We start from the raw sequence: 68,386 nt of genomic DNA, 5'->3' as shown, positions 1-68,386 counted from the left end.
ACTGCGGGTTCCATGTGAAGAGTGCGCAAGATGACCGGAGGAGAGGAAGGAGGAGGAACTAGACTTCAGAGGAGTCCGCTCCCATAGGTGGGTCCTCTGTGCCCCCCCCCCCAGTCACATGCGTTTAAATCACTAAATGATGCGTCACAAGCGTCAAATCTGAGCGTAGATAACACCACGTGATCCATGCGTGAAAGTGTGGGGAATGAAAGTTATCACATCAGATGAATGCTATTAAAAGACACGTGTTGCTGAGAATGCTGCCACATGTTCACATCTGTACAACAAGTCAAACTTCTGACACATTTTGAAACATTTTCGAATTTCGTGTACATTTAAAAAAAAAAAAAGAACATTTGGATTTTAGTGCAGCAGACTTTACATATAACTCCTCTCAGTTTGCAGCAGTGTGTGTGTGTGTGTGTGTGTGTGTGTGTGTGTGTGTGTGTGTGTGTGTGTGTGTGTGTGTGTGTGTGTGTGTGTGTGTGTGTGTGTGTGTGTGTGTCTCTCTCGTACCAGCTGCAGAGGAATAACTGAACCATATGCATTCCTTCCTGAAAATGCTACCAGACTAGCACCTAACATGCAATTAAGTCAACTGTGTATACTAGCAGCATGTCAGCATCTGTGGAAGTAAGAGCAAGCCAGGCCTTAATTTAGAGGAACATGAGGAAAAAAAGGATGCACATGATATTAATTATTACCATGTGAATGGGTGACTTTATATAATAAGAAAATTGAGGAACAAATTATGCATTGTTATTAATCGTATAATGCTCATTATTTACAGAGAAATGCATATAGAAAAGAATACACAGTTTATAGCATAAAAATGACAAAAAACATTATGCTTCCTTAATAACACAACACAAAAATCAATATAGGAGTTTCTACTTAATTTTCCTTCTCACATTGTAATACATATGCAGAACATCGATATACTTGTACAGCAAATGATGAATTTTGTGTCTCTAAATCTTAGGAAAAACCCCTGAATATGAACCGCTGATAGCTCATCATCTCTCCATGTGACTGCAGGGGGAGAGGTAAATATCAGGTGCTGCACAGACTAAAGAGAAATACCTTTCCACTAAATAAAGAGCGGAGAGCAGCAGCAGGTGTTCTGCGTCGCCTTCTCATTCAGACTCCTCTCCAGTGACGTGAGAAAGTCTCAGGCCTGCAGCTTTCAGACGTTCACCTGAGAAGGTTAAGCTTCATATTCACCCCGTGCATCAGTCAGGGTTAAACTGATTCAACCTGATGTTATTTTTCTGGGTTCAAACCAACAACTTCCCCCTGCAGAAAGCCATTGATGCCACCACTCAGTTATTGTGAAGAAGTTCTCAATACATGCTCGATACTAAATGCACCATTCCCTCACATATATGTCTGCTTTCTCTTAGGAATAATATTACATTTCCTTTCAATACATTCAATTAGAGTGGGCTTATTCAGTGTTTTGAATACCTTAAAGGCGACAGGTGCAAATGTGCTGCAGTTTCAGAAGCGATGCAGATATAAGAACACAAATGTGGCAAAATGAACTAGAAAAAACCCACAGAATGCGCAAGTAGAATTAAAGGGAAACTCCTTGTTATCCCTCCCTGTCATCCTGCAGTAAAACCTTAATTCATCCTCGTCATTTGTTTCCCCTCTTAACACCTGCGCTGCGTGTTTTCAGGCAAGAGGCATTATCACCCAAACCTACCTCCTGAAGGAGCCTCCCTGGTTAGAGCCTGTGTGTGTGTGTGTGTGTGTGTGTGCTGTGTGTTGGTGATGTGGTGTGTGTGTGTGGTGTGTGTTGTGGTGTGGTGTTGTGTGTGTGTGTTGGTGTGTGTTGTTGTGTGTGTGTGGGTGTGTGTTTGTGTGTGTGTGTGTGTGTCGTGTGGTGTCGTGTTTGTGCCTGTGTGGTGTTGCTGTAGTGGTGTGGTGTGTGTCTGTGTCCGTCGTTGTGTGTGGTGTGTGTGTGGTGTGTGCTGTGTGTGGTGTGTGTGTCGTGTGGTGTTGTGGTGTTTGGTGTGTGGTCTGTGTGGCTGGTGAATTATCATTATCTGCCTGCCTTGCTTTTTTGATCGTTGCGTTGTTTCCTGGCGAATTTCGTCGAGGGGGGAGTTCAGTCCGGCCTCTTGAGAGCTTCCAGATGTCACCACATCTTTCTTCACTGTGAGAACAAACAAGCGAGCACTTGCACGTTCAAACATTCTTGCAGCCATATCCTGAAAAACTTCCATGAGTCACTTTTCACACGATTGCATTTGTCAGCCTTTCTTAACACTCCAAACACATGATGTGTTTTAACCAGAGGTGGCAAGAAGTACTCCGATCCTAGTATAAGTTACAAATAATATGTTCCTAAAACTACTCGGTTTAAAAGAAAATGTCAGAGAAAGCTCAATTATGGTTTCCAGCTTTGTGGACATTTCATAAAGCGCTTCACATTTGTTTTGGGAGAAACACTCATGCAGCATCTGTAAACACAGAGGGCGGGTGAGTGGGTCAAAGGTCAAACAGCTTGACCCAGAAGGTCTCATCTTCAGATTATCTGAAGGTCATGTCTGAGGTCAGCTACTTTTTACAACAAGAGAGGCTTAAAGAGTCAATTTATGAGAAACATTTACTTTTAGGAGCACATATGGACACAGTTAGTGGGAAAAACAGCAACAAACAATATCAGTCCACTTAACATCAATTCATACCTATATTTGAATGTTTTCATTAAGTATTTCACATTTGACTTGATATATCATATTTATGTTCCCAATATTTATGATTTCAAAGTATATTTTATTGAGACATCTTGTTTTGTTCTTCTCTCAGATCAAAAACACTTTGCTGCCATCTAGTGCATCGTTACTGTAAGGCACAGAGGGCACTGAGCATACCAACGTTGGGCTATCCATTGCAAACACAAATCCATACATATCCTTTAAAATGGTATGCTAATATAAAGGGTTATGTTTATTTCACTTTAAATTCAATACGCTGCACATATTACGTGTGCTATACATTTCTTGTATGTGTTAGATTCAGTTTTTCTAATCCTTTGCCAATCCCCGTGTTTATGTGTAAACCAACTTTGTAATAAACCTGATTGAAAAAAACTTGACAAATCAATAAGCATTGAACCCAGAACCTCCAGTCTTCTATCCTAAAAAAGTCAGTAAAAGTTTTTTTTAAACTAAATCAAAAAAAAATGTGCTACGGTTTTTCTATATTTGGGCTTTACAAGGTTTTAACCCTCCACATGCATCATTAATGTAATCATATGTATGTGTATTACCACATGTGGAATATCACACGGTGTGTTTGGATTTTCACACATGGAAGTGAAAGCATGAAAAAAGGGGAACTGTCTCTTTGCCTGTCTGTTGCACTTTTGAAACCAGGAATTAGACTGATCCAGAGATACAGAACAGGAGCTTTTAGACAATGACTGTTAATAATCTGAGTTGTTATCTCATTAGAACAATGATTAACCTGATGCTGAACACTGAGAGGTCAAAGGGCATTCCCGCAGCAGAGGGCACTCTGAGTGGATCTGTGTGTGGAGAGGACGCTCTCCTCCTTCTGCAAACCGTGAGTTTCTGCTTCATATATCACACGTTCCTCTTCAGAGAACTAAAGAAAAGTCATTTGCAATGTAAATGTAAACGTGTTTTTACATGATTGTATTGTATGAATGTATCATTTAAGTTGAATTTAAACAGAGAATGCATGAGCCAATTCATTCAAAAAGATTGAAAACGTGAAGATTGTACAACAAAATATCTCTAAAAGTCAAAGGAAATCACTGAAACTGGGGTAAAAAGTAGATTTCTTAATAAAGCAGTGTTTATTAATGGGATGATTTGTGGGTTTTTTTATTATAGAGGGCACATTTGTGGATTTAAGTGACATATTTCAACTCAGGTTGTTTGATAGCTGGTTTAATATTACATTAAATATTTACTTTTTAATGGCATTTAATGTGAGGTTTTAATTAACAGCATGACAGTATTATTGTACACAGATGCATGTTGGATATACCATGTACAGTACAGAGAATGAGTGAAATAAAATATATGAGAAGACAGTTTTCATGTATATTGTAGATTCATTTTGTATGCACATACTTTAGTTAATTTTCTAATATATATATATTTATGTACAGGTTGTTGTAATTAACACCGCTATAGACTATTAGTAAAATACTTACAGCAGCTCTTAAATCAGCGCTGAGTCTTCCTCTGTAGTTTCCCTCAGTGCAAGTCCTCCTAACTTCTCATTGGCTACTTCAGTCACATGTCACAGGAACCCGGAAGTGTAGTGATTCTGAACTGTAGGAGCGGCAGGAGAAAGTTATTTACCTCCTTCATTCTGCAGATTATACTCATTAAAGCGATCCAATCACCACCAACAGAGCTTCCCTTTGTCCCATGCTTCACTTTAAAGAGTTCCGTGTCTGCAGGCGTGGTAATGGACCAGTTTGTGGGTTTAACCCCGAGGGAAACAGTGGAGAAAGTGTCCTCCTCTCTGGGCTGCAGCCCCACCTCTGCAGAGGTAGCTGCTCACCTGGACAAACAGGACCCTCTGAGAGCCCTGAGGGGGGAGTTCCTGCTGCCCACCGTGGCTGACCTGCCCCCCTGTGAGTAAACAGTTATGCATTAAAGTGCTGGTATATTTACATATTTTTATTTTATTTCACTTTTATTTTAATAAGATCGACCTTTATTAATCCCCGTGGGGAAATTCAGTAGTTTAACAGCAACAGGGTAAAATTGAAAAACATTACAGCACAGATTCACACAGATTAATAAAATTACGGATTAGATACAAATAAATAACTATAAAATAAGAAATGAATTAAAATGAACAGATATACATATTTGGTCATGTGTACATATACTTCTTGTGTTTGTATACATGTTTTATTCAACATTGGATCAGAAATATTTACATTATCCTGGAAGAAACAGGTTGACAGTTGTTCCATTTTAGTCTTCAATAAATGTAAGTAAGTAAAAGTAAAAATGCGCACTAAAAAATAAAGTAAAAGACTTATTTTTAAAACTAATTTCATATTTATTGTATTTCAGAAATGAAAAGCAGAAGAGTTGTACAGTTTTTAAAGTCTGAGAATAATTTGTAAGACTTCCTGTTCTCTATATGTTTTCTCAGCTGACCTCTCTAAGGTAAAAGGCAGCCAGGAGTGTATCTACATGGTGGGAAACTCGTTGGGTCTTCAGCCCAAAAAGGCCAGGAAGTATCTGGAAGAGGAAATGGAGAACTGGGCCAAAATGTGAGTCAACTCTCATTTGTCAAAAATAATTTCAATAAGATATATTTTGATGTGAAATTGCATTCAAACATCTCTTTTAATAGGGGGGTCCACGGCCACGTTTTAGGCCCCCGCCCCTGGGCCTGGGCTGAAAACACCATAGAGGAACTCATGGCTAATGTTGTTGGTGAGAACATAACTGTAATTGTTGCAAATTGAAGCCTGGCCATTCTGCAGCACTGTTATTATATTACATGAGATACTTACTGGTTTTGAATAACAGCTTCAGGTCACTGCACTGTTTGCAGAGTGCAAAGTTCACATGTCTTCAAAACAGTGAGGGAACATTCTCTGTATGTTGCTACGAGTTCATATTGAAATGTCTGTCATGTGTCGCTATAGTGTACCCTCACTTGATTTTTATGAAATCGTGGGCTCACATAGGATTTCCAGATTAGTATCATTTCTTTATGCGAATTTATCATACATATCTTAGCAAACAAATAACAAATGCAGTCCCTTCTGTGTTTCTTCAGGAGCTAAAACAGAGGAGGTGGCTCTGATGAACGGCCTGACAGTTAATCTACATCTTCTACTGGTAACATACACTCATTCTCCATAAGACCTTTTTGCATTACATATGCATAAACACCTGTCCAAAGATTGTCAGAAGTTGTTTAAATGAAGGCAGGTCAACCAGTTGAGTCTGTGTCCTATATGTGATATCCATGAATCCACTTCAACACCAATACTGTCATTATTCTGCAGCTTTCTTTCTACAAACCCACAGCGACTCGGCATAAAATCCTCCTGGAGGACAAAGCCTTTCCTTCAGACCACGTGAGTAAACCTGCAGAGGTCAAAGTCCCACAGTGTGACACTAAAACTCCACTTTTCTATAAAAGACTTAAATCCAGAGCAAAGGATAAAGCTGACTGTGTTTAAAAAGCTTTAAAGGGGCCCTCTGTAGGGAACTTTAGCCTTGAAGTCCATTTACATGCACAACATCCTATATAACACACTAAAGGAAAGGGGAAAACCCCAAAAAGGAGAATAGGGGCCCTTAACATCCATTAAAATCTGAATCAGCAGTCTTTTCCCTCAATACAGCTTGAATGCATGGAGTCACTGCTACAGAACACATCTCTTAATTAATGATCGTCACCCAAACCAAATGTAACCCTAACTCCCCCCCCCCCCCTGTCCTCAGTACGCAGTGGAGTCTCAGATCAGACTGCGAGGGTTCGACCCTCAGAAGAGCATGCTGCTGATTTCACCCAGGCCGGTACTGGAGCATCAAACTTCACACATTAGTATTATTTACAGACTTTGTTCATCCTGTCAATTGCCTGCACACAAACTCAAATCTACTTCCTGCTCTATAGGGGGAGGAGACCCTGAGGACGGAGGACATTGTGCGGCGGATCGAGGAGGAGGGAGACTCCATCGCCGTGGTGATGTTCAGCGGAGTCCAGTATTACACCGGACAGCTGTTCAACATGGCCGCCATCACTGAGGCCGGACACAGGAAGGTATGAATCTGTACTGAACTTATATGTTCATCAGTTGTGGAATACATACTTAAGTATCATTTTTCAGGGACTTGTGCCTAAGTATTTCCATTGTATGCCTTTTTCTACATCTGCTTCACTACATTGGGGGAACATTTGTTTTTTTAGTCCTCTGGATTTATTAAAAAAAATATTTAGCCATGCATTTAGTGACTAGTTCCTTTGCAAAGTTAGATTATATATAGAAAAGAAAACACTGCATGATATAAAATAGTTAAAATCAAATGTTCTCTGTGTTTCAGGGCTGTTTTGTAGGTTTTGACTGCGCTCACGCTGCAGGAAACGTCGAGCTGAAGCTCCACGACTGGGGGGTCGACTTCGCCTGCTGGTGCTCCTACAAGGTCAGCTGACTGGGTGTCCACTGATTTAAATGAGAGTACAGATACATGAGGATACTAAAGTAATGACTGTCTGCTCACAGTATATTAACTCAGGTGCTGGCGGGATAGCCGGGGCGTTTATCCACGAGAAACACAACGACACTGTCAAGCCTGCGTGAGTCCTGACACCTCCGACGATGTGATTTCAATCATTCTTTGTTAAATTGCATATCAAGCAACTTCAAGGAGAACCATAACATTATAAAAAAGACTACAAATGTCCTTTTAACTTCCTTTTCTTCTTCTGTCCCGTGTCCTGCAGGCTGGTGGGCTGGTGGGGACATGACCTGAAAACTCGCTTCCGGATGAATAACGGTAAATAAAATACATACAAACTTCCAATCAACCTTTCATGTCAGGGAAGTGATTTTAAAATGGTTGTATGCTGCCATCTTGTGATCCCTTTGGGTGTTACATCTACAATACCCTTTTGGCTCTCTATCCATAATAACTATTAATGTAAAAAAATACACATTTTAGTTTTTCTTAACCGTCTCAACCCACTGTATTTGTACTGTGACTGTGTTTGTGTCTTCAGTGTTGGACCTGCAGCCCGGTGTGAGCGGCTTCAGACTCTCCAACCAGCCCATCCTGCTGGTGTGCCCCCTGCAGGCCAGCCTGGAGGTATTATAACTTGACAAAAATATGCTCTCCATTTTTTATTTCTTCATTGTTGACGTTACATTGTCATTGTCCTGTAAAAAGCACCAAAACGTAACTATTTGACTGCATGTCAACAGTAGGAACATCAGCTGATATAATAGTCTTCTTGAGAAGTGATTAGCCTGGTCATAATTTCCCCTTTTCTCCAGGTGTTCAACATGACGAGCATGCAGGAGCTGCGCAGGAAGTCCCTCCTCCTGACGGGGTACCTGGAGTTTCTGATCCTGCATTATTTCCGCGAGGACGCCTCCCAGCCGCACAAAGCTCACGTGCGCATCATCACACCCTCCGACCCGCAGCAGAGGGGCTGCCAGCTGTCGCTCTGCTTCTCCGTCCCCATCAGCACCGTCTTCCAGGAGATGGAGAAGAGGGGAGTCGCCGTGAGTGTTTTTGTACTGGAAAAATCCACAACATCAGTTTGAATCTGGGAGTAATCTGCATCAAGAGTTTCTAATGTTTGTCTTTGTTCAGTGTGACATGAGGGAGCCCAGCGTGCTGCGGATCGCTCCGGTGCCGCTCTACAACTCCTTCACCGACGTTCATCGCTTCATAGAAACTCTGCGAGACGCTCTCACTGCCAGCAGCACATAAACACAGAGGTGTGTGTTTTACTCTGACCACACACATACTCACCACTCAAGCCTATGATCTTAAAAATATATTTCTCTAGGTTTAGGATCTTAATTATTTTTTTAAGACATATGTTTGGATGGTTTAAGCCACTTGTTTCCAGCCTGGGTTTCGTGAGGCCTTTTTGATTTGAAGGGGCTATTAATACAGTTTGATTTCAAAATATTCAGTTCATCTGTATCTCAGCAGTTTTTTTCTCATATTTTCGACATACTATATTATTCCTATGACTTTAAGTCTTATACTTACGTCATCCTTCTTCTCTTTGCTTCCCAAGGTGAGTGCAGAGATTCCAACCCAAGAGTGGAGCTTCCTAGACTTCACGTCAACTGAGGACTTTTTTTCACATTGTCCTCATGTACTTTTGTGTATCAGTGGACATGAAATATAGACAACAGAGGTTTCATCTTTTAGTGATGGATAAGGATTGATTGAAGAGTTGTGCTAAAGAGTTTCACACAGGTGCATTACAGATTCACAATAAAGCAAGTCATTTCAGTCAGCTGCGATCAGGTGTCTTTTCTTTTAACATGGTTAAAATAATATGGTAATTTTTTTTAGATAAAGGTCCCCATTATGGCCAGAACTAACTTTTTAGACTTTTTAGTCTCCACTTATACAAAACATTTTCCCCCTGATGACAGGAACTTGCTAGAGTGTCACTACTTAGTTCAGAGTGATACACTATACACTGGCGTCATAATTAAAGCTTGTTGTTGTCAGTAGTAACTTTTAGATCGCTTTTGTTCAGTGGTGGAAGAAGTACTCAGATGTGTTACTTAAAGGACACCTATCATGCTATATTTGAACAATATATTGTAGGGCCATACATATATAAAGTATATAAATATAGTTTTTTTTTCAAAATACCAAAAAGATCCTGCATTTTAGCCATGCCTCATTTCGCTCTATTTGCTCTTTCCAGCGCTGTTTTTGCAGGGGGCTGATTCTGTGAGCTGCAGCTGACCACGCCCCCCCGCAGGAGAGGGGAGCGTGCTCTGAGATCAGCTGCTGGGCTGCAGCGGGGAGAAGAGGGGGAGAAAAAGAGATCTTGTCCACCATGTTTTATTCTTATAGAAGTAAGAAGAGAAGTAATGGGGCAGAAACCCTCCTTTTTACACAGTGGTCCAGTCATAGACATCAAACGGCGACACATATTCAGTTGCCAGTTACTTTGGCATTAGGGTAGGGATATCTAGATTGTGCTACTTTTAAAGCAAGCAACGATGTTTTCAAATCTGTAATCAAAAAGCTCCTCAAAAACACTATCGAAGCAGTTCCTGCAGTTGCTACGTTAGTTCAAACAGTAACAACGGACTATTTTTCTTAGCGGATGCATGTCAATTTAAATCAATACATACAACCATTTTTTTCATTTTTCATTTCATTCAATCATTTTCTAAATCCATAAAAGCATTTCAATTAATATTGGGAGTCATGTCGTTACTTTGTCGAGAATGTGGCCATGTGGACATTGCGTAATGTGCCTTCATACCGATCTAGATCCCTCCGCTTCGCGTCGGGCTCCTGATCAGCCTGTCGGTGTTCTTTTCCCCATAATGACCGCGTTTGTTTTAAAGCAGGAGGCGCAAAAGCTTGCCTCGGGGAGGGAGAAAAAGAGCCACAGCGGAGAATAAACAGAAGGGCAACCATGGCAACCATGCAAGGGAAGTCTTCTTCGCTGCTTTTGTGGCAGACTACAGCGCCACTTACAGGCCTGGCATATGTACTACAGCGTCTCCAGCGCTTTCGAGCAGCAATGGCCGGCCGTGGCCCAACCTCTCATTCCCCTGATAGGTGGAGAATTGACCAATAGCCGTAGCGCCACTTTACTGACGTAAGTAAAGTGTTCAAATCTGGATCAGTCTGTATCAGATCCGTTGCAGCCCCTTTTTTTGAGATTTGGGTATGGAGAAAAATAGAGGGTTGTGTTTTCTGACACTTGGTGAGTTCCCTGGAACACCGGGGACACATATTCATGTATAAAAGACGTACAAAAGTACATTATAGGTCCCCTTTAAGTAAAAGTATCAATACTGAATTTCAAAAGTTTGTTATCACTAGCTAATAATCTAAACCTTAAATAAAACTAGTCACATTAAAATTACATTACTGGCTTCCAACATTCCATACAGTAGCATAACTACAGGTTAAGTACCTCAAAATTGTACTTAAGTACAGTACTTTCCACCACTGGCTACAACTGCTGTCAGCATATTGTTATTTTATTGTGATACAATTGCCTACAAGGTTTGCATGATATTCATATAACTGTAGGCAGATGATGAATCTCAGAAGTTTGATTTGATCAAAATGTCAACAGTCACCAGTAATGTTCAAAATGACGTCTTTATTTTCTAGAGACGAGTGGAAAAAAGTAATTGTTTGTTATTAAAGAAGTCATACTAAACTATGTAACCAAAAATAATAATTAATAAAGTCACCAATAGTACGTACATTTTTTTTTTAAATCACAGTTTAGACATGTTATACGATGACTTTTTACATATTTTAAACAAACTACTAAAGCTTTATTTTTAACAGAATATACTATGACTTTTAAAAGTTTTGTAGAACAGATTTTTTTATGTCTCATTCTTATGTTGTCCTTTTCTTTTTCCCAAGATGACCGCGGAGTTCCTACACTACTGCACACTTTAAATCGTCCACGTGTACTTACGTATTTTAGAGGTCAGAACGGACTTGGTTTGTGGTGGGCCTATTCAATAACAAAATCAAATAAATGTGTTTTGAACCCAGTTTCATAGTTAGGTCATGGAGCTACAGTCTTTGACTCTAACCTCTAAGCTATTTTGTCTCACACACTTTCGAGGTTAAACCGAGAATAAACTATGTATCATTCACTAACAGGTACTTGGGCTGTGTATTTTAAGGTCCAAACCTGAGGTGAAAAGCTCACATAGGCCAGGGAACATCTAACTGTGTCACACCGAATGGCTCACTGTGATAAGAACCCGTCTTGGAGACCAGAGAACGTGAGTTCAAACCTCGGGCGGTCCACTGAGTTTAAAGATCCCAGGTAGTGAGTTTGAGTCTTGTGCCATGCAGAGTTTTAATGTGTCTTTCCCTTGATGAAGAAGTCAAATACAAGTAAAAGCAGAGACATGTCATCAGGTCTCATAGCTCAAGGAGATAGAAGGGTGCTTGGTTGACCAAAGGTTGCAGGTTCGAGCCTTATATGTTGCAGAGATTTAAGGTGTCTTCTTCAAACCTAAGAAGTAAAATACAAGAAAAAGCTTAGAACTGTCATCAGGTCTCATAGCTCAAGGAGATAGAAGGGTGGTTGGTAGACCAGAGGTTGCAGGTTCGAGCCTTATACGTTGCAGAGAGTAGATGGATAAAGGGGTAATGAATACGTTAACAGGGTGAATTGGTTAATAGGATAACGTTAATAGGATGCTAATTAAGGGAATAGAAGAAAGGAGGGTTAGGAAGTAAGAGAGTAGTGAATAGGATACTATCTTAAGAATGGGAAATGAAGAAAGGAGACAAATGTATTTTAAGAAACGTTTGCTTTATTTACATTTATTCATACATAGCAGTGCAGCCTTTTCCCCAAGTCTGCTAAACGTCCCCAAGTCTGCTAAACGTCCCCAAGTCTGCTAAGTCTAATAAGCGGCCGATAGGTGGCTGCCGGCTCTCACTGCACTCCTGTGCAGGGCCCTGCAGTCACTGCCGATAGTCTGCTAAGTCTGTAGGCCTGCTAAGTCTGCTAAGTCGGGGGGGCTGACGTGGCTGGGGGGGGCCGCTCGGCACCCCAGCCACCGCCCCAAGTCGGCTAAGTCTGCTAAGTGGCTGTGGGCTCTCACTGCAGCCACATCGATAGTCTGTTAAGTCTGCTATACGTCCCTAAGGCTGCTAAGTCTGCTATACTTCCCCAAGGCTGAAAACGTCCACAAGTTTTTCAGAAACATAGGCAGCCGGGGTCTTAATTGATGGCGTGGCGGGGGGGGGGGGGGGGGGGGGGATCGTCTCTTCACTCTGTGGGACGAAAAGAAGAAAAAGACACCATGAAGTCAGTATAGCTAACCCTAACCCATGAAAACATCGTATTTTATGTGGAAATAAGGCACGGTTTAATGCGTAGAAACAAGGCGTAGTATAGTATGTTGATAACGATGACAGAAAAGTAATAATATAGCATTTCTAAAAAATTCAAAAAATTAGAAACGACATAGTATAGTATGTCGATTTAAAAAAAAAATGCAACAAAAAAATAAAATTAATTATTCGATGCCATAATAAGGCACGGTATAGTGTGTGGATACCAGGCCTGGTATTTTATTTAGTTAAAAGTGACCGAAAAGTCATAATATAGCATGTTGAAAAAAATGACAAAGAAGTCATAACCCTAACCCTAACCAATGTCAGAGAAAACATTGTATTTAACGTGGAAATAAGGCACGGTTCAGTGCGTAGAAACAAGGCGTAGTATAGTATGTAAGTAATTAATAATATAGCATGTTGAACAAAATTACAAAAAGTCATAACCCTAACCCTAACCAATGTCGGAAAAATGCATAAAGAAGACATCGTCGAAAATATCCTAAAAAGTCAAAGTATAGTACCGTAAGTTCTTCAGAAACTCCAGAAGCCACCGTCTTCATTGATGTCAGATGAATGTCCTCGCAGTCCTGTGAGGAGAAAAGAAGAAAAGACACCATGAAGTCAGTATGTCGAAAATATCAGAAAAAATTACATAGTGTAGTATGTCAAAAACATCAGAAATGGTCATAGTATAGTACCGTAAGTTCTTCAGGATCTCCAGAAGCCACCGTCTTCGTTGATGTCAGATGTACTTGCACTCGGTGTTCCAGGTAAAGAAGAAAAAGACACCATGAAGTCAGTTTAGTAGAATGAAAATATCTATAATATGGGGTGAAGCCTGCAAGCTAGTTCAGGCAGTCAACTCGAGCACCAATGATACATTAACACGTGACGCGCTCGTCCCTCTTACACCCAACCTAACACATTCTCCTAAACATGCCGCTCTATTTAAGCTGCCTGCCTCGCTAATGCTGCTGCTGCTGCATTCACTTGCTGCTGCCTCGCTAATGCTGCTGCGTTCACTTGCTGCTGCCTCGCTAATGCTGCTGCTGCTGCGTTCACTTGCTGCTGCCTCGCTAATGCGGCTGCTGCTGCGTTTCATGCTGCTGCGTTTCATGTTCCTGTGTTTCATGTTCCTGTGTTTCATGCTGCTGTGTTTTCATGTTCCTGTGTTTCATGCTGCTGTGTTTCATGTTCCTGTGTTTCATGTTCCTGTGTTTCATGTTCCTGCGTTTCATGTTCCTGTGTTTCATGCTGCTGTGTTTCATGTTCCTGTGTTTCATGCTGCTGTGTTTCATGTTCCTGTGTTTCATGCTGCTGTGTTTCATGTTCCTGTGTTTCATGTTGCTGTGTTTCATGTTCCTGTGTTTCATGTTCCTGTGTTTCATGTTGCTGTGTTTCATGCTGCTGTGTTTCATGTTCCTGTGTTTCATGTTGCTGTGTTTCATGTTCCTGTGTTTCATGTTCCTGCGTTTCATGTTGCTGTGTTTCATGCTGCTGTGTTTCATGCTGCTGTGTTTCATGCTGCTGTGTTTCATGTTCCTGTGTTTCATGTTCCTGTGTTTCATGTTCCTGCGTTTCATGTTCCTGTGTTTCATGTTCCTGTGTTTCATGTTCCTGTGTTTCATGTTCCTGTGTTTCATGTTCTTGTGTTTCATGCTGCTGTGTTTCATGTTCCTGTGTTTCATGCTGCTGTGTTTCATGTTGCTGTGTTTCATGTTCCTGTGTTTCATGTTCCTGTGTTTCATGTTCCTGTGTTTCATGTTCTTGTGTTTCATGCTGCTGTGTTTCATGTTGCTGTGTTTCATGTTGCTGTGTTTCATGCTGCTGTGTTTCATGTTCCTGTGTTTCATGCTGCTGTGTTTCATGCTGCTGTGTTTCATGTTCCTGTGTTTCATGTTGCTGTGTTTCATGTTCCTGTGTTTCATGTTCCTGTGTTTCATGTTCTTGTGTTTCATGCTGCTGTGTTTCATGTTCCTGTGTTTCATGTTGCTGTGTTTCATGTTCCTGTGTTTCATGTTCCTGTGTTTCATGTTCCTGTGTTTCATGTTCTTGTGTTTCATGCTGCTGTGTTTCATGTTCCTGTGTTTCATGCTGCTGTGTTTCATGCTGCTGTGTTTCATGTTGCTGTGTTTCATGCTGCTGTGTTTCATGTTCCTGTGTTTCATGCTGCTGTGTTTCATGTTTCTGTGTTTCATGTTCCTGTGTTTCATGTTGCTGTGTTTCATGCTGCTGTGTTTCATGTTGCTGTGTTTCATGTTCCTGTGTTTCATGTTCCTGTGTTTCATGTTCCTGCGTTTCATGTTCCTGTGTTTCATGTTCTTGTGTTTCATGCTGCTGTGTTTCATGTTCCTGTGTTTCATGTTCCTGTGTTTCATGCTGCTGTGTTTCATGCTGCTGTGTTTCATGTTCCTGTGTTTCATGTTCCTGTGTTTCATGTTGCTGTGTTTCATGCTGCTGTGTTTCATGTTCCTGTGTTTCATGCTGCTGTGTTTCATGTTCCTGTGTTTCATGTTCCTGTGTTTCATGTTGCTGTGTTTCATGTTCCTGTGTTTCATGTTCCTGTGTTTCATGTTCCTGTGTTTCATGCTGCTGTGTTTCATGTTGCTGTGTTTCATGCTGCTGTGTTTCATGTTGCTGTGTTTCATGTTCCTGTGTTTCATGTTCCTGTGTTTCATGCTGCTGTGTTTCATGCTGCTGTGTTTCATGTTCCTGTGTTTCATGTTCCTGTGTTTCATGTTGCTGTGTTTCATGTTCCTGTGTTTCATGCTGCTGTGTTTCATGTTGCTGTGTTTCATGCTGCTGTGTTTCATGCTGCTGTGTTTCATGTTGCTGTGTTTCATGCTGCTGTGTTTCATGTTCCTGTGTTTCATGCTGCTGTGTTTCATGTTTCTGTGTTTCATGTTCCTGTGTTTCATGTTGCTGTGTTTCATGCTGCTGTGTTTCATGTTCCTGTGTTTCATGTTCCTGCGTTTCATGTTCCTGTGTTTCATGTTCTTGTGTTTCATGCTGCTGTGTTTCATGTTCCTGTGTTTCATGTTCCTGTGTTTCATGCTGCTGTGTTTCATGCTGCTGTGTTTCATGTTCCTGTGTTTCATGTTCCTGTGTTTCATGTTGCTGTGTTTCATGCTGCTGTGTTTCATGTTCCTGTGTTTCATGCTGCTGTGTTTCATGTTCCTGTGTTTCATGTTCCTGTGTTTCATGTTGCTGTGTTTCATGTTCCTGTGTTTCATGTTGCTGTGTTTCATGTTCCTGTGTTTCATGTTCCTGTGTTTCATGTTCCTGTGTTTCATGCTGCTGTGTTTCATGTTGCTGTGTTTCATGCTGCTGTGTTTCATGTTGCTGTGTTTCATGTTCCTGTGTTTCATGTTCCTGTGTTTCATGCTGCTGTGTTTCATGCTGCTGTGTTTCATGTTCCTGTGTTTCATGTTCCTGTGTTTCATGTTGCTGTGTTTCATGTTCCTGTGTTTCATGCTGCTGTGTTTCATGCTGCTGTGTTTCATGTTGCTGTGTTTCATGTTCCTGTGTTTCATGCTGCTGTGTTTCATGTTGCTGTGTTTCATGTTGCTGTGTTTCATGTTGCTGTGTTTCATGTTGCTGTGTTTCATGTTGCTGTGTTTCATGTTCCTGTGTTTCATGCTGCTGTGTTTCATGTTGCTGTGTTTCATGCTGCTGTGTTTCATGTTGCTGTGTTTCATGTTGCTGTGTTTCATGTTCCTGTGTTTCATGTTGCTGTGTTTCATGTTGCTGTGTTTCATGTTGCTGTGTTTCATGTTCCTGTGTTTCATGTTCCTGTGTTTCATGCTGCTGTGTTTCATGTTGCTGTGTTTCATGCTGCTGTGTTTCATGTTGCTGTGTTTCATGTTGCTGTGTTTCATGTTCCTGTGTTTCATGCTGCTGTGTTTCATGTTGCTGTGTTTCATGTTCCTGTGTTTCATGCTGCTGTGTTTCATGTTGCTGTGTTTCATGTTGCTGTGTTTCATGTTGCTGTGTTTCATGTTGCTGTGTTTCATGTTCCTGTGTTTCATGTTGCTGTGTTTCATGTTGCTGTGTTTCATGCTGCTGTGTTTCATGTTGCTGTGTTTCATGTTGCTGTGTTTCATGTTGCTGTGTTTCATGTTGCTGTGTTTCATGTTGCTGTGTTTCATGTTCCTGTGTTTCATGTTGCTGTGTTTCATGTTGCTGTGTTTCATGCTGCTGTGTTTCATGTTGCTGTGTTTCATGTTGCTGTGTTTCATGTTCCTGTGTTTCATGTTGCTGTGTTTCATGTTCCTGTGTTTCATGTTGCTGTGTTTCATGTTCCTGTGTTTCATGTGCTGTGTTTCATGTTGCTGTGTTCATGTCTGTGTTTCATGTTCCTGTGTTTTCATGCTGCTGTGTTTCATGTTGCTGTGTTCATGTTGCTGTGTTTCATGTTCCTGTGTTTCATGTTCCTGTGTTTCATGTTCCTGTGTTTCATGTTGCTGTGTTTCATGTTGCTGTGTTTCATGTTCCTGTGTTTCATGCTGCTGTGTTTCATGTTGCTGTGTTTCATGTTCCTGTGTTTCATGTTGCTGTGTTTCATGTTGCTGTGTTTCATGTTCCTGTGTTTCATGCTGCTGTGTTTCATGTTGCTGTGTTTCATGTTGCTGTGTTTCATGTTGCTGTGTTTCATGTTGCTGTGTTTCATGTTCCTGTGTTTCATGCTGCTGTGTTTCATGTTGCTGTGTTTCATGCTGCTGTGTTTCATGTTTCTGTGTTTCATGTTGCTGTGTTTCATGCTGCTGTGTTTCATGCTGCTGTGTTTCATGTTCCTGTGTTTCATGCTGCTGTGTTTCATGTTCCTGTGTTTCATGCTGCTGTGTTTCATGTTCCTGTGTTTCATGTTCCTGTGTTTCATGTTCCTGTGTTTCATGTTCCTGTGTTTCATGCTGCTGTGTTTCATGCTGCTGTGTTTCATGCTGCTGTGTTTCATGTTGCTGTGTTTCATGTTCCTGTGTTTCATGTTCCTGTGTTTCATGCTGCTGTGTTTCATGCTGCTGTGTTTCATGTTCCTGTGTTTCATGCTGCTGTGTTTCATGTTCCTGTGTTTCATGTTCCTGTGTTTCATGCTGCTGTGTTTCATGTTGCTGTGTTTCATGTTCCTGTGTTTCATGTTGCTGTGTTTCATGTTCCTGTGTTTCATGCTGCTGTGTTTCATGTTCCTGTGTTTCATGTTCCTGTGTTTCATGCTGCTGTGTTTCATGCTGCTGTGTTTCATGTTGCTGTGTTTCATGTTCCTGTGTTTCATGCTGCTGTGTTTCATGCTGCTGTGTTTCATGTTGCTGTGTTTCATGTTCCTGTGTTTCATGTTCCTGTGTTTCATGCTGCTGTGTTTCATGTTCCTGTGTTTCATGTTCCTGTGTTTCATGCTGCTGTGTTTCATGTTGCTGTGTTTCATGTTCCTGTGTTTCATGTTCCTGTGTTTCATGTTGCTGTGTTTCATGTTGCTGTGTTTCATGTTCCTGTGTTTCATGTTCCTGTGTTTCATGCTGCTGTGTTTCATGTTCCTGTGTTTCATGCTGCTGTGTTTCATGTTCCTGTGTTTCATGCTGCTGTGTTTCATGTTCCTGTGTTTCATGTTGCTGTGTTTCATGTTCCTGTGTTTCATGCTGCTGTGTTTCATGTTGCTGTGTTTCATGCTGCTGTGTTTCATGTTCCTGTGTTTCATGTTGCTGTGTTTCATGTTGCTGTGTTTCATGCTGCTGTGTTTCATGCTGCTGTGTTCATGTTGCTGTGTTTCATGCTGCTGTGTTTCATGTTGCTGTGTTTCATGTTCCTGTGTTTCATGTTCCTGTGTTTCATGCTGCTGTGTTTCATGTTCCTGTGTTTCATGTTCCTGTGTTTCATGTTCCTGTGTTTCATGCTGCTGTGTTTCATGTTGCTGTGTTTCATGTTCCTGTGTTTCATGTTCCTGTGTTTCATGCTGCTGTGTTTCATGTTCCTGTGTTTCATGCTGCTGTGTTTCATGTTGCTGTGTTTCATGTTCCTGTGTTTCATGTTGCTGTGTTTCATGCTGCTGTGTTTCATGTTGCTGTGTTTCATGCTGCTGTGTTTCATGTTCCTGCTGCTGCTCGCCTGCCCCACCACCACCTCAGCTCCCTCCCAGCTTCCACCTTTAGGCTCAGGGGATAGTTATCTAATCATCACTCAATGTTCTATGTACATCTGCGGAGTGATGAGGCCCGAGTCTAGACGCCAAACTCAAACTATATGCTGCTTCTAATCAACATGTCAAAGAAACACGTGAGTTGTCTGACTGAAATATAAAAATTTCGAAGATATATAAAAAAACGACATAGTATGTATGTGGAAAATATCAGAAAACGTTCTGGTTTAGTGTGTCGAAAAGATCAGGAAAAACGACATAGTATAGAATGTCCAAAATGTAAATACAAATAGCATAGTACACTATGACTATATTGGAAAATAGTCATAGTGTAGTATGTTGGAAATATCAGAAATGGTCATAGTATAGTACCGTAAGTTCTTCAGGATCTCCAGAAGCCACCGTCTTCGTTGATGTCAGATGTACTTGCACTCGGTGTTCCGGGAAAAGAACAAAAATACACCATGAAGTCAGTTTAGTAGAATGAAAATATATATAATATATAAAAATGTAAAAAATCAATAAAGTATAGTATGTCCAAAATGTAAATACAAATAGCATAGTATACTATGACTATGTTGGAAAATAGCCATAGTGTAGTATGTTGGAAATATGAGAAAAAAGTCATAGTATAGTAGGTACTGACTATAGAATGGAAATATAGGAAAAACGACATAGTATAGTACAGACATGGGCAAACTAAAGCCGCGGGCCATATACGGCCCGTTGGGCTTTTTAATCCGGCCAACCGAATATTGGTACAAAATTGTCCAATTATAGTAAAGACCGCATTCATTTTGCCTTTTTCCTGCAAAACCCGGCATTTCAGTTGATCCCACTAGATGGCGCACTCTAGACACAATTGACCTTTGCTGGAGTTTGGCCCCACTCAGCAACCTGACAAGATCTAAGAACCAAATACGTCACGCTTACATTGGAGGGGTTCAGTGGCGTTTTCTCCTGGAGGCCAAGGGAAGCCAGGCTTCCCCTGTTTTTTCGGATTGTCGTTATAATTTTAATAAATAAATAAAACCACTTCGTTTAGTTTCGGAAATTCTTTGTTGTGTGTTGCTGCCGGCCCGTCTCTCCCCCATTCTCATTGAGTATTTTACAAAGAGTGAAACAGCGCCCCTCTATATGTTATGGTGAAACAGTAGATTGCACTCTCTGTTGCAAGGGGAGGCCAGCCGAAATTGGCTTCCCTTGCTGAAAAAAAATGGAGGGATCACGTCATGCCCCTGCCAACCTGTGATTGGTCAGGGCCATGCCAAGGGAAGCCAGAGGCGGCTGGCTTCCCTTGCCTCACAATCCAATCAAATCGCATCAACTTAGACGCGTCCTAAAACCCGGAAGAAAGCTGCGCTCGGTTTCCCGCGACTAAAAAGCAATGGGATTTCTCCATAGGATTTTGGAAAATAGCTCGAAATAAGGTCAGTGGAAAACGAATCTGTTAGATAAATGCACGTTTTGTTCAGTCGGATAATATCCACATGTCTACCCTACTTTTACAATTTTCTAATCATACATCTAATCGATAGAAGATAGATAGCGTCACTGCACCACTCTCACCGCCGTTAGAAAGCAGCAAGCAACTGAAGCAAGTGCAATTATGGAGGGTGGAGATTTGGAGTATTCAATCAAAAATAATTGTACTAAACTTCCGCTACAGCAGCAACTAAAATACAATCTGATGACAGGCCAATGCCCAAACTGGAGCTGTGTACAGCGAGGAAAAAAGGAGCGAATCGGACGTAAAACGTTAAAGGTCTCCTGATTTAGTTTGTGAATGAATGCTTATTAGAGTTTCGGCTGGAGAGTGCGTGCGGACCTGTCGGTTAGATAACAGGCGTGTGTAAGTCCTGCATCTGTATGATACAAATGTGTGTAAAATGATACCGGGTAACTCATCTGGTTACGTTATTACATTGACCACCACACCACCGACCCAAAAGAAAGGAGGTATTATTGGCTTCCCCTAATTTTTTCCCCACGCCACGCCACTGGAGGGGTTCGAGATTAACCCAGGTAAAAACAGTTAATGGCGAGTACAGCGAATACAAGTTGGTTTTCCCCGGAAGTTTTTCCTTGTACGATGTGAGGGTCTAAGGACAGAGGGTGTCGTATTGTCATACTGATATTTTGTACAAACTGTAAAGTCCACTGAGACAAATGTAACATTTGTGATATTGGGCTATATAAATAAGCATTGATTGATTGATTGATACAAGTTGTAACAAGCAGTAGCGCTGAGCAAAGTGACTAGAACGCAACCACACACTTATATAAAGTCAGACAACACTAACCAGGCTTAGTGTGATTCTGTTTATTTGACCTTACTTTAATGACCATCCGTTCACTGTTATTGACCATTGTGAAGAGGCAGACGTTTTCCTGTTGTTTTGTATTATTTGTATTATTGCAGCTATCGGATGGAATAAATACATGGGCTACATGTACAAGTAAAATCATGACGAAAACTACGCCGGTAAAATATGCGTGTAGAAAACGGCTTATGCCACAATATGATAGCAACAAGTAGTCAAGAAAGTGTGATTAGCTTCGGTTGCTATGCTCACATCACCTGTAGAATGCCAGAGAAACTTTCATAACAGCGTTGTGATGCCAAACAGCGTCAATTCAGACTGAAACACATTCACTTATGGGGGATATGTATCAGCTGCTTGTGTGACAGTCGGACAGTGAAGACTTTCTAGCGGCCGCTGCCGTGGGTTAACATTTCATTTATTTAACAGGGACAGTGCACATTAATGAACATTTCTGTAAATGTGCCAGAGTTAGCCAAGAGGCTATTTTTCATCTGTAGTCCCTGTAGACTAAACTCTGGTGCACGAGCAGCACTGCAGCGGGCGGTAAATGCCGCTGAACCACATTAATAAACAATGCACCACGGGACTCTGGAGAAAGGTATAAGGTTGGAGAAGTAATTATTTAATTTAATCTGGCTTCGTATGATTAAAAACTACCCGACGCAGTCCTCTATTGATGTTGTTGTGAGCGGTGTTGCGGAGAAACTCGTATACGGTTACGTTATGACGCAAACGATGACGCAATGACGCAATAATTCACCTTTGAACCTAATTCACTTTTGAACCTGCATCTGTAACAATGAGTGGACCAAAGAAAAAAAAGGTCGACAATGTTAATGAGAAGTGGACAGCTAAATATTTGTTCACCGAAGTGCGATATAAGGCTGTATGTCTTATTTGCCAAGAAACCGTTGCAGTTTTCAAAGAATACAATATCAGCCGCCACTTTTCCACCATCTGCTACTGGCCCGGACCGTCTGTCAAATTTTAAAACTCATAGTGGCCCCCGAGCCAAAAAGTCTGCCCGCCCCTGGTATAGTATGTCGAAAATACCAGAAAAAAAAAGTTATAGCATAGTTTGTCGAAAATATCAGTGTGTGTGTGTTCAACAACCTTAAGTGTGTTTAAGAACCTTACGTTTTTCAGAAAAACGTAACTCAAGAAGCCACGATCCTCCCACCAAAAAGCAAACATAGGACAGCTGTAGCTCTTCTGAAAAAGAAACAGAAGATTATATGATCATAATAATTTCCGGTAACACTAGAAAGTGGAGAATAGTATAATCGATATTATGAATCAGGAATAAAATACAAAAGACACACACCTTAAGACTTCCGTAGTTCCCACGGCTGTGTAAACAGTCCACCTGCAACCCTCCAAACACTGCAACACAAAATAAAGAGAGTCTTCAGACTTATATAAAAAGCCATTAAAAAAGTCACAATATAGTACACGATTAAAATAAAAAATGACATAGTGCCATCAACATGTTGGATACAGTTATTAAAATACAATCATTCAGCCGTTAATCTATAAATAATCAGACATGAAATGTTGGTGGTAGTATTGGATAAGAGTGTATGTGAATTTAGTGCCATAGTTTTTGTTTTACTCTGTGCCATTGGCGCACATTAAAATCTGTCCTACATGTGGAATGTAGGCACAGCTGGCACATCATGGGTTACTTCTTTTATTGATTATGTCTACCAAACATGGCATGTTGTTGGTCAATCAATACATCCACACCTCTTTAAATCATTGAGTAAACTCATATGCCATCACTGGAATATGTCCGCCTTCTCACAATGGCAACATGGACATATTTAAGCAACTATATATATAAGTACTGTACAACTTTGAGGGACTTGTACTTTACTTGAGTATTTCAATGTTTTGCTACATTGTACTTTTACTTCACTATATTTATTTAATACCTTTTGGATTAATGATGTGAAATATGATCAGCCCATATATAACCTTTATTTACACCTGGATTAAATTCACAAGCCTGCAGCATACAAGGTCATTAAAACTGCACCTTTACCAGCTTTGATATTAATGACCAATAATCAAAACATATCATATATATTATTCTGAAATGGGTCAATCTGCAGAACGAGTACTTTTGGTGTTTGAACTTTTGAACTGATTTGAGTTACTTGAGTAACATTTCTGATTGCAGGACTTTTGCAACATTTCAAAAAAAAAATCCTACACACCAGTACTTCTACTTTTACTTAAGTACAACATCTGAGTACTTTTTCCAACTCTGAATGTGAGGCATGAAAGAAAAAAATGCACCTGCCACAACAAATACAACTACAGCTTAATATATGATCAAGTGTGTTATATATTAAGCTGTAGTTGTATCCTCGGAAAGCAGGTTAAAGAAAGAGAAAACTAATGGAGAATCATGTTTGAAGTGTGTACATCAGAGCCTGTCAACCGGAAGGACTATATTAGCCATTAGCATAGCCCATATGCTAATGCGTGAGCTAATAACACACAGCGGTCACATGTGTGTTTGTTTGCATATTTTTTTGTTTGCTTCTTTGCTTCTTTGTTTGTGAGTGAGTTCAGCCTTTGACTGACCTTTTAAGTCACAGGAAACTCCAGTTATCGCTGTTTATTCCCTCCAGTCTCTCTGCTGTGTACATCTCGTCGGCGCGTGCGGTTGCTGAGCTGTTGCGCATGTGTCATCCGAGCGGCCAGCTGACTGTAGGCTAAAAGCGTCTCCGACCAACAGAGGGGGTCATGAGGTCATGGAGTCCCATCATCATGTTTAGTTTGTTCACAGAGGGCACAGTGCATTTCAAAGTTGGGATATCCATTGGAAATACAAATTCATAAATATCCTTTAAAAATGTATGTTTATATAAAGGGGAATGTTTATTTAACTTTCAATTCAATACACTGCACATATCACGTGTGCTATACATTTCTTGTAGGGGTGTGTTAGATTCATTTATTCTAATCCTTACATCTTACTTAGTTCCTTTTCTTACAATTTAATCACTGTGTGTGTAAACCAACTTTGTAATAAACCTGATTCTGATTCATTGGACTAAAGACACACACACACACACACACACACACACACACACACACACACACACACACACACACACACACACACACACACACACACACACACACACACACACACACACACACACACACACACACACACACACACACACACACACACACACACACACACACACACACACACACACACACACACACACACACACACACACACACACACACACAAACAAAACACTGGCAGGACACTGGAGTATAGTTAGAATAATTGTATTATATATTACTGCATTTAAACAACTTTAACATTTTTGAAGTCAAGACATCTGGATTCCGTGGCAAAAAGAGTCATAGTATATATAATAATATATATAATATATGAGTATATATAATAATAATATACATAATTTCCCACGATATTGTAATTTATAAGTATTTTTTTTTTTTATTTCAATGTTGGACGTTTAAAATCTGTGCTCCTTATAAGAATCAAACATGTTAATGTGAAACTGTTGTCTTTCTGGACAGTTTGGACCATAAAGATGACTGCAAATGATAATTGAACCCCCAACGTCCAGTCTTCAAGGCAGTGTCCATCTGAGCTAGCTGTGTTTATTAGTTTGTCTGAAGAAGCAAACACATGTATAAGAAAACTCTTCTCTCTGCTTATTTGAGTTGATTATTTTGGATTTTTTACCTGAAAAAACAATAAGCAGTGAACCCAGAACCTCCAGTGTTCTAGGCAGCGTTTTATCCCTGTGGGCCATTTGATCTGGGAGAATTTAGTTTAATTTGGTAACCTAACTAATATGTTGCTCTGCACTCATCTTGGGAAGAATAGAGAAGCAGGATGACATGGAGTAGAAGACAAAGTCATAGTATTTCAGAAAAAGACAGTTTAGTATGTAGAACATTTGAGAAAAAAGTACAAGGTCAGGTTTAATGACAATTCTAAAAAGTGAGAACATCTGTGGTGTTATACTGAGCTGTGTATGAAAGCTGTCAAAAAAGACAATTAAAAAATAACAAAATCATTCTTGTGACTATTTTTTTAAACACTTTAAATAAACCGGTGTAGAAACCAAAAGGCATGACTTAATCCACACCAAAAGAGACAAATAATTGACAAAAAAACTAGGAAGTGAAGACAAAACTAAGTGCAAATAACAGACAACTATCACTAAGACAACTTTATTTTTCTCAAACACATATTCAGAGTTTAAAGCCTTGATTCAAGTGTGCACGTTGACCTTTCTGTATGCATTCATGCCTTGAACTTCCAAATGTACATATATATATTTAACATATTCATACATTTAAACCCCTTTACATTTTAATTCATACTTTTTTTTGCTGCCAAGACTCCTGAGTTTCCCTGCTGAATAAAGGCTATTTATCTTTCTGTGTAGTTCTCAGTTTCTGTCCTCAGCTTGCAGGCAGGACGGCAGACACAAAGACAGGCGGTATCTTCGGACGGATCGTTCTGTGGCAGCTTTGAGTCCGCCACAGTTGGGACTCGCTACGCCTGAGTCAAGTGGAGTCGTCACATCAGAGCCATCATCCCTCCTGGTGCTGGTGTGTGCTGGGAGGCGGATCTGCTGCCACTGTTCCCGCATTTCCTCATCCTGTGCATGGCTGATGCTCCTCTGTGATTGGCCGGTTTCTGCTTCCGACTGTTGGACGGAGGTCGCCAGCAGCCAGTGGGTCTGATGATGCAGCGGAGAGGAGCTCTCAGAGGTAGAGCTACAAAAGAGAATTTATTACAGTTAAAGATGACATCATATGCTCATTTTCTGCCTTCTTTCAGTGACTTTATCCAACACCTAAACAGAGGAAGTGTTGAGCTTGCACACAAAACATAATTTGTCACCTACTTAAACTAACCTGTTGAAGGATGTCTGGAGAGGAGAGGAGGATGAAGAGGAAGATGGCCTTGTGTGTTTCTGTGGGCTCACCATCGTCACGTAGTCGTCCTGAGGCAGCGCAGACAAACTGTGGCTCAACTGAGGAGACATCACCATGTAGCCCAACCCCTGCTGACCCGACTCCCAGTCCTCCTCCTCTGTCAACCTAGGAGGCGTTTGGCTGACTCTCTCCCTCTCTTTGCTCAGCGGGAGATGTTGGTCCATCTTCATCTCCATGTAGCCGCCAGTCCTCGACTCGGAGCCCTGGTGAGGGTCTGTTTCGTGGGGTTTGAGGGGCTCCGGGGGACATTTACACGGGCTTTCAGGGTTTCTGGCACGAGAAGCGAGTGGTCTCACACCCGCTGGCTTGTCTCGGTGCTTGGGTCGGCAGCCTTTGGCGGCCAGAAGGGTTTGAAGCTGGTGGTTGGAGGTGGGAGAGCGGCTGAAGTCAGGCAGAGCTCGCAGCGCTCTGACTGTCTCTCGGACCACCTCGTGGATGTGCTGGGCTACTGCTGAGCTCCCTGCACAGAACACACATCAACAGGTTATTTTTATCGATTATATTCTATACTGTAACTTCCTTTTTGTATTTGTCAGTCGAATTATCCTCTTATTGTTGCTGCTGCTCAAACGACTGAATTTTCCTACGGGTCTCCATTAAGGTTTCTTTTATTCCTTAATTACCTTGCTCTCTTGCTTCCATCCAGATCTCTCCAGGACCGTTGGGCGCCGACCTGCCCAGCTCCAGGAAGAAGGAACCGTCCAAGTGGCCAAAGCGGCGAACACTCAGCAGAGGAATAGTGACAGACGGCAAGTCGCTGCCTGCAGCCGCTCTGGCCAGGATGAGCGACGAAGCTGTGAGGCAGAGACAACTCTCCCCTGCCAGGGACTTGGTACAACCCAAACCCCGGGGCTTCACCGCGACGGGCCAAACCTTTGATGGAAGTAAAGGAAGATCCAGAGATTCTTTTTATTAATATTGCTCTACTGCAAACAGGAAGATAATACACCTTAGGGTAATAATGATTTAAAACATTGAAGATCTGGACCTCTTTGAAGAAAGCAGCAGGGGGCAGAGTGCAGTACCCATCATCATCTTCATCAAAGTCTTCCCTGTGTTCTTCATCCTTACGCTCCTCCTCCATCAGTTTCTTGATGGCCAGGTACCACTCCTCCTGCTCCCCCTGCTCCTCCACCACAAGCACCATGGTTTGGTTTTTGGCGTACAGCGCCACCGCGAGGCCTTTCCCGGAACTGCCACTGCGGCTCACACCGACACAGCACCTCAGGTAGATCACCCTGAGAAATAGGAATTCATAGGGTGTTAGCAGAGGTGGGAGAAGTACTTAGATCTTGTACTTCAGTAAAAGTAGAAGTACCAGAGTGTAGGAATACTACAAGTCCTGCATTTAAACTGTTACTCAAGTAAATGAAGGATGAATGGGTACAGTGCATTTCCAGAGACTGTGTAATTGTGTGTCTTTTTTCTGTATGCATAAGGGTTTTTCGAGTGATTACCTTCCTTGTAGTATACAGATGCAGCATGCTTGTTTTGTTTTTCTCTTATTTTTGTTCTTGAAGTTACTTTTGCTTACCCTTGTTTGCTAGAGCCGAACAGACTTCCAGCAGTCTTCTCCACTGCTGTGAACTTCTCCTGGCTCTGGTACCACTCGAGGCGGCTCGGCCCAATGTGGCTTCCTGCTCTCAGGATAAAATACCTCCTGTGTTTGCGCTCCAGCTTCCCCAGGTATCCTCTCTTCACCACATCGCTCTGCGGCCCTGCGGAGGCCAGGAGGGCGCCGGCCAGAGGGGCCAGAGAGCTGGAGGTGCAGAAGAGTTCCTCGAAGAAAGGAGGCGCAGGACTCGACTGCGTCTCCACGTACTGGTGCCGGGAATCCTGCTCCATTTGGCGGTCGTTCATCCAGGAAAGCCGCAGAAGGGATTCAGATGGCAGCCATGTTTGTTTGGAGCTGAGAGATGTCAGAGAGGAGCAGGAAGTATGGAGAGATCTGTCCTCTGCAAATTCATTCACCTCAAGCTGAACACCTGAAAACAGAGGGAAATAAAGGAGAACATACATATTAGTTTAAAAACACAGCTCATAAGGATATTAATAATTTCATTGTAGGTATTGTTAAATGGTTAGCTAGTGTTTACAAGAGCAATTGAAATATTACCAAATGTAGGTTAATTCATGAAGTGTTTTTCAATTCTGAAGCATTTAACTGTACTATTACAGCTTTAAAGAACAATAAAAGGTTTATTTCTTCAGCAATACTAAAATAACTTAAAATAAACTTAAATATCCCTGAGATTCATGGATAGAGATTTTGTCAAACACACTTTATTGTAATTTACTTCTGAGCATGTCAATTTATACTGATCATATAGAAATTGTCCAAAACAATCTAAGTTGGTATATCAACTGGCTACACAACAATGCTCGAAAAATAGATTGTTACACTTTTCGAACATTGTTTAACTATCAAAAATTTGATTTCACCAATTTTGTCTACTTTATAGCATCAACAAAAAACATGTAGTATCTTTGGGGGTTGAATCTTCTATACATTTCTGGCCTTTAACCGATGTTTAATCGTAAAAAAAAAATGAACCAGAATGAGGGGTTAGGTAAACAAGGGAAACTACCACAGGCTAACTGGTTATTAGCCTTTGAAGATATATCCAATCGTATTTACATTGAATACCCGTCTTTAGCCACACAAAGTAATGTTATATCGTTATTAGACGTTACCAGAAACTGCAGAAATCACTGAAATGTTTGGTCTCTGAGCACGAGCTGCGTTAGCGCGCGGCTCGGTGGCCACCTGTTCCAATCAGTGTGGCGTTCAGGAGCTCCTCTTAAAACCGAACTCTCAAATGAAGATTAGTTTAATGATTTAATGTCACCAACATAATTAGTTATTTGAAAAGTAATAAGGATATCTGTGTTTTATACGTATCTCAATGTGTAGACAATATTATGATTTAGTTCTCTTGATTTAATAGGGGTTTGTGAGTAACTCTGTATTTTCCAGTGAACTTTATAATTCTGGTTAAATGGCAGGGTGGATATGGATTGTTTTTGTTTGGTTTATCTTGTGTATTTTGTGGCTCGGTTAAAACATGTATTTGGGCTCTACCTCCATCTAATTATTAATTATAAGTTAGAATTTGAAAGAGGACATATTGTGTTTATTTTCATGTTCATAAAAGTATTGTGTGCCTCTACTGTGACATGTTTCGCGCTTAAATGTTCAAAAAGCTCTTTTTGGAAAACAATTTGGAAACATCCGAGTAATTACCCCAAACATCGGTACAGCATCATCTAATTAGCTCAGTTTTTGCTTAAGGGCCCTTTCTCATTTCATCAAATCCCCCTCCTCGACTCCTCGGTCCTCCGGTAGTGACCCGGAAATGAATTTTAGCGCGCCATGTTGAAGGACATCTAATTTCTCTAAATGCACTTCGAGGACCGAGGATCGAGCGTAGAGGAGGCTCTCTGGAGGAGCTATAACCGAGGATACACTGATGGGTCCTCCACGGCTCCTTCGCGTATGCATTTCCGGGAACAGAGATGTTTCAAAGAGTCGTGACGCACGGCCGGACTTATCTCAGCCAATCACAGCTCTGCATGCATCCCCTGGATATTATTTTAGAAACTGCTTTCATCGTGACGCGATGTTTACAGTGAGAACAGCTGTGAGGTCCATGCAGAAAGCAGAGCAGTGTGTAATATATATATCACTCAGTATAACAGGCCTACTCTCTTTATTTGCTTTAGTTTAGTAGATATCTACAAACAAAGAGTCCATATTTTTCTAAAACCATTCAGTGCTTCACATAATAAAATACACAACGGCTGCAGCCTGATTATGTGTAGGTGTGTGTGGTAGGCCTACAGTGCGTAGATGCAGCGGACAGACAGGTCTCAGTTGCTTTGGTGTCCTCTGCTTACTTGTAATACTTGTAAATAAAACTTTTGGCCCGTAATTTATTTTCCTCATTGTAGCGACCAGAGAGGGGAGAGGGGAGGGGGGATATATCCAGTCTCTGATAGTGTTACGTTATTATGAGTGCTTTGTTTGATTCTGAAATTGTATATATATGTATATAAATATATACATATATATATATATATATATGTGTGTGTGTGTGTGTGTGTGTGTGTGTCCGCATCTGTAGCCTGTTATTGTCTCATTATACCGCACTGTGAATGAATCAAAGTAAATATATAAGTGGTCATGAACACATCTGTCCATCAGACAGAGGGCTGCTGTGCCTCCTGTCATCATTAATGGACGTCTCTTTAAAATGACCGCTCAGAGGAGAGGAGTTCTCATTTCTCTAACCGCCTGCTGCTTCCCCTCCTCTCTCCTCGGTTCCCCTCCTCGGCTCCTCCGCTCGCATCTCCTGTGGGCGGTACTAATACCTCATTCACACCAACGCAACTCCGGTTCAAGCTCCGTGCTAGAGCTTTTCAGGTTCAGAACCAGTTCTTCGGTTTAGCTCTGGCTCTCTTCACACCGCCCATAGTCCGACTGGTAATGCGTCGTTGCGTCATCGTTTGCGTCATGACGTAACCGTTTGCGTGCCTGCTTCATAAAGCCAAACCGTGTGGATGAAATCAGTTGCATTCATTTCTTATGGCTCTATCTGCAGCTTTTCCGGAGTCATTTCTGTGGTTTAGTTATATTCTTATAAAAAAGTGTACTCGTGTCAATAAAGCTTTTTTTAAAACACAACTGCTTCCGAGGTCGGTCTTATTTCTTAAGGTGGACTGAACCATGAGTGTGGAGTAACGTTGTATCTTTCATTTAAATGAACTGTAACCTTCACCCAGGTATTTAACAGATGTTCTCAAATGAACACGTGAAGTAAAGTTTAATATTTATAGTTTTATAGATTTATAATGAGTTATAATGAGGTGATCAACGTGAATGCTCAGGTTCCACCTTAACACGCAGACAAGTTGCTTCACCATGAGCAGAAACCTTTATATATACAGTCTATGGCAGAAACACTTAAACTCTTGTTAAGTTTCTCCATCGTTGTGTACAAACTGGATAAAACGCGGGATTTTTGTTGTTGTTCAGGAGGTGATCTGTCTCTGCCCCCGCCTCGACGTAAGCGTGACGTATGCGGTGCTTTTGCTCTGGCCGGATAATTTTTTGGTGCTTGAAACGAACCGGATTCCGGAGCTAAGAGGCTGCTCCGCTGCGGTGTGAAGAGGAAAACCCGGTGCTTTTCAAGCTCCAGCTCCGAACCGGCCCTGAAACACCGTTGGTGTGAATGAGGTATAAGTCTCGAGGATAGGAGTCGAGCATAGGAGTCGAGGAGGGGAGTTAGAGAAATGAGAAAGGGCCAAGGTGTCGCTCTTGGTTTACAATCCTGCATGTTAAACCTTTCAAGTATTTTGTTCACATATTTCTTCAGTGACATCTTTACACATGAATCAGTTTGATCAAAATCAATGCCAAGGAAATGTTTTAGTTTCCCCAAGTCTTTCATCCTGAATTTAGCTGTGAGCATCTCTTTAACAACTGTCAATGCATTGCTATCACTAGCTGCAATGATTATGTCATCAGCCCATATTATCATTATCACTTTCCAGTTTTCATTTTCTTTTGTGTAAACACAATGGTCAACAGGGTTCTATAGGAACTCATTTTCACTCAGATACTCATGCAGCATGTTGTTCTGACTGTTTAAGCCCATATAGTGACTTTTCTAGCTTGTACACCAACTTTTCACCTTTACTGGATTTGACCTCAAACCCTTCTGGCTGTTCCATGTCTATCTCAGTCTATTGGTGCATGTAGGTAAGCAGTTTTAACATCCATTTGGTGTAAAATCAGATTTTCCTGTGCTGCTTTCACTCTGATACTGGTGAGGTTAGCGGTAGGTGAAAGTGTCTCATCATAGTTTTCACCCCTCTTCTGACTGTATGCCTTGGCTACATATCGTGCCTTGTACCTTTCGGACCCATCAACATTGGTTTTGATATCATACACCCATTTACCCCCCACTGCTCTCTCACCTTGAGGTAAGTTGGTCATTTTCTTTTTGTGATTGCATTTCCTCATCCATTGCAATAACCCATTGTTTTGACTCAGATGAAGTTACAGCTTCCCTAAATGTTAAAGGGATATTGCACATTAATCTGTAACAATAGTCAATATTTGCCAGTAGCTGATCCTCACTTTCCTTACCACATACACTGGCACATAAGTAAGCTGGCTTCTTCCTCACTCTTGAAGGATAACGCCTAAGCTCACTGTTGTTGTCGTCTTCTGTCTCTGTTACCACAGGTATAGATACTGGACTAACGTTAGTATCCCGCTTGATTTTGCCAGATTTCTTCTGTACCTCAAAGTCGTCATCAGAGACGGTTTCTGTTTGTGTTTCTCTTTCTGAATTGGTCTTGGTCACAAACTTCACAAGTCTAGATTTTTGCACTTTTCCACTGTGAGGGAAATAGACCATGTAGGCCGGACTATTTTTGTCATATCCAACAAAAATTCCCTTTTCACACCTTGAGTCCAGTTTATTTTTGTCTTGCTTAAAGGCATAGCAAACTGACCCAAACGTGTGCATTCTGGACAGGTTAGGTCAGTATGTAGTGTCTCTACTGTGACATGTCTCCATGCTTTAATGTTCAAAAAGCTCTTCATTTTTTCTCATACTGCCTGTGCTGCAGCACCTCTTTTCACTCTCTGTCTGAAACCAGGTTAGCTGGTCGGCTTTGGTGTGATTGGTCAACCTGCTTAGAGATGTCCCGCCACTTAGCCTATGTGTTGAAACCTGTGCTGCAAATTAAACAAAATAACAAAATAAGTTGGATGGTAACAGACAAAGGAAGTGGTGTCTGACATTATGGTTACAGCACTTCCTGGGTGGAACAGGTTTTGCATATTTCAACATTAGTAACTTGTCCTAGTGGACACAGTCACTGTCAGAGCAGGGCGAGTGTAAGACAACCTCTGGAAACTCTTCACTCTCTTTCAGGATGTCTCTCCTCCGGGGTGTCCTCTCTCAGGTCCTCAGCTGGACGGGCCTATGGCAGCTGATGGTTCTGGTCGGTGCCGGTCTGGGAGCTGTGGTCTCAGTTTGGACCGTGAAGCTGTTGGTGCGTCACGCCTGGTTCACACACAGACTCTCCTGCTTCAGCAAGCCACATGCACACTCCTGGCTGTTGGGCCACCTGGGCAAGGTAAGATTCAAACTGTAAAAACACAGGTAGAACAATGCTGGAAGAAGTGTTCACATCCTTTACTTATAGGACATATGCTCATTTTCAGGTTCATATTTGTATTTTGTGCCTCTATGGGAGTGACATGTTAAACGTTGTGTCATTATTGTAATTCTTGGCAATCGTGAAACAAGATAACGAAATGTAGATTTCTCAGCATGATACAGGATGTTGCGACATATTTCATTACAAATCTCTATGGGGGGAGAATTCAGTTAAGTGTGCAAACCGACCATTAAACTCTGAGGTTTTCATTTAGAAAAGCTATACTTATGGTGCATTATAATGTTTGTTTAAAGTGTTATTGTGTGTGCTTCAGATGCAGAGCACAGAGGAAGGCCTCCTGCAGGTGGATGAATTGGTGCAGATGTACACACACTCCTGCAGCTGGTTCATCGGCCCTTTCTATCACCTGGTCAGACTCTTCCACCCGGACTACATCAAACCTCTGCTAATGGCACCTGGTACTGTATAATTACTGGAAACATTTTCACACTGGAAGAAGTGTTGGCCAGCTAACCAATCAGAGCAGACTGGGCTCTGGTTTCAGACAGAGGGTGAACAGAGGTGCTGCAGCAAAGGCAGTATGAGAAAAATTAAGAGCTTTTTGAACATTAAAGCATGGAGACAGTCGCAGTGGAGGCACAAAATACAAATATGAACTTGAGAATTAGCAGACTATTTCCTCTTTAATCTTCTTTTCTCTTTCCATTACATCCAGCCAGCATCACAGTGAAAGACGAGCTATTCTATGGACATCTGCGTCCGTGGCTTGGTGAGTCAAACGTCTCTCTGATATCAAAATACTTTAAATGAGCTGATAACACTTCCTGTGTTTATAGATATTGAGTATACGGTAAAGTACTACAAGTTGTTCAGGTTCCCTCATCTAACTTTCTCCATCTACCTTCCTAAACAAAGAAGATTCTGATCTAAAAAATAACAAAAACAAGATTTTAATCTGTTATTGGGCTTCACTTTAGTGGATCAATTGATCACCTAAACACAATCTTTAAATGTACCTGTACATCTAATTTATCTAGTGCCTTCTATCTTTATATTTAATTATACCAAAGTGAGACGACACTGACTGTGTATGTATTATTTACTCTCATCCTCACCTCCGAACATTTCCCCTTCACACCCCAGGACAGAGTCTGTTGCTGATAAACGGAGAGGAGTGGTCTCGCAGGCGGCGGCTGCTGACCCCGGCTTTTCATTTTGATATCCTGAAGAATTACATCAACAAGTTTAACACCTCCACCAACACCATGCATGTAAGACACACACACATGCTGTATACACACTTTAGTATATGCCTGCTACTAAAATCCATATCCCAATAAATGAATAATACAAATAAATGAATACAAATATAAATAAACATACAGAAATACAAATATAATAGATCAATTAAAAAAGTAAACAAATAAAGTAGAATCTGATCTAATAATCAAAAGAATCTGTCTTTCAGGATAAGTGGCACAAACTGTTGGCAAAAGGCACGAATCATGTAGAAATGTTTGACCACGTCACTCTGATGACACTCGACAGTTTACTGAAATGTGCCTTCAGTTACAACAGCAACTGTCAGCGGTGAGGACACACTCTTTTTGTTCACGAGTATAATCTTCTTCCATAGTTCTTCTATTTTAATTGTATATCTTTCACTAGGTCTTCCTCTGAGTACGTGACAGCCATAGTGGAGCTGAGTGACCTGATCATAGATCGTCGCACAAAGATTTTGCACCACTGGGATTTTATTTACTGGAAGACTCAGCAGGGGAAACAATTCAAAAAGGCCTTAAGCATCGTGCACAGGTACAGCAGCTACACGGGTGTGACCTCATGACCTTCATGTGTTCAAAACCAACACTAATCGTTTTGTTGTTTTTTTATACATCTGAACAGGTTTACCATGGAGGTGGTTCAGAAGCGTCGAGCCCTGATCAGGCAGCAGAAGAAGACAGGAGCATATTTCACCGCAGCACCACAGAAGAAGAAAGATTTTGTGGACATCATACTGCTGTCAAAGGTAGGAGAGAAGAAGAAATAAGAATCAGATCAAATATTCTGTTTATATATCATCTGTATAATTCTAAATTATTGGTCTGTGATTCCTTACAAACAATCAAACAATTCTGTCTATCCACAGGATGAGCACGGACGAGGCCTCACAGATGAGGAGATTCAGGCGGATGCAAACACCTTCATGTTTGCAGGTGAGAAGCAACTTTATTTACTTAGTAACACAAGTACATTCACTTTAATGTTCTTATCATACAATTGATTTCTTTGAGACTTTAAAAGTGGATTGAAAAGTGTCCTTCTGTTTCCACAGGTCACGACACAACAGCCAGTGCGATTAGCTGGACGCTGTATAATTTAGCGCACCACGAAGACCATCAGGAGAACTGCAGACAGGAAGTGATGGATCTGATGCAAGGACGAGAAACACATGCAATACAGTGGTCAGAAAATACACAGAAATGCTTAATAGGAGATGGAAATGCGGTTGAAAGTGTGTTATATTAAGGCAGGAATCAATATATTTAAATGTGGATGTCTTTATCTAAAGGGAGGATCTGGCCAACCTCCCCTTCACCACCATGTGCATCAGAGAGTCTCTGCGACTGCACTCTCCTGTGCTGGCTGTAACCAGGAAGTACACCAAGGACATGGACCTGCCCGGCAACCGCACCGTACCCAAGGGTGAGAGAAAGAGCTTTTTATATAGATTTAAAGTACAATAAGCTTCTTTTAGGGGCAAAAACACCACAAAGTCACACAGAAAGAGACAGATATAACCACATGTTCTTAAAGTATTTGTTTCTTTGTGTTGGTCTCCCCAAGGTGCCATCTCTCTGGTCAGTATTTACGGGACGCACCACAACCCTGCTGTCTGGACAAACCCACACGTAAGAAATAACCCTAACCTTTCACGTCACTTTAACTCTGTCCTCTCTGACCTGTGTTATGTTCTTTCATAGGAGTTTGATCCTCTGCGTTTTGAGCCTGCCAACACAGAGGGCCGGTCTTCTCATGCTTTCATCCCCTTCTCCTCGGGCCCCAGGTACTGCGTCCTCAATGCTGCAAGGTAAATGAGATCTAAACGATTATAGCTGTTTAAGAGTCTATACTGTATGTGTTCACAGGAACTGCATTGGTCAGAAATTTGCCCTGGCAGAGCTGCGAGTCGTCGTGGCGTTGACCCTGCTCAAGTTTCGTCTGACCCCGGGATCTGACCCTGAAATGGGGAGCAGTTCAGGGGGAGTCCGCCGTCTCCCCCAACTCGTGCTACGTGCAGAGGGAGGATTGTGGCTGCAGCTGGAGACGATAGACATGGAGGAGCTGCAGGATGAATGAATCCTGTCACTGTGTTGTTACTACATGCATTCTGAGCTTTGTTTTCGACACTTAAAAAAGGAATGTAGTGTACATTTAGATAGCATTTTTGTGAATGGTCACCGTGCAGCTCCAGAAAAGCTGTAACTAAATGTAACTCAAGTTAATTTTGCTATTACTTTGCCTGTTTCCACTATGTTAGCTAAATGCAATGTTATGTAATAAAAATGTATTGATATATGAACAAATAGTATTTTTAATATAATGATAAAAGTGCTTCTGAAGTGGAGAATTATTGCTCAATACATTTAGCCAACTCCCCAAATGTTCCACTTAAAATAGCCTGTACTTGTTCTGGGTGCAGTAACAACATCAGGCCACTAGATGGCATTAGACTGTTTTTAGTTTTGTTTTTGTAATTTTGGGGGTATTTTTAATACTTTTACAGAAGTAAATAACTATATAAGTTATCACAATCGCCTGTAACGCATATATAGTGATTATGAAACCATTTCAATTCGAATAAAGACTATTACATATAAATATGTTGTCCCGGTGGAGGCGGAGACTGTTGAGTCACAACGTTCACTTTCAGTCTCTCCCACAATTTATCACTCACTTTGATTTAATCGGGAAATCTCTGCTTGTAATGTGTTCATCCTTAATATGACTTAATTTGACATGCTGCTTCTGCTTACAACAGAAGCAGTTTAGTTTCCATCTTGTTGTTGACAGTTTAACCGACGGAGATGTGGCCGCCTGTGTTCTCCATGATTGTGGCCGGTGTGCTCTGCGTGTTCCCGGCTGTCGTCTCCGCAGACTCCGGTAAGGTTATTACGGCTGGTTCACTTCGTAGCTATAAAGGGTTTCATACGTATAAATGTGCGTTATATTAGGGTGCAAGTTGTGTAGCTAAATGGAAGTGTTCGTTATCAAGGACCACGCCCTGTGAGAACCAGCATGCAGCGATAACTACATTAACTGCAGAGCAAAGCGATATCAATTGTAAACACTACAGAGGGCATTAGAGGGGGGGGGGGGGGGACTGAATGGAAAATAATCAAACTGTAAAACAGAAAAGTTATCATACCAAAGAACAGTTAGGCACAAGGAAGGGGTGTAATTGAAAATAGTATATTTACTTTTTAGAGTAGAGAGCTATGAAACTTGTATGTCTAATCCAGTGGTTCCCAAACTTTTTGTGCCCAAGGCACACCAAAGGACAAGTAAAAATCTCAAGGCACACCTATTGTGCAAAATAGCCCTTATAACACGTGTTATCACTCATATCATGTAAAATATCTGTAAATGTGCCTAATTATTTACTAATGCAAAATAAAATGTGACAAAGACAACTATATTACTCATGAAATATTTATTAACGAAATATTTCAGAAATTAATTTGAAACTTTATCAAATTAGGCTTCATCAAAGCAGCAACACACTCATTTAAACCAGACAGGTCACAACATAAAAAATGAGCCAAAGGAAACTCAGCAGAAATTCAGCACAGAGAACTGTCAATGCAAGGAAGCTGCATTGTCCATGGTCCTGAACTACAAATTATAAATGTAACATTTCAGCAATCAGCATTGAAACATGTGCTATTGTAAATATTTTGCCGATTTACAAATTAGTGAGATACATGTGCCTGTCGGGACGCGCAGATTTTTTTAATCCTTGGTGGCACTGAGGAGAGGGCCACTCACAAATCCTGTTCAACAGAGAGCCGTGACCTCCTGTTGTTCTTCATGTAAACCAGAGTAGAGAACGCCAACTCCAGAGATGGGGTCGTTACTAAAAAAAATGTAATATATTACATATTACTTATTTTTTTAAAGTAATATATTACACTACTTCGTTACTATCTACATAAAGTAACTCGTTACTTTACTCGTTACTTTACTCGAGCACGTACGAACTGGGCATGCGTGAGTGGCAATAACGTTACTTACCAGCAGGCGGCGGTAGTGTGTATTTGTCATTCAAAACAGGCAACAACCGGAAGACAGAGAAGAAGAACAGACTACGTGATATAAACAAACAACAAATAGCGTGTGCGTTAGCTTCACCTTAGCATGTGTTCTTTGCAGGTGCTTGTTGAGGTTTGACGTGGTGTTTCCAGCAGTGGATAACAGCTTCTGGCCTGGACACAGTTTGCACCTCACCGTCACATTCCTGTCTATTCTTCTGACAAACTCAAAATAATGGGCATACCTCCACCCCTCGAAAGTTATCGCTGACTCAGCCATGTTTATGCAGCACTGCACCTGGAGATGTGGACGCGCAAGTCGCGCAGATTACGTACATATAAACCTACAAAGTACTGATATAGTAAATACAAAATTAAATAATACTTTTTGTGTAGTTGTATATTGCAATAATAACGTATGGTTGTCACAAAATCCCACGGCACACCCGGACTTGCCTCACGGCACTGCCGCGGCACACCGTTTGGGAACCACTGGTCTAATCTACCAACACATCCTCACTCCCAGGTCGGCCTATGTTGACGTTATGTCAAGTCCCCTGTGTCGGCTTTTTCCAACGCAAGGGGGGCCCTTAGCGTCCATTTTCAACGCAAGGGGGGGCCCTTAGCGTCCATTTTCAGCTTTCCGGGATGTCCATATGCTTCTATGGACGCTCATGGAAGCACGGCATTCGTTTGTGTCGGCTGCCCTTAAAGGCAATGTGAGCGTCCATTCTCATTGGATAACGGAGAATTGTACACCCGGAAGTAAGTATTCCCCTTACTGTCAATTGATTTTACAGTGATATCTGCACTACTCATCGACTAAAAAACACCAGATTATCCTTGTTAATTACACAACATTGATTGGTTTAAATTGTATGCAATGCTTTTGTATTTTTCCCCTTCGATTCGGAGAAACAAATATTTTTTCGGAGTAAAGGATGGCAGAAGACACTACACTACCCAGAATCCCCAGCTATCGTTTGGACTACACCATGTGCTCTGTTTGACGTCACGTGATCTTCAAATTTCTCCCTGCAGAAAAAAAAAACATGGACGAACTTCGTTTTATTCTCGGTGGAAAATGCCTATTTTAAAGTTAGTTTGGCCATTAAAATGCGTTTTGATGTCATTTGATGAGAGAAATATGAGTTGTTATTTCAGGTGATGTGTGCAGTGGATGTACATGATCTTTAGTTTGCCAGTTATTACGAAGATGACTTCAGGAAATTGCGTCAATAACGTTTTCATTGTTACCAAGGTGGTTGCTAGGGACGCTGCTATCGATATTATTTCTGTTATGTTGTGTAACTGTTTAATGATGTTATCTTTATTGCTACCCCCTTCCCCGTGAATGTATAGTGTAACACACAGCGCAAACGTATTAGTTTAACAAAATCCGCATCTAAAGATAGCCGACGTTATTTTCTCCTGTGCAATTGCAGTCTCACATCTCACAGCACATCGTCATTAACAAATACCGGAAACAGACCGAAAACATTTTTTTCAAATAAAATAATACTTTATTCCGAGTGTGCTTGCTTTTCTCTTTGAAAGTCATCACATACCGGCATTGTAATACACGGTTCGGCTGCATTAAATATTACATATCTGCCGTAGTTCTGTATTTATAGAGCCCTGATGAGAAGACTGAAGGAACTGAAAACGTGACGTGGATCATAAATAGATCAGCCATTAAACAACATCTTACATTTCTTTTCACACAATACGTCTGCTTGCAGTATCAACACTAATTCGGCTGACTTTTATATTTGATCCAATTGGTAGATAGGCTGTATTTACACCATAAAGGTGCACAGCTGATATAAAGGGACACCTACTGGTTAAAGCATGTTATTGAATTTCATTATTTTTATTATTAGATATTAATAGGATCCCTATAAAGTATATTCATTACTCGTTATTCTCTACTAATAGTTAATTAAAGACTGTATATAATTACTATTTTGCACATCCCTTTCAAGATTTCCTAAGGTTTATTGACATATCATATAGGCCTACACAACTATGGTGTAGTTATGCATTGAATGAAAAACTTGGGTCGCAGGTTCCTCAATAGTGCATTACAAGACATCTATCAATATTTGTGCATACCTCCAGCAATGTTAACTATGTTGAAGCACTTATTTTAACTGATATTATACATAATGTATTATACTCTTATAAGATGTATGTAGATATTTCATCTCCGGCCTTGTCAGGTATTGAACAATCAATAAATAAAGAACACAGAATTGTTGAATATAAAACACAGAATTTGTGTGATTATACTAAATGATTTACAAATAAACACCACTGCATATTTAACTGTTACACATGCTGATGTAACGCAAATGTTCCAACTTGGGATCAATAAAGTATATCTTATCTTAAGCTGATCGATGGCTACTGCCATATTTGCAAAATGTGCCGCTGAACCTTGACAAGTGCATGTTTCAGGCTTATCCAGTTTTGGACAGTCTGCGTGGTTCCATCCCATTTCAAGTGCTGTTCGAGGCTCGGTGTAACCCTCAGAGCACACTCTCCAATCACAGAGCTTGAGGACTATCATGGGGTTTGTCAAACAGAGCACATGGTGTAGTCCAAACGATAGCTGGGGATTCTGGGTAGTGTAGTGTCTTCTGCCATCCTTTACTCCGAAAAAATATGTTTCTCCGAATCGAAGGGGGAAAATACAAAAGCATAGCACACAATTTAAACCAATCAATGTTGTGTAATTAACAAGGATAATCTGGTGTTTTTGAGTCGATGAGTAGTGCAGATATCACTGTAAAATCAATCGACAGTAAGGGGAATACTTACTTCCGGGTGTACAATTCTCCGTTATCCAATGAGAATGGACGCTCACATTGCCTTTAAGGGCAGCCGACACAAACGAATGCCGTGCTTCCATGAGCGTCCATAGAAGCATATGGACATCCCGGAAAGCTGAAAATGGACGCTAAGGGCCCCCCCCTTGCGTTGGAAAAAGCCGACACAGGGGACTTGACATAACGTCAACATAGGCCGACCTGGGAGTGAGGATGTGTTGAATCTACATGTGCCAGAAAATACTGAAAATGTCTATCAAGCCTCACAAAAAGCAATAATATAATGTACTAGAAACTGGGTGAATATTTACATTCCAATATAAAGTCATATTATTTAAAAAAACAAAACAATGTTTATTAATGTTTTGGAGTAAAGCATGTTTTTATGTTTATCTATGATTATTACACATTATACAAGTGTGTCTGTTTTGGGTAATTTCTAATCAAAGCTAAGGTAAATGGAGCAAATATAATATATATATAGTTTGGGAAGAAAAGATAATACAGAAGAGCATAACAAGTAATATAATAAAATACTGTATGATTGCAGCAAGCAGTTGCTTCCTTTTATTATCTATCAAGAATCAATATATAATGTTTTTCCCACTTGTTTAGCATAAGGATTTTATGGTTCCTCCCCATTTGATCCTTTAAAAATGTATTTGGATATTTTCATGAGCAATTTTTAAATATTTTCTGACATTTTACAGAGTAATCTGTTAGATTATACTTTAATATACAAGTACATTACACTCACAAATTAGTTTTAACCCTCTGTTTAATAATCCTTTTTTGTTTTTTAAAAACTTCTATTATCTATTATTGTTATCTTTGTGAGTCTCTTATTAGACTCACCTACTTCCATAATTTAACAAGAGTACAGTGAATCATTTAAAAGGATGTTTAGAAAATCTGAAATCTTTTTTTCCCTCCAGAGATCAAAGTCTACAAGCAGGTGGGCGATGACGTTGTCCTCAATTCGGGCTGCGGGAACATCAGGGAGATATCGTGGAAAAACGGGGTTAACATCGCCATCGAATGGGATGGAACGAATATTGACTTGTATGGCCATTTCGAAGGTATATATTGAGCGGAGTTCAGCTCTGTGGGGTCAAATATGTCCTCGAGTTTAATTGATGATCCAACCCTAACCATGTTTTTGTCTTTTTAAAGTGCGTGGTGCCCTGAACACTGCAACTGGAGAGATGACGCTCAGAGAACTGACTCTTAATGACAGTGGATTATACACAGCAGAAATGAAAGAAGTGGCCTGCAAGTATCCAACACGTCTCATAGTCATCCGTAAGTGCTTCGATTACACACACTAAAATCAAGTTAGCAGTGTAGACGTTTGGTGTTTAAAATATGGTTATCTGCTACATCATGACTATAAAAGGCCTGTTTTTTTATTTTATCTCCAGTTCCCGTTCCTAAACCCACTGTTAGTAAAACATGTGACGAAGAGATGACCAAGTGTACGTTGACCTGCGATGCAATCATCACCAACGCTGAGCCGGTCGAATATCTATGGAATTCAGATCATTCTGTCCTTACAACTCCTGTGCTAAACATTACAAAGGTATTTTAAACGGCAAAGTGTGATGATGTGTGTTTTCTCTGTTGGTTACCCAGAACCTTTTTACCCATTACATCAGTTGCATAAAATGGTCTTTAAATTACAAAAATATCGCAATTACTCTGGGGAATATATATCATTCGATATCTGCTTACCCTCTGGTTCCAAACTGAACAACAGATAACTGCTAACAACTGTGCTCGATTGGACCGTACCAAGTAGTGCATGGGCATGGGTGACAATATTTTTTTGGAATACATTTGTAGTTATTTAGAATTACAATAATTAAGTTGATGAACAGTTGATTGGTCTATGGCAGGGGCGGACTGGCCATTGGGAATACCGGGAGTTTTCCCGGTGGGCCGGTGCTGTGCGTGGGCCGGAGGGCCAAAAATCCTACCGGCCCACATTTGTAAGTGTTCCGGCCACTCCCTTTTTCTTTTTTTTTTGCTTACCTAAATCCTATCGGCCCACATTTGTAAGTGTTCCGGCCGCCCCACTGGGCTGGGCTGGGCCGTTTTGATAGGCTACCTATGTTCTATCTATCAGATAGTTTCACTTTCACACATCAGGCCCGTAGCAGCTGTCACTGTGCAGTGAACGATCAGGAGTGAGTGACTGAGAGACCTAGCTGGCAGTTGCTTACAGATGGATAAACAAGCACCAAAGCGTAAAGGCGTTTTTGTATAGTTTGTGTATACAGTATTGTAGCGAGCCCTGGGTTCAGAGGGAGGGGCTTGTATAGGGGAGGGGGGGGGGGGCAGAGAAACGGGGTTCAGGGGGAGTGGCTGTACCCCATGGGCTGTACCCGTAAAATAGAAAAGGGGGAAGTGACGTCTGACTCAGAGGTCGCGCGGCTGTGGAGAAGAACGTGTTGCCCACATTCTGTTACTGAGTTTAGGCTAGTTAGCTAGGAGGTTTATTGTTTTGGGTGCAGTCACTTTTGCCTCCACTTGCTGTTCAAATAAATGTTAAGAGAAAAAGTAAATCTGTTTACAGTTCTGTTTCATATGGGTGTTGAGAGATGTATCCATAGATTTAGTCCCTAATGGTGCTCTCAAAGTGCACCAGATTGATGCATTTAACTTCAACATTTAAAAAAAATCTTCCCGGGGGAGCTTGCCCCCGGACCCCCCTAGAGGAGGTGAGGTCCACCACCTGTTAAATTGTCTCACCCACATTGAGGATGCTTCCTACGCCCATGTTTTATTCCATGTGTCAAGTCAGGCAAATTGGGTCCAAATGTTATTGCATCAATGATCTGTTAACATTAAAATCACTAAATATATGCTGTAACTATTTTGCTCTAGGCAACTCAAGGGCTCAGGTAATGTGATTACTATATGAATAATGGTCCAAAATAACATTAAATGCATAGGATTGTTTGTTAAGTAACATACCTTCGTCGCCGGCCGGCCGATACATGCCGCGCATTAAGTGGGCCTGTCTGTCAATTAATCCCCGGGTCACTTTTTCCCCCCAGTCCGCCCCTGGCCTATGGGGAGGGGCTTAATGCATATAAGTGGTTTTGGGGGAGTCTGATGTTGGCTTGTTTACATTTTCTGAGAACTGTATAAATGTGTGGTTCTTTCTTGTCATTTCGGTTTTCACAATTTTTGCTGCAAATAAAAAGCACTTTAACTACTTTGCTTAGTTATTGCATCAACACTTTTTGTAACACAAACCTAGTGTTAAATATCTGTATAAATGTGAGCTAATGCTACCTTTTGATCTTCATTTCTAGGACGAAAGTTCAAGCACGTTTGAATGTTCGCTGAACAACCCGGTCAGTCAACAGCACAGCGAACCGTTTACAAACCCTTTCACTCGTGAGTTATTACACAAAGATTTCATTACTGATTCATCTCATTTGTATCCAGAATATCCTGATATAAAGCCTGCTGTTGTCTTTTACATCACCTGCAGGAAAGCTGAACATGTCCGCAGGACTCACAGTCCTCATCGTTCTGCTGGTAGCTGTGATCCTGACCGCTATCATTCATAGAATTAAAGCAGGTGAGAAACATAACACCATATCAGGGACACATTTGTGCCGAAACTAATCCGCGAATAATGTTAAAGTATGTTATTACCCCTATAATGAAATGATATCCAATGATAAGACAATTACTTCCATTGAGCAGCATTTACACACTGCCATACATTTAATGACTGGAAATCCAACATGTTGTCTCGTTTAAGTGAAAAATACAATCTGCAAAATGGGTTCTATATTACCAGAAAAATAAATATATGAAGCTAGAAAAGTTGTTCATATATTAAAAGATCCATCTTTGCTCACTACATCTTAGCCTTTTATGAAAATGTGGAAAAAAAGATTTAAATATGGGAAATATAAATATATAGTGCTGTTTTTAGTTAATTATATTAATAGTTGGAATTGGCTTATCCAGTCGATTTTGTTGAAGAGGTGTCTGTATTTTAAATACATCTGATAATAAAGAGATAAGTACCACATTTAATGGTTTTGTTTGATTTCCTCTAGGGATGTGGTTCTTTGAAAAAGGTAAGAAATCTTTAAAAGCATTTAAAATGTAGACTTAAAATACTTTTTTACGTAGCTTTTAATAAATAAAGAGTGAAGTCCATTAATGTATGACCATTTTGTAAGGGGTTATCTGAAAGGTATTCTGGGAAATGTAGGATACGGCAGCATGATGTATGGTAGAATTTAACATGGCAGTATGAAAGGAAACGTGATAAATCATGACTTTATTTTCTGTTCTCTCTCTGCAGCATCCATGCCATGGGAAGCAGGTCAGTAAACTCACTTATGGACACCGCAATGCTTTACATTTCAAACCATGGACATGTAAACATAACTTCTTCTGTCATGTGTTTTCTGTTTTCTGTCCACCACTACAGACTTCTGGAGGAAGCACGAGAGACCACGTAGGTTTCACTCTGTCAGTTTCCCGTATTATTCATTTCTAACTCTATATTATAATAAAACAACTATATCATTACTACAGAAACAGATGCTGCTGAATCTAATGGCACCGCTGCTCAAGAGGGATCAACAGAAGGTAAGATACTAAAACAAATGCCCTGCTAGTCTCTAAATGTACTTTCTATTCATCTAAATCGATATATAACAATATATGTGACTTTCTTTGACAGAGGGAACACCGATGAAACCAAATGACGAAGCATGAAGAGGAAATGTAGAGGGGCACATATATGTATTTACAGTACATATATTATTGAACAATGTGTAATAGTGGTGAAAGCTACATGCCTCAAATCATAATGAAGAAGCAAAGTGAGGGAAAATATATATTTAGTTTTTATAAATATATATTTTAGACACAAAAAATACTTGTTTAAGATCAGTAACAACCATTTTAAAGACAGTTTGATTGAGTCAATTTCTGTCAACAGTTAGCTTTTTGCGGTTAGGATACGTTTTTAAATAAAGGCAGTTTTCAAATATAGCACTTTTATGTTCAAAAACAGTTTCTCCAATGCAGTTGCCACAAACACGAAATAAGCGTATTTCTCTGACAACAACCTCTGCTGATAAAACCTTCCATTAGGATTACGTTTATAATTAAAAACAACCAAGACGTATTATAAAGATGTCTTTCAAATGGGATAAAAAGGGGAACTTTCTGGCTAGACGACCACAATGCTGAAAAGGGGAAAAGGGATAAGTGCCAAAATATTTTACATTTAGCATTTAAATGCAGAAATGTTACTTTTAAAATACTTGGAAGGGAAGTATTGAAGTTACTGCTGAACACTACAGTTGCAGTGCAGACATAAATAGTAGGAGAGATTTGTGATGTTCCTATGAGGCACCGAGGGGCCTCGCAGCTTAGACAATGCCAGGAAACCTTTGCAAAGCTCCCTTTCCTGAGATAAGACATCACCGACGGGTACCTCGAGCTCATAAAGCCAAGAATTTCTGGAGCAGCCTCACAGTGTTGGAGAGGAGAGTGTGTGTCTGGGGAGGAAGTGCACTGATATCAGAGGGGGAAAGAGACGCCATTGTGTCCAACAAGCAAAGCATTGTACTGTAATGCAGCGAATACTACAGGAGGCGTGAACAAAGACATTTCAAGCTTGGAATAAGTCAATCAGATATTTGTGGGGTTTCCTTAATGGTTATTATCATTTACCAGATTGTTTTCTCTGCTTTTATTTTGGAAATGGTTGAAATGTGTGGTTTGTGGATGCAATAGATGTGAGTTACTAAATGCTTTAAGACTTAAGATTTGTGAAACTTACACCCTTTTAGCTTAGTATTTATTGTAGATTTATACAATGTAGATGAAGGGATTTTGTATGGGCTGTGTGTGTAATAAAACTATAAGAAAATAATCCTGAAATGGACCTTATTATTTTATAACTATTTACAAGGCTTCTGTCTTTCATTTTTGTAAAACATAGTACAACATGTATCCACTTGAGGGCAGCAAGTGGACACAGTTCACTTCAAGCCGCTGCAGACTTATTAAGAGTGACTGTGTTTAATTTATCTTCAACAAGGTTTTGTGAATAAAGGAGTTTAAAATGTCATCGTTATGTTTGATATTAATAAACCTATAAATTACCTTGCAGATTATATTGTATATTTGTTTCAGACAGAGGGTGAAAAGAGGTGCTGCAGTATGAGAAAAAGAAATACCTTTTTGGTCATTAAAGCATGGAGACATGTGTGACAGAGGTAATAATACTAATATGAACCTGAAGAGGAGCAGTTTAACATTTAAAAAAAGATATGTTGTCAGACGCCAGTGTTCAGCTGGAGCAACAAAAGAAAAATGTACCTCCTAAGAAACGCAGAGAAACAAATAATCGGTGGAGTCTCTGTCTTCATGCTGAGGCTGCAGCTGAAAAAAACAACTCTTACAAAGAAAGTCAATGATCAACATCTAAAATACATTTTTTACTTGTATATCTTAACCTGGTTGCAAGGATTTTACCGGCATTATCCTTGAAATTGACAATTTAGCAACACATTCAGTATCAGGGAATAGATTCATGTTATAAAATATTTTATTTGTGACTAAGAAATAAACATTTGATTAAAGTCAGTGTTTTTCCTTTACAGCAGTCGGACAGATTCACAGTCACATTATATTTCAGCAATGATTTCAATCAATAATTATAATACAGTCAAAACAAGTCAAAACAACTTGTGTATAGTGTACACAATTCCTTGTGTTAAAACAAGGGACACAAATCAGCATTTTCATAAAACTATTGAATGTCTGTGGTTCCTGTTTCATCAATAATAGTTTCATGTGTTCCTATGTTCTCCGTTCTTTTTCCTGCAGGTTTTTATTAAACAAAACAGTCGTACTTGGACAAAAAATGAGCCAATAAGCAGCAAAACTAACTGCTGCTACGTTTTCCTATTGTCCGAAATATTCAATACAAATAAATCACACTATATAACATGCTACATAAAATCTGCAGCTTAAATTAATCTGATTGTACGAAAATTATGTAAAATGGGATTTTCCATACAGAAAGGTAAACTGTATCTTACTAAAAAAGATCCAAAAAGGCACTTATTATTATTTGTAACATTAGGTAGGATAGGAGTGTGAATGAAAAGCTGTTTTAGAGTAATACTAGGTGATCACATAGTAATCATGGCGCAGCGTTTCAGATCAGTGAAACAGTACAGGTCAGCATCCTGTAAAAAAAAAACGAAATAAAACGCCCTGTGCTTAAGATGATTTGTTTTGGTATAAAGTAAAAAAACAAAGTAAAATTTACTCTTTTCAGTTACAAAAAGTTTCATGAAGGCACTTAATGATTAAGACTCACTTTAGTCTCCTCTGTGGACATTAGAGGGTTTAAATGGTAAAGGGTAAAAACTCATGTACGTCAGATATTCGTCCAAAACACTTCCCGTCGTTAAGCTTTGGCACTGTTGCCGTTAGATAAAGGTTCTACCTCTGAGTCCGCAGTCACCGGACTGAGCTCTGTGGGCGTGGCCTGTTTGTCGGCCCCGGCCCCTTCCCTGGCTTCGTTTCTATAGTGACGGATGATGACCACAGCGGCGCAGACCAGGTAGACCACGGTGAGGATGGTGAAGTAAACGAAGTACACCAGGAACTGTAAGAGAAGACATCTTTGAATGAGTGGAGTCAATCATTTTAGAAATGTTATCGCGTTAATCACCATAATACACAAGCTAAAGTAACAATGTGAAATAAAAGCTTACTAATTGATGTACTGGTGGTATGAGGCACATCTAAGGACACACACTGCCAGCGTTCAGGTAATTCATGTCTGTTTTACCTGAGAGTGAACGTCCAGCCCCAGGCCTCTCTTGTCAGCAAATATGAGGTTGATGATGCTCTTCAGTATGGTCCCAAAAAACGTGTTGATGCCAAACACTAAGGCACACAGCTCCTTGTTGAGAGACGAGGCAATCTGGAACCTGTGAGGATTAAAGAACGGATGCATCAGAATTCAAGTATCCCGCTCCCCTTTCAGAAAATGTGTTTTGATAACGTGTTTTAATTGTGACTCACGTGGCAATGGGCACCAGGCATTGGTAGAAGCCTCTGAAGAGGACGTAGGCGGCGTAGCAGATCCAGATGTTGTCGGTGGTTCCCATGAGGAGCAGCAGCGCCGCCTGCAGCGCTGTGATGACGCCGATCACCAGCTCGGACCACACGTTCCAGCGGATCGTCACAAAGCCGGCGGCGCAGGAGGTGATTGCACCTGCAGGGAGAGAGACGTCCATTTAACTCTTGTAGTAGCCATCAATGTGTATCATCTGTTTGCTTAACAAAAGTAAAGAGATTTTGTTCAAACCAGGAGATTAACTTCAACTTATATGGAAGTTTTGTTCATTATTTACTTCTTTTTTTTTACAATATAACTTTTACTGCTTGCACGACTTCCAAGTTATTTAAACAAACTGCTACCTTTGTTCGTTACAGCTGATTAAGGGCCATTAAGGATGACGAAACATGAAGTAACCGCTCAGCAGAATAACAAATTTAACGAGCAGTCGACATCGTTTTCACAACTGACGTAATTCCTCAGACTTTGATCTCTGGATTCAACGCAATATTGTTGTCTTGGTGCTTAATATTGACATTATGCAGAGGCACGCATATGTTTTTCTCATTATGCCATTATGTAGGTGGGGGCTTTAAATAAGCCCAGTGTGTCTTCCTGCATGGTATATCATCGGTTCTCTGTTATATTGGTTTTCAAATTGTGCAAAACCACAAATACAAACTGTATCTGAATAAAAGTCTCACTCAGCAGGGTAGAAGCTGCCTCCACTCCCCCGTTATAAACGTTCTTGTTCTCCGTGGCCGGGTAGACTTTGTTCCACAGGATGTGAACGTAGAACAGGACCAGGTAGTACCCGGTGGAGTTGAAGATCCACCACAGGGACCAGAGCCTCAGGTTGGGCCTCCTCACAATATTTCTGAGCTCCAGCAGCATCTGCGGTAACACAGAATCCCTCCAGCGTGACTTGGGTTTCTCTTTCGGGTTCATGGCGGCCACTTCTGACTTTTCCGCCACTTCCTTTTGCTCCTGATTCTGTGTCCGGTTGAAGAACAGGGAGCGTTTAGGCCAGGGGAGGAACATGGACAGCATCAGACTGAAGCTGACGAAGCCTATAGATATGGCGTTGAGGGTGTAGAAGCTGACGCGGCCGACAGAGATGAATAACTGTCCCAGCACCGAGCTGGTGAACACCCCCAGGAGGACGGCGGTGCGCGAGTATCCCGCCACTCGCTGGTAGAGAGCGGGGCTGACCATGGAGAAGATGTAGGAGGAGTACGCCACGCGGCACGCCATGGTGATGCCGTAGAAGAACTCCATGAACTGCATCTGTAGGAGGGTGGTGCCCAGCAGCAGGAGGATCCAGATGGCCACCTGACTGATGCCCTGGATGATCAGGACCGGCTTGTAGCGCAGGAGGTCGGTCAGCAGGAAGGCCGGTACCAGCACAACCATGTAGGAGTACGTCAGCACAGGAGTGATCTCATTGGTCACCTGGAATAGTCAATGAATAAATCAGCGAGGCGGGTGAAGGCTACAAATTTTGTTCACATCATGTTTGTGGTACTGTATTATATGCAGTCGAGCAAATAAAAATGATTAAATTGATGCAATATAATGTATTATAACATGTAAGCAAGCACTACTACAAACTCCTTAAAATGCTTGTGGAGTTTATTCCATGCTTGCTTGGTACAATTAATCTGGAACATTTGACTTTTAAACAAGAATATTGGATAACGTACATTTTTTCCTGCATATTGGAGACATAGTGAAGTTGGTTTATATAGAACAAGTCATGTCTGACTTTTATCCATAACAATGCTGTATACACATGTAATCCCAGCTGATTACAATTTAATTCAGGAGCAGCTTATTTCTTGAAAATAAGCACTGGCTTGGCTGTAAAATTGCCTTGTTTTAAACATCTAGTTTCAGGAAATGTCTAGTTTCTAGATTACAGGAAATCAAATCTTGGTATGAGGTCAATTTGAGAAAAAGAAACTCTAAAAATCCCCGATCCACTTTTCACATAGCAGTTTGGAGGAATGTGAACTTTAACCTGCAGTAAGATGGATCAGCAGACTCTCAGTCTCCACAGGACATTCATTAAAAGTGCTGTGTATTGAGTGCCTAACTGCATGTAGACAACCTTAAGAAAGACTCTTACAGGTTAACTTCATGTCAGGTTAGTATATCTTGCATATTAACCAATGACTGCATTTCATTTTATTTTTTTTAAACATTCTACCACTTACCTCTTGCCTTGTGAAGTTCTTCTCAGTACTGAGTAGATATGGTGTAATGAAAGGCTCCCCAGGCTTTATCGAGGACATAAACCCAAAGAAACACAGGAATATTACGGCCCATTTCCACTTCCTTGGCTCTACGGCTGCCTCTGTGGGACCCTCGCGGGGAGACGGGCCCTCGGAAGCAGGGACGACCATCTCCACGTCTCCATCTTCCTTCAAGTCCATCTCTTTTTCCCCCTCTGATCTGTCCCCACTCCCTGCTGTGTCATCAGCGACCATTGTGATGCAGTGTTTCTATTTCCTGCCGAGTTAAATCACCATGTGAGGATTTGTTTTGTCATCAGCCTAAATGAAATGAGGAAACTAAATGTTGTGGGGTTCAACCAGACTTCGTCTCCATGACAGGAATGGTGTAAATATATCCATTTAGTAGGATGGTTAAAATGCTAGATGCTGCCATTTGCATGTAGAAGAAAATGTTGACCTTTGCTCCATTCCACACTGTGACATTTTCTATCCAGCGGCCTGGTCTGGTGTCATTGTTAACCTGAAAAGATAACAATGTTGTGAGTAACTCAGACTATTTTGACACTGTGCAGAAAGGTGACTGTAGCTTAATTCTCTTTAACGTGGCTTCTACAATTAACACTTAATCACTTGTTTTGTGTATAAATTATGAGACACACTGGAAAATGCCCATCACAACAGCTTGTTTTGTTAGACCCAGCAGTCAAAAAACTATTCATAAAATAGTATGCAAATAATGAGTTGAATAAACTGGAACTTGGATTATTTACCCTTTTTCTGTCAAACTAAAATCAGGGCTTTCCAACAAAAATGTTCACTATTGATTCAACAGTGGGCAAATGTGCTTGTTAGAGCATATTTCTTGCTCAAAAATTAATAAATATTATATATAAATAAATATTTATAAACATATGTCAACACATTACAATTAAACTGATATGACTCTGGAAATATGCTCCTGAGAGATGGATTTCTTGGCCTGACGTTACGTGTCCATTTTTGTAGGTGCAAGGCAAACAAGTTACACAAGCAGTTCATAGTAAACACAGTGAGTTAGCTGCTAATGAGCTAACGGTGCTAAAAGGTTATATTATTTCTGTGTCACAACGACACTAAAATGCATACAATCGCTTAATAGCACTTATGACCCAGGTGCGAAGTTATAGCTAGCTAGCAAGCTGGCTAATAGTGTACAATTATGACAACAATGCCGTCTCGTTGCTGTTTTTTTCCAAAAAATGATAAAAACATTATCTTCAGAGAAAGTAACTGACAGCCCGTGTACGAAACAACATGCTGGCTACATGTCAAGAAAACACTTTATAGTTGTTTGTCATTTTTAGTATGCAAGGAATTGATAAAACGTCCCATACCTCGTGAGGTCCATCTGAATGCAGCAATTTAATTTGTAGCTGCCCAGTCTCTGACAGCATGCTCTTCTGTCATCGCAAGGAGTTCTGGGAAATGTAGTTCGGCAAATTTAACTGCTGCGACAAAGCTGGTAAAACCCTGATTTCTCAACTAAAAGTGAATTAAACTGGATTTATAAATGTATAATACGATGTAAGAAGACACACACTGACGATTATGTCCGTGCAATAGTTTTTATGTTTTATTTTGCAAGGGTTTTGCTCGCCCTCTGCTCAACACAAATATTTAAAGATACTTCTCATGATAAAATATTAAATTCATTACATGTTGCATAACAATATGATGTTACAATATTATACCTAACTGATAATGTTACATTATATTACATTGCATTTAGCTGACACTTTTATCCAAAGCGACTTACTTAATAAGTGCATTAGACCGAGAAGATACAAACTTGAAGAAAACAGAATCATATAAGTACATCAGGTTTCATAGAGCCAAAACATTTCAAGTGCTACTCAACTGGCTTTAGATAAGCCAGTCCTCTGTTAGTATATAAGTGCTTTGTTAGTAATTCTTTAATTCTATCGCTCGAAGTGTTAATATTGTGTAACTCAGTAGAGATAACATTGCAAAGCCTTTTATTTGTAATGAAGAACATATCAGATCATGAAATGTGAATAGCATTTCTAAACATTTCTGGAGTTTTACTGACAAACCAGCAGTATTTACAGTATATAACAGTTTTTACATACTTCACAGCATTTCAATAAACACAGAAACATTGGATTTATGAAAGTATAGTCACGGTGATTAAGAAGAAAATGAACATCAGATGCTGGAAAAGTGAGACGGTTCAATAGTAGACATGTAAACAACAGTACATTCAATAGATGGCAGCAGTGCAGCACAGAATGAAAGGAGAGAATTTGTGAAATATATTTGACTTGACTTGAAGTTTAGAGAATAGCTCCGTTGCCTTCTGAGGTCTGCGATGTGGACCTGCTGGTCCTAGACACCCGCTCCTGTCTGTTTTTCTGCTGAAAAAGCTGCATCATCTTCTTCCTGAACTTCTCTCCCACGAAGGCGTAGAGGACAGGGTTGATGCAGCTGTGGAACAGAGCCAGGCTGTTTGTTATCACCAAAGCCTGGTTAACTGACATCCTCAAAGCACAGTCAAAACTAATCAGATCCGTCCTCATGAGGATGTCCACAATCATGGTCGTGTGGTACGGCATCCAGCACAGCAGGAACATCACCACCACAGCTATGATGACCTTCATGGCCCGGTGCTTCCGGAAACCTCGACTTTGCAGCACCTTGGCGATGGTGACGCTGTAGCAATATATCATCACAAACAGAGGGAGCAAAAAGCCAAAAATATGGCGGAAACCGTGTGTGACATTCCTCCATGAGGTGGCGCTGCCGATGTCGAAGGTTTCGTGGCAGAGCATCCTCTCTGAGTCCGAGGCTTGCTTGAAGGCGTCGTTGAAAAGAGCGGGAAGAGCGAGGGCCCAACTGAAGGCCCAAACCGCCGCGCACAAGAGCCGGCTGCTCTTCCTCTGTCGAGTCCCGACGTTCTCACTCGCGTGCACGATCACCAGATAACGGTCGATGCTAATGCAGGCCAGGAAGAGGATGCTGGTGTAGAAGTTTGCATCAAAGGCGAGGTTGAGGAACTTGCACAGGAAGTCCCCAAAGATCCATCCTTTAAGCAACGCAATGGCCCAGAACGGGATGGTGAGGGCCATCAGACCGTCTGCTATCGTCAGGTGGAACAAGTACATGTCCGATGGAGTCAGCGCCTGTCTGCTGGTGCCGATCACCCATCCAACCAACAGGTTCCCCGGTATGGCCAGTAAAAAGATGGCTATGAGGATGAGACACAGCGTGAGAGCTGGTGTCGCAGGCAGCGGTTCTGTCTCACATGATAACGTATTTGGATCCACAACGTAGGGCGTTAGATTTTCATGGATGGTATAATTCGGAAATACTTCCTCATAGTTGAAGTAGAGCGACATGACTATAGGTGGAAAACAGATTGAGAGCATTAGATTATCATACAGTAGCAGCACATTCAACTTCTGCTAAACCAAGTTCTCTGAAGATAACACAGTGCCTATATATATACCATCATTTTTGGGGTGAAATATTCCTTTAAAAATATTTAGTAAAGCATTCAAACCCCTATGCTGCCTTCTCTCTTGCTCAGTAATTGATATATAGTTAAAAGAAAGGTATAGCGTCATGCAAAATTCAACTTAGAAAAGGTGCAAACAATAACAAAATGATGCACAATACTAGTTTTTGGAAGGGTCAAAGACAATTGGCCTTTATCTCTTTATAAAATAGTCTCCCTTTAACACATATGATAATAAACTAGTTCAGGCACTCACCTTTGGACTTTAAAGACGACCGCAGCTCTCCCCCTAAATGCCACTCAGTGTCCCTTTAAATGTTTTACGGAGAGTTGACCCAATGTCCAATGTTTCCTTACCCAATGTGTTACTGGATATATGTGTGTCAAATGTTTTTGCTGCAATACACCTTTCTTCAGGAACACATTTTGACATGTCACAATAAAAAAGCCTAAAGGTACTAATAGTGAAATTAATGATTGTTGCTGGATTCTCTTTAAAATAGAAGTAACGCAGAAGCAGAAATAAATGAATAGCCTGTTTTTGTGCTCCAATTCTTCTCAGGAATTGCCCTTTAAAAAAACATAGAACACTTTATCATAAATGCACATGAAATACAAGTAAAGAATTAACATTTTAAAGGGGGCTCTATGATACTCATTTTCAACCAGGTTTGGAAAACTATTTTCCCATTTATCCAAATGAATTAATGTTATCACAAATGCCACGTTCTCAAAACATCTCTAGTATTTATTGGATTTGGAAAAAGACATCTTATAGAATTTCAACAGTACAAATTCCTTTAGGGCTTTACGACTTAATATCTCAGATGAACTGAATGATACACTGATACTTATTTTTGCCCTGAAAGCATATTTTACAAACAACTAACTCTAACTCAAAAGATGTTCCGGATACAACTTCACATGACCTGGTCTCAAGTCATTGGGTAACTAGGCGTGTGTGTGTGTGTGTGTGTGTGTGTGTGTGTGTGTGTGTGTGTGTGTGTGTGTGTGTGTGTGTGTGTGTGTGTGTGTGTGTGTGTGTGTGTGTGTGGTGTGTGTGTGTGTGTGTGTGTGTGTGGTGTGTGTGCGTATGTGTGTGTGTGTGTTGTGGGTGTGTGTGCGTGTGTGTGTGTGTATGTGTGTGTGTGTGTGTGTGTGCGTGTGTGTGTGCGTGCGTGTGTGTGTGTGTGTGTGTTACCAAACGTAAGGTGTTTTATTGTGAGTGACATTTTCAGGAAATGAGTTAGGTGTTTTTTTTCTCATTCTTACTGTTGCATAAGTCCAGCATTGTTCCCCTGTTTTTTTCCCCATACTGAGAGTCCTGCTTTAATAAGTTACCAGGTGTTCTGTTTTAATAAATGAAGTTAAAGTAAGAGTGCAGAGAAAATGTGGTAAAACTAATGCTAGTTGGCAGTAATTGCTTAAGTTAGACTTCATAAATCCCGATATATTCAAAACTGTTGTAATTTTTGATACCCATGCCTCGGTCGGACAACGCAGAGCCAACCTATTGCACAGTTGAATGTTTATTAAACTAACTGCAATGGATTCTGAAGTTCACTGGGTGTCATTGATTCATATGTTTGCTTGTCTGCAATTCAGCAAAAATATTTGTCTTCTTTTGTCAGGTTGATGCAACAGCCTCTTAAAATGTCCGTGCACTTTCCTGGTAATGACAGAGGAGGAAGCTGATGAAAGGGCCACACTGACGCACCTCTCCTTTGAATTAATCTTCCTATTATACACACATGCATTTCCAAACATTTGGACTACCTATGTTGCAAATGTATTATCTTTTCAATTTACACACGGCATCTATTGCACGTCTGTCCGTCCTGGGAGAGGGATCCCTCCTCTGTTGCTCTCCCTGAGGTTTCTCCCATTTTTCCCTTTAAACTGTGGGTTTTCTTCGGAAGTTTTTCCTTGTACGATGCGAGGGTCTAAGGACAGAGGGTCTAAGGACAGAGGGTCTAAGGACAGAGGGTGTCGTATTGTCATACTGATATTTTGTACAAACTGTGAAGTCCACTGAGACAAATGTAACATTTGTGATATTGGGCTATAAATAAACATTGATTGATTGATTGATTGATCCTTTATAAAGTCAAACTAAATGTGTGCCTAGACACAAAATAACTCCTCTTCCTCCCCCTTTTGGCTCAGTAAATAACTTTATTCCGGTGGTGAGAGTAGAAAATTGCACAATATTTAACATTTCACCCCTCCAGCTGTCTCATAACGAAGACTTAAAGGCTCCACAAATGACAACAGTGTCTTGTGTCCATCCTCCGTCAGGAAGCATGACTGTCCCCCAACCAGCATGGCCGGTTTTTAATTTTTAGCGTAATCATCATCACCGCAAAGATTTACAGTTCAAATCAAATGAACCGAGGGAATAAAGTCTGTTTTGTTCAAAGTTCTGTAATACAAATAAAAAAGAATGCAGATTAATTATAAGAATTCAGGATTTATTGGTATATTTAAACAACTCCACTACAGAAATACAATATAACTTTTATAAAACTACATTAAGTTCTGAGCTTCTCCCTTTAAAACATACTTAATTACAATATAAATTAGCTGGATGTAAGAAAAAACGTTTTCTTCTAATACCAGAGTGTTTTTGTTAGACCCTTAAAAAGTGTCAAGTATGACAGCATTTGAATGATCTGGCTGATAGTCCGTGACTGGGTTGCAGAAACAATGCTGTTTTGGACGTAATATGGTCGGTGTTTACATTAGCATCGCTAACACTCAGAGCTAACCTGTACTGGAGAGCATGTGTGTGAAGAAGCAGGAAATAAAAAGGAACTCACCTTGTGGTATAACCGGCAAGAGAGAAAGCCTTTGAGCTCCATACTGTTTCAGAAATAATCCTTGATCATCCATGATATGGCGTTTCATCACGGCAGTATTTAGTTTAGACAGTAGCTGCCGGGTCCCGCATGAGCTCAGCCCCCTCCCTTTTTTATTTTTTATCAATTTTTTTTGGTTTTAAAGCTTTATACATAAAATCAGCACTTTTGAAACAGGAAGTGAAATAGAGGGATATGACGCATGGCTAGAATGGGTGATCTGTTTGATATTTTGAGCTAAACATTTCATAGACATGTTTTTTATATATTTTTAAATATCTGAGACCTATGCTATTGCCTACAAATAGCATGATAGGTGCACTTTAATATTTATTTGTTTTTGGCATTATTTTTACAGTAGTTCCTTAATTACGTATTTGAACTTTTCTTTTATCGGAATGCTCGATCTGAAATGCTCAAAATTGACGAGCTGTCATGCATGTCAGTCAAACCAGTGTTATGTGTTGAGTTGCTGATTAAAGCCTTTACTTTCATAGATGACAATTAGGACATGCCATGTAGTCTGACACCTGTAATATTGTACTACTCCTAATACTTCTCATGTTAAAGGAAAATACATGACGTTGTTTACTCTGTTTTAGTTTGACAGGTGAGAACAGCAGTTTCATTTATCTATTTGAATACATATAATTATGAGTAAACCACAACAATTACCAAAAATCAAGTGACTTTTGGTGCATACAGGAATCTGTTGACTTTTAAAATCTGTCCAGGGACTACAGATGAAAAATAGCCTCTCGGCTAACTCTGGCACATTTACAGAAATGTTCATTAATGTGCACTGTCCCTGTTAAATAAATGAATAAATAAATAAATATAAATAAATAAATCCGGGCCAATGCTGATGTGACTATTAAATGTAAAATATTTAATTGAGGCCTAAGTAGTTAGAAGAGCAATAATTAAAAAGTTAAAAGTTCAAGAAGAAAGCAAATAATGTCAGTGTAGAGGGCTTTGTTAAAATCAATATATGAATTATGATCTGAATAAATATGTTTTTGAAGAAGCAATAACCTGTTTTGTATAGCAGTATTTGGACATGGTGATGCAAAACAGCACAACAACGTAGTCAATCTCCGTCATCCATTCATTTAATAGCTGAACAGTTTATTTTGATAAATTCTACCCCTCTATCTTCACAGCTTTCCACTTTATTTATTTTAATCAAGTTTTATTTATTCAAGTACTTTGCAATAGTATACACTATACTTGGTTTTTCGTATATATCCAGATTTCATGTACATAATGTTCCATATCTTATCGTATAATATATATCTTTTTTATATTTAATTTTTGTTTTGTTTGTTTTTCTTACTTTGTAATCTTCTTTAACTGTGTTTTATGTATGCACCATGTACATCAAGGCAAATTCCTCACATGTTAAGACCATAGAGGCAGGGGCGGTTCTAGGGGGGCAGGGGGGGCCCCCCAAACACTGACCTCTGACCCCCCTGTGGCCCCCCTAACAATGAAAAGTTTTTTGTTTTTTTTAAATGTATATTTTCTGGTACTCGGTTTGCCAAAAAACCGCAGGATTTTGTTGCTGTAATGTGAGATTGTGCAGACACCCTTATGTAAAGTAGAGATGTAACTGTTTATTGCCTTTATTTTTATATAAATATGGTGTTAGTGCAAACATTGCACTATAACTTAAGCTGAAGCTAACAGTAATAACTATAAGATATATCTGAAATAAATAAGTGTACTGAAACAAATACCAATAACTGTATTGCATTGTTTTCTTATGCGCAATTACTTCATACTGTCTAGTTCTCTTTTTCGTCCTGCATTTATTGTGCCCCCCTCAGAAAATAACTGGCCCCCCCAGTCAAATTGGTCTAGAACCGCCACTGCATAGAGGTTTAAACCTACTTGGCAAATAACCTGTTTCTGATTTTGACAAATATCCTAGTTAGGAATTAACGACAGGCATCCTTGCGATCCCCTCATCTGTTGGGGTCCTGATTGTAAAATACGCGGAAGTGGCAGGCGGAAGTAGCCTCGACGGAAGCGGTTCGGTCTGTCAAGGGAGGAAACAAATTAGCAGAATTTGACACAAAGCGGTTAATCCCACCTAAAAGCACCGATCTTCCCCCTTTCCTCGCACCGGTGTCCGCCGCCATGATCCTGTTAGAGATCAATAACCGCATCATAGAGGAGACGCTGTCGCTGAAGTTTGACGGCGCGTCCAACGGGTGAGAAATCATTGTTACACCTGGCTAGCATTGAGCTAACGACAGCTAGCTTCCCCTTTAGCTTTCTGACGAAGATGAAGCTGCTTTTAATGAAGCACAGCGGTGTACGGATGCAGCTTCGCACAAGTCAGCTAATTGGTCGCATTTGTTGTGAAAATTACCGAAATATAACACCGTGAATGATCTGGCTGATAGTCCGTGACTGGGTTGCCTAAAGCTGGGGTGTGTCTGCTGACCACGGGCAGTGTTGTGACACCATTTGCAACCCCTATTATCATTTGTTATCTCCCCTGGCTGCTTTCCCAGAATCCCTGGGTGTAAAATATAGAATATATTGTATTATTATGCAACTAATTACCCTACAAATGTTAAATTAAACGTTTTACGAGGTTGCATATCATTAACAGTAGCTAGCAGACCGCAGTGTGTGTGGTTAAGCTTCGTTAACAATGGACTGCTGGATATCCTGATGTCAAACCACAACATTAAACATGACAACAACTCAGGGCTGGAAATGTGAAATTATAGTTGGTTGATTCTATTAAATGAAGTCTTATCTGATTGACCCGTTAGCGGCTACATGTTAGCTAACCATCGGCCCTCTGCAGCTTCCGCATTCCTGTAGTCAAGCTGAGTCTAGTCTGAGCTGCTGCAGCTCCTTCCAGTTTGGACAAGCTGCTGGAGAAACCCCTGAGTAAAAGTCCAAATGTAACTGAGAGTCCCCTTGATAGTGTTCTGCTGGTTTAAGAAAAGACGGTTTTGTCAAGGTGATTCATTAAGAAATCCATGTTAAAATGAAATCAGAGCATGAAGAAATGTGATTAACTGTCATTGTTTTTGTGGCAGATGTTGCATCCAGGGCTGCAACAACTATGTCCATAACAGATTCATTATTTTCTCAATTGAATAGCTACTTCGATACAATGAAATATCCCAAATTATGGATGCAAAAGGGAAAATGTCATATTCATGTAACAAATAGGCTTACCATACTTATCATATATATCGTTGACCCCTGAATTAAATCAAAATCATATAATGGCAGACTTTATGATACCTGCAAATATTGTATTACTATTTTATGAATATTGTTTAAACGCCAAGTCGTTTTAGTGTCTAAAATGTCAAAGTATGCTGATTATACCTTTCTAAATCGTGTAAGGCCTTAAAAAGACAAGCAATTCCTCACAATTGAGAAGCTAGAAGTTATTTGTGATTGCTATTTGCACTTTAAACTTTTTAAAGTGTCATTTGTTGATATTCTGAGGGATCATTTTGACAGAGATTGCATGTACATAATATGTAAATTCCTCCTTATGCCTCATCCTTCTTTTCTCTCCTTGCAGCAACAAGCCAGAGGGCCTCGATGTGACGTTTGCAGGTGAGGTTATATCTTATCTCTCTCAAAATATTTTCTTTTTAGCTGTGCTGTCACTGCAGTGATTATGCAAATCAACCCAGTTGCCCACGCTCAGTCCTGCCAGTAATCGCTGCTAGATAACACTAAATGTTACATCACACATGTCGAATTGACTGAAATAATCTTAAATACAGGAATGCATTGAGGTGGCTAATTAAGTTGTTAAAAATCGAGCCAAGTTGCCATAAAGATAGGGGTTAGGAGGTTGTCTGTCATTATCCACCTGCAGTATTTTAATGTTTTTCTCTGCTGCAGACTTCGATGGGGTCCTGTACCACATCTCCAACCCCAACGGGGAGAAGACCAAAGTGATGGTCAGCATCTCCCTGAAGTTCTACAAGGAGCTGCAGGAGCATGGGGCTGACGAGGTATGACATGTGGGAGCTACACAAATAAACCCCCTGCAAAATATTCCATGTGCATGTCCAGAGTTGCTTTCATTATATACATTTGATTATTAAGATCATTTCTGCTGTCACCATGCAAGCTGCTGCAACACTTGAATAGGCAAACGTGCTGATGAGCTTGATTTCTGTCTGATTTGGTGTGAAAATGAGTATTAAAAAGTCAGAATGAGGTCATGATTGCTATCTGCACACACACCTCTGCACAGAGGCTCTGTTGCCATGTAAGGAAGAAAGCAGCTGCGGAGGCTTCTGGTAGAAACAGGAAGTGTGTGTGACTCACACCAGCCGAGGAAATGCTGACTGTGTGTGTGTGTGTGTGTGTGTGTGTGTGTGTGTGTGTGTGTGTGTGTGTGTGTGTGTGTGTGTGTGTGTGTGTGTGTGTGTGTGTGTGTGTGTGTGTGTGTGTGTGTGTGTGTGTGTGTGTGTGTGTGTGTGTGTGTGTGTGTGTGTGTGTGTGTGTGTGTGTGTGTGTGTGTGTGTGTGTGTGTGTGTGTGTGTGTGTGTGTGTGTGTGTGTGTGTGTGTGTGTGTGTGTGTGTGTGTGTGTGTGTGTGTGTGTGTGTGTGTGTGTGTGTGTGTGTGTGTGTGTGTGTGTGTGTGTGTGTGTGTGTGTGTGTGTGTGTGTGTGTGTGTGTGTGTGTGTGTGTGTGGACTTCCTCCTTGTTCCCTAAAACTGTAGAGCAGAGGGATAAAAGAATCCTATTCAGACTGTAGTCCGGAAATGTTGAGTACCATAAAAGTTTTAGGTTAGAAATGTATAGTACGGGTCCCCAGCATATAGAAACTGCTGGATGCTAACTTGCATATGTTGAGTAATTTGCACAATTTGGACAAGTTGCATTGATTAGAATGAATTCCCATTATAGCTAGGGATGCTCCGATCGACCGATATTCACTGTCTGCCGATCGATCGGTGCTCTCTATAAAGGCCGGTCAGGAGAGCCAATCACATGACGTAAAATACATGACACTTTTCTCTGTGCGCGGCAAGACAAGCTCGCCAAAATGGCTTCACCAGTCTGGCAGTATTTTAAGGTGTCCGAAAAAGACAATAAAATAGCAGTAAGCAGAAATCCTGCCAAAATTCCCGATCGGAGCATCCCTAATTATAGCCAATGTGGAAAATAGTGAAAAAATGGTTTGGACAATTTTGGAGTGGTTCTGGGGGGTTATCGAGTCAATTTCTGACATTTCCCGTATCAAACATGGCACTTTTCCCCAGAAAATGCCACTATTTGTACTCCTGGTGGGCTAACTTTGATTAAGTTTGGGAGATTTAGATTTAGGCGACTCTGGATCATTTAGATTGGACAGATTGCTTATTTATTTGAAAAAGATTTTGTCCGCAGTAGAGATAATAATTCGTTCGTCTTGTGCTCTCTATATCCAATGGTTGCGACACTACTCACGGTAATCAAAATCAGCCCACCAAGAGTACAAATATGGCCACTTTCTGGTTAGAGCTGAACGAAAAGAGGAAGAATACTTTACTCTATTCCATTATCGCTAGGGTTGGGAACCGAAACTCGGTTCCAGATAAGAACCGATAAGAAAATGCCGGGTACCGGGTACCCATACAAAATACACAATTTCGGTTCTGCTTAACGGTTCCTAAACGCGGTAGACCCTGTATTCCAGCGGGTCCGTCTGTACCGTGGTGCTGCGGTGACCCGGTGGAATACAGGGCGGACCTGGAGAATCACAGAACGGCCGGTCGTCAGCGGGCCGTTGACGGCCAGCTCGGTACGCTGACGGCCGGCACCGCCCTTCATTTTTTTAAACGGCATCATATAAATTGCGCTGACAGGCAACAGAGGTCCACAGTTGCCCCGCAGCGATGCTCCCCCGCCCTCCCGTAGACATTTCACGAGCTCAGTCACTTCATAACACCAAAGATAGGTCGCGGTAAACACTCTGAAGTGAGGCTCCACTACACTAAAAAAGAAAAAGAAAAGGCAAAGTGTAATGCCTGTTAATAGCTTGCCACAGGCATAGCTCAGTTAAAATAAAGCACAGCTATTGTGCAATACATTTGTATTGCATGTATATTTTTTAGTAACAATTTCAGTTAAAGCTTTTAAGAATAAATATATTTTTGTTATCTAAACGTTTGACCTCTTTATTTTACAATTTTGGAATCGAAACGGGGAATCGATAAGAACCGGAATCGATAAGCAGAACCGGAATCGAAATCGGAATCGATAACTTTCAAACGATACCCATCCCTAATTATCGCCCATAGCGCAGATATAACATTTGCATATTACTGCAAAGTCTTTTTCGCTGCATTCCTCAGCGACGGGTATCCATCAGAGGGGCCCCTCTTGTTAAAGTACATACCTCCCCTCCTCCTACAGTGTAAAGCTTTTGTTGGATAGACAGTTTGTTTCTATCTCTGCTTTTTGTTGACATGTCTGCAATTATCTTACCTTTTCTCTTTTCCCGCATCAAAGTATCATCACCTTGCAAAATCAAGCCAATTTTCAAAAGCTTTTACCGTCCCGTTGTGCTTTATTTAGTCAAACGCAGCCTAAGATTTAGTCTTTCAAATGTTTATCCTGGTTTTCTTTTGCTGTTTTGTCATGTTTTCTGGTGAACTACTTCAAATAAGTGCCGTTTGTTAATTACAGCTGCTCAAGAGGATCTATGGAGACTTCCTGGTTTCAACAGAGGATGGTAAGTTCTCACAAATATACTGCTAACATTTTAAAATCACCACATGGTTTCTCTGTTCCTCATTTCTACAACATCTTTTCCAAGTAGTTGTTAGCTTGTTCCTCTCTCAGAAAAACTCAAATTTAAAAGTGTCAGATTTTGTACAATCTCTAATAAGTGTCGCTCCGTTTCCTCCCCAGGCTACAACGTGTCCCTGCTCTACGACCTGGATGCGCTACCAGCCAATAAAGAGGAGGTGATCCACCAGGCGGGGATGCTGAAGAGGAACTGCTTCGCCTCCGTGTTCGAGAAGTACTTCAAGTTTCAGGAAGAGGGCAAGGAGGGCGAGGAGAGGGCCGTGGTCCACTACAGAGACGATGAGTCCATGTACGTGGGAGCTTTTCAGTTTCAGAGGCCTAACACAAACCGTGACGTTTCCCTAGACCTCACCAATACTTTTGTTGCCTTAATTAAATTAAACGGTTCTTTATGTAGCGCTTTATCCAGTCTTTACAACCCCTTGAAGGGCTTTACATATACAGCTGTCACCCATTCACACAGTCACACAGAAGTCATGGAGGAATTGAGCTATTTTTATTTTTTCAAACCGTGTTTCTTTCTCTCAGGTATCTGGAGGCTAAGAAAGACAGAGTGACGGTGGTGTTCAGCACGGTGTTCAAAGACGACGACGATGTCATCATCGGCAAAGTCTTCATGCAGGTGTGTGAGGCCACGTGCATATAACAGTGTTCTTTTTTTTATATCTCTTGTTTAATATTAAAGTTTAAAAACATATATTTGTAAATGTACCCCCTGTAGGAGTTCAAAGAGGGTCGGAGAGCCAGCCACACGGCCCCCCAGGTGCTGTTCAGCCACCGGGAGCCCCCGCTGGAGCTGAAGGACACGGACGCCGCTGTCGGGGACAACATCGGATACATCACCTTCGGTCAGTGCGCGTCAAACATCAGCTGGAGCTCTTCTAACTGATCTACCTATCATATACTGACGCTCTGCTTTAATGTTCACAGTCCTGTTCCCTCGTCACACCAATGCCAATGCCAGAGACAACACCATCAACCTCATCCACACCTTCAGGGACTACCTGCACTACCACATAAAGTGCTCCAAGGTCAGTGACACCTCACCACAACAGAATCATGGAGCAGTAGTCATTTCAGCTACATCTAAATATGGACTAGTGCATATTCAAATCGCAGGAAGCCCAATATTTGTTAAATATCAGTTAAAAGGCTTTATATGAAGTATTGTAGAGCTTCAGAGATGTCCTGGCTTACAAATTGTATCATAAAGGTTTCAAAATACATTTGTTTAAATGTAATATCAGTCAAAAATGGTGCAGCCGTATCTATTGTTAATTTTTTTATATTATAAGGTCTTTGTCTTTAATACTAGGAGTGCACAAGATGGAGATGGATCTCGATATAGCTTTGAAGTAAAGGAAATCACACGCTCTAAATGTTTGAACTTTCAGAAAGTTCAAATACTGTCAACCCAGGATGCAAAACAAGTCATAAAACCTTTTGTAAAGTTCATCCCAGCCTCTTTAGTGTAACTCTCACGGTAGAAAGTCTGCCCATGAGGGGAGATCAAACAGAGTCCAGACTGGTGGCGACGCTCTCTGCCACCTCAACTCATCATACAGGTTTTCTGATAGCGCGCGTGGGCATCACTGTACACTTAAAAACAAGATATGGAGACTAAAACCTAATTAAAGCCGTTCTTCGCATGACGCATGACAGGGGATTGTTTTCGGCTCTTGAGTTATTCTTTAGGGGCGGTGGTGGCAAAGTCGATGGGGGACTTGGCTTGGCAACTGGAAGGTCACCGGTTCAAGTCCCTGCAAGACCAAGTGCTATCGAGGTGTCCCTGAGCAAGGCACCGTTCCCCACACTGCTCCCCGGGCGCCGTTCAAAATGGCAGCACACTGCTCCTAACACAGGATGGGTCAAATGCAGAGAAACAATTTCCCCACGAGGGATTAATAAAAGTCCATCTTATCTTATCTTATCTTTAACCGCCGGCAGCCGGAGCCTTACTTGATGGATTAATGAGTGGTTGAAGCATTGTAAAAACACCTGCTATTGTCTCCACATGTCCTCCGCAGGCCTACATCCACACACGCATGAGGGCCAAGACGTCAGAGTTCCTCAAGGTGCTGAACCGCGCTCGCCCCGACGCCGAGAAGAAGGAGATGAAGACCATGTCGTGAGTAGTCCCCCACCTCTCGATTCTACACTATTCCTCAGATTAAAAGGCAGAAGGAAAAACAAGATTTGTTAGTTTTGACAGATTTCTTCGTCTCATCATTAGTGGTTTTCTTTTATGCCATTTGAGGATTTTCTTACAGACTTATTAATTATTCAATGTGTTACAGCCTCCTCTTGCACTGTTCAGATCCTAAATAAGGACTTGTAATGCTATTTAATTATTTCAGAAGAGAACAATACTACCACATTCAGCTCTGAGACACTATCATTGCATTATTTTCTGTGTGTTTTTGAAGTGTGTCCGTGTTTTTGCAGTGTTTGAAGTGAGTCAGAAAGGAATTTTTACAGCTTGACATATTCAGTTTTTTAGCCCCTTATCTCTGAAATAATTGGGAAATATAAAGTGCTTATACACAGAGTCTTTGTTCTGTAGTTAATGTGCAACTGGAAGAAGAGAACCCCCAGTAGACGCTTTTATCGTGAGTTTCGAAGAGGGAGAAAGACTTCACATGAAATCTGAGATTGGCTTCAGTGAAACACATGTTTGTTGATTTAGAAAACGTTGGTATCACTTCCTGTAGGGAATTGACTACAACACAAACCTGTAAAACTGGTTTCTATTTGTGTGATTGACTCCTTTCCGTGGTATTTATCGTGTGTTTGTTTTGCTTTTCAGTGGAAAGACGTTCTCCCGCTGAGGCCGGCCCACCAGAGAAATCTAAACCCCTGTGGACACGCCCAGACGCGCTACACGCCTCAAACGCCACATCGGACAGGACCACAGGACGCCTCCAAATGTCCCCGCCCAGCCTCCGTACATGTCCCGTCTTTTCTTTCTTTTTTATGAATAATAATGTCGGCCCTGCTTAGGGAGAGCCTCGGCTCGAGATAAATGGAAAAGGGTATTCCTTGCTTTGCCTAGTTAAAGAGAATTATTAGTCCTATATAAATATATATGAAAAAAAATGAAATTTTTGATACGATATCTTTTACTCCATTTGGTACTCTTGCTTGCCCCTCAACCCCCTCACCATGCAGTATCCACTCATCGGATGATTTCAACCCCCCCTCTCCTCCTCTCTGTGCTTCATGTCGTCTGTACCATTGTCATTTGAAAAAAATAAAATAAATCACTCTTACAAAAAAGTATCTCTGGCAGAAGACATTTTGTTATTCTTTCACAACCACTTCTGTTCTTTGGTTCTCTGTCCTATGTCCTCTGCCAATATAGTATACAAGTTTAAGAAATAATAACTACATGATGGTTTTGAGCATAAACTGAGCTGTACACTGGAAATGCTCAACAAAGTCTTTCAAAACTATTTTCAAAATACTTTTGACAGTGACATTTGGG

At 40.7% G+C, this 68,386-nt stretch overlaps 8 protein-coding genes and 1 long non-coding RNA gene across 13 annotated transcripts in view; 4 read left to right on the top strand and 5 right to left on the bottom strand.

Moving 5' to 3' along the window:
• Positions 1–37, bottom strand: part of si:ch211-246m6.5 (von Willebrand factor D and EGF domain-containing protein) — a 20,988-nt gene extending 20,951 nt beyond the window's left edge. The window contains exon 1 of the mRNA XM_034216857.1: positions 1–37. This exon is cut by the window's left edge and continues 232 nt beyond it. The gene's annotated coding sequence lies outside the window, so the exon portion shown is untranslated.
• A 3,408-nt stretch (positions 38–3,445) lies between these two features.
• kynu (kynureninase) lies at positions 3,446–9,003 on the top strand. The gene is made up of 15 exons (XM_034216932.1): positions 3,446–3,576; positions 4,448–4,624; positions 5,158–5,278; positions 5,362–5,444; positions 5,794–5,855; positions 6,026–6,097; positions 6,468–6,542; positions 6,643–6,789; positions 7,071–7,169; positions 7,250–7,323; positions 7,471–7,523; positions 7,747–7,832; positions 8,021–8,251; positions 8,343–8,470; positions 8,779–9,003. The coding sequence occupies exons 2-14, from the start codon at positions 4,456–4,458 to the stop codon at positions 8,460–8,462; spliced, it is 1,392 nt and encodes a 463-aa protein (XP_034072823.1). The 5' UTR covers positions 3,446–3,576; positions 4,448–4,455; the 3' UTR covers positions 8,463–8,470; positions 8,779–9,003.
• A 3,234-nt stretch (positions 9,004–12,237) lies between these two features.
• Positions 12,238–13,553, bottom strand: LOC117546667. Its single transcript, XR_004569055.1, has 3 exons — positions 13,268–13,553; positions 13,091–13,156; positions 12,238–12,503 (listed from the first exon to the last, which is right to left on the bottom strand). It is a non-coding gene; the product is annotated as an uncharacterized LOC117546667 (long non-coding RNA).
• Positions 13,554–25,052: 11,499 nt separating this feature from the next.
• LOC117546616 (insulin receptor substrate 2-B-like) lies at positions 25,053–33,069 on the bottom strand. Of its 3 annotated transcripts, none has more exons than XM_034216908.1 (6): positions 32,951–33,069; positions 27,565–28,015; positions 27,019–27,268; positions 26,654–26,903; positions 25,950–26,490; positions 25,053–25,808 (listed from the first exon to the last, which is right to left on the bottom strand). In XM_034216908.1, exons 2-6 carry the CDS (start codon positions 27,888–27,890, stop codon positions 25,478–25,480), a joined length of 1,698 nt encoding a protein of 565 aa, XP_034072799.1. In that variant the 5' UTR covers positions 27,891–28,015; positions 32,951–33,069; the 3' UTR covers positions 25,053–25,477. The 3 variants fall into 3 exon arrangements, with proteins under 3 accessions (XP_034072799.1, XP_034072798.1, XP_034072797.1); XM_034216907.1 differs by lacking the exon at positions 32,951–33,069 and adding an exon at positions 29,275–29,389; XM_034216906.1 differs by lacking the exon at positions 32,951–33,069 and adding an exon at positions 28,725–28,825.
• On the top strand, positions 31,247–36,810 carry LOC117546619 (cytochrome P450 4F3). 3 transcript variants are annotated; one of them, XM_034216911.1, is made up of 14 exons: positions 31,247–31,266; positions 32,978–33,182; positions 33,541–33,685; positions 33,943–33,996; positions 34,371–34,498; positions 34,696–34,817; positions 34,896–35,042; positions 35,133–35,256; positions 35,377–35,443; positions 35,563–35,692; positions 35,800–35,933; positions 36,075–36,139; positions 36,212–36,294; positions 36,377–36,810. In XM_034216911.1, the coding sequence occupies exons 1-14, from the start codon at positions 31,262–31,264 to the stop codon at positions 36,585–36,587; spliced, it is 1,620 nt and encodes a 539-aa protein (XP_034072802.1). In that variant the 5' UTR covers positions 31,247–31,261; the 3' UTR covers positions 36,588–36,810. The 3 variants fall into 3 exon arrangements, with proteins under 3 accessions (XP_034072802.1, XP_034072805.1, XP_034072803.1); XM_034216914.1 differs by lacking the exon at positions 31,247–31,266 and adding an exon at positions 31,363–31,791; XM_034216912.1 differs by lacking the exon at positions 31,247–31,266 and adding an exon at positions 31,877–32,015.
• A 277-nt stretch (positions 36,811–37,087) lies between these two features.
• Positions 37,088–46,281, top strand: LOC117546643. Its single transcript, XM_034216957.1, has 11 exons — positions 37,088–37,391; positions 42,306–42,449; positions 42,544–42,672; positions 42,792–42,949; positions 44,691–44,775; positions 44,873–44,962; positions 45,453–45,473; positions 45,704–45,724; positions 45,833–45,859; positions 45,940–45,993; positions 46,088–46,281. The coding sequence occupies exons 1-11, from the start codon at positions 37,316–37,318 to the stop codon at positions 46,120–46,122; spliced, it is 840 nt and encodes a 279-aa protein (XP_034072848.1). The 5' UTR covers positions 37,088–37,315; the 3' UTR covers positions 46,123–46,281.
• A 1,665-nt stretch (positions 46,282–47,946) lies between these two features.
• slc19a1 (solute carrier family 19 member 1) lies at positions 47,947–53,186 on the bottom strand. Its single transcript, XM_034216919.1, has 6 exons — positions 53,109–53,186; positions 51,715–52,255; positions 50,203–50,950; positions 49,462–49,654; positions 49,226–49,367; positions 47,947–49,039 (listed from the first exon to the last, which is right to left on the bottom strand). The coding sequence occupies exons 2-6, from the start codon at positions 51,985–51,987 to the stop codon at positions 48,839–48,841; spliced, it is 1,557 nt and encodes a 518-aa protein (XP_034072810.1). The 5' UTR covers positions 51,988–52,255; positions 53,109–53,186; the 3' UTR covers positions 47,947–48,838.
• A 688-nt stretch (positions 53,187–53,874) lies between these two features.
• On the bottom strand, positions 53,875–55,608 carry LOC117546636 (C-X-C chemokine receptor type 2-like). Its single transcript, XM_034216947.1, has 2 exons — positions 55,506–55,608; positions 53,875–55,132 (listed from the first exon to the last, which is right to left on the bottom strand). Exon 2 carries the CDS (start codon positions 55,128–55,130, stop codon positions 54,069–54,071), a length of 1,062 nt encoding a protein of 353 aa, XP_034072838.1. The 5' UTR covers positions 55,131–55,132; positions 55,506–55,608; the 3' UTR covers positions 53,875–54,068.
• A 4,477-nt stretch (positions 55,609–60,085) lies between these two features.
• arpc2 (actin related protein 2/3 complex, subunit 2) lies at positions 60,086–68,181 on the top strand. The gene is made up of 10 exons (XM_034216956.1): positions 60,086–60,323; positions 61,670–61,704; positions 61,999–62,111; positions 64,780–64,825; positions 65,005–65,191; positions 65,431–65,524; positions 65,624–65,750; positions 65,833–65,933; positions 66,930–67,030; positions 67,709–68,181. The coding sequence occupies exons 1-10, from the start codon at positions 60,250–60,252 to the stop codon at positions 67,728–67,730; spliced, it is 900 nt and encodes a 299-aa protein (XP_034072847.1). The 5' UTR covers positions 60,086–60,249; the 3' UTR covers positions 67,731–68,181.
• Positions 68,182–68,386: the final 205 nt, after the last annotated feature.

Source organism: Gymnodraco acuticeps, unplaced genomic scaffold (assembly GCF_902827175.1).
Source record: "Gymnodraco acuticeps unplaced genomic scaffold, fGymAcu1.1, whole genome shotgun sequence".
NCBI classification, from domain to species: Eukaryota; Metazoa; Chordata; class Actinopteri; order Perciformes; family Bathydraconidae; genus Gymnodraco; species Gymnodraco acuticeps.
This window is presented reverse-complemented; position numbering and strand designations above follow the sequence as displayed.

Coding starts and splice junctions, on each gene's coding strand:
- slc19a1 (XM_034216919.1), bottom strand. CDS start 51,987: ATGGTCGCTGATGACACAGCAGGGAGTGGGGACAGATCAGAGGGGGAA. Junction 50,951..51,714: donor AGAACTTCACAAGGCAAGAG/GTAAGTGGTAGA, acceptor TGACTATTCCAG/GTGACCAATGAGATCACTCC. Junction 49,040..49,225: donor GGCTGGACGTTCACTCTCAG/GTAAAACAGACA, acceptor CTTCTCTTACAG/TTCCTGGTGTACTTCGTTTA.
- LOC117546643 (XM_034216957.1), top strand. CDS start 37,316: ATGTGGCCGCCTGTGTTCTCCATGATTGTGGCCGGTGTGCTCTGCGTG. Junction 37,392..42,305: donor TGTCGTCTCCGCAGACTCCG/GTAAGGTTATTA, acceptor TTTTCCCTCCAG/AGATCAAAGTCTACAAGCAG. Junction 45,474..45,703: donor GATGTGGTTCTTTGAAAAAG/GTAAGAAATCTT, acceptor CTCTCTCTGCAG/CATCCATGCCATGGGAAGCA.
- kynu (XM_034216932.1), top strand. CDS start 4,456: ATGGACCAGTTTGTGGGTTTAACCCCGAGGGAAACAGTGGAGAAAGTG. Junction 5,445..5,793: donor ACTCATGGCTAATGTTGTTG/GTGAGAACATAA, acceptor GTGTTTCTTCAG/GAGCTAAAACAGAGGAGGTG. Junction 8,252..8,342: donor TGGAGAAGAGGGGAGTCGCC/GTGAGTGTTTTT, acceptor GTCTTTGTTCAG/TGTGACATGAGGGAGCCCAG.
- LOC117546619 (XM_034216911.1), top strand. Junction 33,686..33,942: donor ACCTCTGCTAATGGCACCTG/GTACTGTATAAT, acceptor CATTACATCCAG/CCAGCATCACAGTGAAAGAC. Junction 35,693..35,799: donor GAAACACATGCAATACAGTG/GTCAGAAAATAC, acceptor CTTTATCTAAAG/GGAGGATCTGGCCAACCTCC.
- arpc2 (XM_034216956.1), top strand. CDS start 60,250: ATGATCCTGTTAGAGATCAATAACCGCATCATAGAGGAGACGCTGTCG. Junction 64,826..65,004: donor CCTGGTTTCAACAGAGGATG/GTAAGTTCTCAC, acceptor TTTCCTCCCCAG/GCTACAACGTGTCCCTGCTC. Junction 67,031..67,708: donor AAGGAGATGAAGACCATGTC/GTGAGTAGTCCC, acceptor TTTGCTTTTCAG/TGGAAAGACGTTCTCCCGCT.
- LOC117546616 (XM_034216908.1), bottom strand. CDS start 27,890: ATGAACGACCGCCAAATGGAGCAGGATTCCCGGCACCAGTACGTGGAG. Junction 26,904..27,018: donor CTGCTGCTTTCTTCAAAGAG/GTCCAGATCTTC, acceptor CTTCCATCAAAG/GTTTGGCCCGTCGCGGTGAA. Junction 25,809..25,949: donor CTCCAGACATCCTTCAACAG/GTTAGTTTAAGT, acceptor TCTCTTTTGTAG/CTCTACCTCTGAGAGCTCCT.
- LOC117546636 (XM_034216947.1), bottom strand. CDS start 55,130: ATGTCGCTCTACTTCAACTATGAGGAAGTATTTCCGAATTATACCATC.